The sequence below is a fragment of the Setaria viridis genome, chromosome 2, assembly GCF_005286985.2.
Source record: "Setaria viridis chromosome 2, Setaria_viridis_v4.0, whole genome shotgun sequence".
NCBI classification, from domain to species: domain Eukaryota; kingdom Viridiplantae; phylum Streptophyta; class Magnoliopsida; order Poales; family Poaceae; genus Setaria; species Setaria viridis.
The window spans coordinates 25,248,904-25,320,992 of NC_048264.2; the positions used below are offsets into that span (position 1 = coordinate 25,248,904).

The 72,089-nt window shown below is 44.2% G+C and overlaps 1 protein-coding gene and 2 pseudogenes across 1 annotated transcript; all 3 read right to left on the reverse strand.

The window, feature by feature from the left end:
- Window positions 1–37,671: 37,671 nt before the first annotated feature.
- LOC140221885 (uncharacterized) lies at window positions 37,672–43,156 on the reverse strand (annotated as a pseudogene).
- On the reverse strand, window positions 38,350–42,489 carry LOC140221759 (uncharacterized; annotated as a pseudogene).
- Window positions 43,157–56,895: 13,739 nt separating the features above from the next.
- Window positions 56,896–57,796, reverse strand: LOC117844192 (uncharacterized). Its single transcript, XM_034724951.1, has 2 exons — window positions 57,607–57,796; window positions 56,896–57,395 (listed from the first exon to the last, which is right to left on the reverse strand). The coding sequence occupies exons 1-2, from the start codon at window positions 57,794–57,796 to the stop codon at window positions 56,896–56,898; spliced, it is 690 nt and encodes a 229-aa protein (XP_034580842.1).
- Window positions 57,797–72,089: the final 14,293 nt, after the last annotated feature.

A 72,089-nucleotide genomic window follows, 5' to 3' on the forward strand; every position in this document is an offset into this window, starting at 1 on the left:
TCCCTTCCGGAATGCATATATCAGACCACAAACATTACGTAGAGGTATTTTTTTAGAATGCATCAGACCGTCGGAGCGGCAGCAGCGTGTCCGGCGGCATTTGGCCAGTGGAGGCTCGGCAGCGTCGCCTGGCGTCCGCTCCCGATCGCCTACAGGGACGACGGGAGGGCCTACCGAGAAAAGTGGATCGCGGAACTAACACACATAACTGAATAACGTACCTTGGAACGTGAAAAAGTAAACGTACGGGAAAATATGCACTGACCATCTTAGCAGACTGCTTACGGAGGCAACCAAAACTTTTGTGACGTACACAAGTTCACAGCATAGCCCTTGCAGCTTTCTGGTGTTTGACGTTACAAACGACTTGGTTAGAGGTCTCTTCAGGTATAGTCTCCATACATCATATTTGTATTCCATTCATTTCGAAATTAAATAGAAGATGTATTATTCTTGCAAACACTAAGGCGGTTTAATTTTAATGAAGGGTGCCCAACTAAATATGATACTTTAAATAAATTCTAATGATTAATTGGTCAATCGCTGATAAAATTGCAGAATGTAGAAACTGTAGTAATTCAAGTGATTTGGAAATTTAAATATACTCTGCTGATCACTTACACATGATTTGTATAAAATAGACTATAGTTTTTAGGGTTTGGTAGTCTGTACTACTACTTTCAAAAATAGTGTGACAACCTAATCTTTTGTGACACATGTTCACAGCATAGCCTTAATTTTGCTCCTTTCTGGTGTTTGAGGTTTATTCAGAGAGGTTGCAGTCGACCACTTGATTTAAGAATTTTGATTTGCGAGTTTGGTTGTTTGTTTTCTTTAATTTGCTGGGCCACGAACCACTACCGGAAACACTGTTTGCCGTGTGTTCACGGTATACGGTGAAGCCAAAAAACACTCGGCAAAGGTTTTGCTGAGTGTTACACTTGGTAAAGGCTTTACCGAGTGTTACACTCGGCCAACAGCACATGGCATCCACAGTGCCGGCAAAGGTTTCTTTGCCGAGAGTTTTTTATCGGGCACTCGGCAAAGACTATGCCTAGTGCTAGAACCGACGCTCGGTAAAATAAAAGCAACATTCGTGGTCGTGTTTTCTCAACAAGACGTTCAAAATTTTTTGCCACAGCCTCCATGTATGATATCATCACATTATGACAAGTCTCATGATTTTCAGACTTCATTTGCTTTTTTTAAATTTAAAAACCAATCGGCCACACGTTCATGGTTGTGTTTTCTAAATAAGATGTTCGAAATTTATTTTCCTTTCACAGGTAAGGCCTAACACTGGACTCAATAACATGAATATCATTTTTTACTCTTTTTATTCTATTATTTAAATCACTTACAGTTCAAATTTGACTTATACCAAAAAAATTCCGAGAAATGCAATAAATTAATTAAAATATAGCAAACAAATCCAGAAATATACCAAATTTTAATATGGAATACCACATCTTTTATGTTGACTGTAGAAAAAGTTTCAAGGTCAGAAGAGAAAAAAATAAAATTATTTGCCCAGTGCTATAGATTTACACTCGGCAAACATAATAATGGATGGACACGTGGCACGTTCTTTGCCGAGTGCCTCACTTTGCCGAGTGTTTTTTCCTCTTTTGCCGAGTGCCACACTTTGCCGAGTATTTTTCTCTTTTTTGCTGAGTGTATTTGTTTGCCAAGTGTTTCCATTAACGGACACTCGGCAAACGTACTAACGGATGTCCACGTGGCACGTTCTTTGCCGAGTGCCTCCCTTTGTCAAGTGTTTTTTTCCTCTTTTGCCGAGTGCCAAATTTTGCCGAGTGTTTTTTCCCTCTTTTGCCGAGCGTAAATATTTTGCTGAGTGTTTTTTTATTAGCAGTCGGCAAATAGCTTCTTTGCCGAGTGCCTAATAGAATACACTCGGCAAAGATCTAGGCACTCGGCAAACCCACAATTCCGGTAGTGAACTGACACTGCAATGGTGTCTGAGATCAGATGGTGGAAATACATCCAGTAAACCACTGCAATGGAGTTTGAGATCATGTGTACTCTCTGTTTGCTGCAGGTAACAAACAGGTGCCAGATTGGTTCATAGTTTCATACCATTGTCACTGATGCAGGGTATAGTAAGAAGAGAGCTGAGATCCACACTTTCATAAGGCCACAGGAAGAAATGGTTACTGGCAAATGAGTCAGAGAGTTTACTCCTACACAAGAATATGTCAGAGCTTGTTGCTGGTCTGTCAGATGCAATTCTGCACTAATATGATCGGAGTTGGTTCATGTTGGTGCTTGGACTCACTGCATCGGTCAACAATTTTTTATCTAGAATTCCATAAACTCATTTGAATTTTCCGGTTACAAACGACTTGGTTGGATGTTCAAATATTAAAAAACTGATAGAGGTCTCTTCAGGTATAGTCCATACTTCATATTTGTATTCCATTCATTTCCAAACAGAAGATGTATTTTTCTTGCAAACACTAAGGCAGTTTAATTTTAATGAAGCGTGCTCAATTAAATATGATACTTTTAATAAATTCTAATGATTAATTCAAGTGATTGCAAATTAAAATATACTCTATTGATCACTTAGACATGTATAATCTATAGTATTAAATTCAGGGGTCTGTAGTATGCACGACCACTTTAAGAAACAGTGTCGTTAAATCCTGAAATAAATTCAAGAAAATGTACATGTTCTGAGTTATATAAGTTCTCAAACACGCCTAGATAGGTTTCACCACTTGGATAAAATGGATAGCCACCGTCAGTCACATAAATAAAACTCTAGGCCACATAAGCCATTAGATATATGTACGTCTTAGTTAATTAATACACGCGCCAGGCGTTCTTGTGTGTTAAAAAATAGGACAGCCCCAAGGAAGGAGCCATAGATGTGCTTCATGTTTTGCTTGTAGTCAGAGCTAGTCTTGGAAGGTATTGGGGATGACAAATTCGCTGCCGCCAACGATTCCACCAAAGATGTTATGGTAATGGGTGGGAAGCAAGGACATGTTGATGCTTGGCATGTTTTTGAACCAAATCACGAGGGCTCTTGATCGTCAAATGCAGCTGCAGGATGGCGCAGACCTAGGCCGAGCTATCCTGTGGGCTCGTTCGAACCTTTGCATGCACGGGCGCCGGCAACTATGTGCAGATTGGTGTGACGGACTGCGAGAAAACATAAATTGAAAAATTAAATTTTATTGAAGGTTAAACATAATAGTTTTAAATCCTAATGACTTATTCATCAATTACTTATGCAAATTACAGAATATAAACTGCAATTCGTAATTAATTTGCAAATTAATAATGTAATATACTTGCCACGAGAGTTGATCATTTGGACATGGTGTATACAATAGACTATAGTTTTCAGGGGTTCGTAGCTAGGATATGCACATGGAACACCAAAGCGAAGTGCACATCGAGTTTACGTCGAACCCACGTTCCTTCAAATCATAGAGCGTTGACAAATAGCTACTTGGAGGGCACTCCACTCAAGCATCTGTAATGACTTGTCTCAAGCAATTATAAAAAAAATCTGTTCTCACCCAAATAAATTCAGCAGACCAAATTCTCCACCCAGCACAACACACCAGTAGAGTTAACTAACCCCAAATCCGAAATGGAGAAAGAGAGGGCGCGGCATAGCAAGGAGCAGATGCCGGCGACGAAGTTGCCGACCACCGTGAATGACGTCCCCAATCACCTTCTCAAGCTCATCTTCCGCCGCCTGGATTCACATGTGTCCTTCCTCCGTGCAGCGGCTGTGTGCACACGGTGGCGCCATATTGCCTCCTCCCACGGCATGAGGTACCGTGATTGCAACTACCATGATTTTTCTACCACCATGGGCCACTACCATGTCGTCGACCCGTCTTTCTCCCCGGAGCCAAGGTCATCGCAGGCGCGGCGGCGCCACCGTGTTGTGTTCATCCCCGCCTTGCCGTCCATCGACGTCCGCCACTTCACCCTCGACTTCCTGCCCAGTGGCCCTGGCAGCCGTCCCTGGCAGCTGGTCGACGGCTACGGCAGCCTTCTGCTCCTCACCAACCAGCGGCATAGCTCCTTCCCAAACATTGTAGTATGCGAGCCCATCTCGCGACGCTATTTCAAGATCAAGCCAATCAAAGACATGAAGTATTGCCACTGCCTCGGCGTCTTCCTCAACAGATACAATGTTTCGAGCATGTCCAGCTTCACTTTGACTTGCATGGTGTACCAGCGTTCCACCGGAATTGCAGATGGCGTAAGTTTTGTGACGGCCCACGTCTACACCCACGAGCCACCTTGGTGTAGACGATGGAGACATGGATGGAGCACGTCGCACCATGCGATGTCCGGCGGCATCCACATCCGGGGTGCCGAGTCTGTGCACTATGCAGGACGCTCTAAGGGATCTATCTTCTGGGGAATCGAAGATGATGGCTCTGTCTTCTCTGGAGGAGAGGGCACTGGAGTGCTCTCGCACTTCCATCTACCTGAGAATGTGCGGGGATCACACCACAGATCGACTTTCCGGTTCATCGATGATGGCGTCGACAACTTAGTGCGTGTTATCAGCCTGATCGGCAAGGATCTTAGGGTGTTCCTCAAGAAAGAGCACAACAATGGTGGCAGCGATTGGGTGCTTGTGAGGAGCCTGCACCTGCCGGAGGCAACCCTTGGGCTCCCGGGGTACAAGGAGTGCTTCTTCAGCCACACCGCGAAGATTGTCACAGCGGGCAAGGGGTATGTGGTGCTGACTCCAGCGGAGGAGACATGGTTGTTCTCTGTCGAGCTCGGAACCATGCAGGTGGAGCGTGACCACATCCGGAATAAGCTCGCCGGCGAGGTCTATCCACATGAACTGTGGTTACGGCCAAAGGTGTCAGCATGTGTACTCCGGTGTAAGAGAGGTCGTGATGGTCCATGCTATGACATGTGCAAGTGCAAATAGGTTATTATAAGTATACAATTTTTGGAAAGATCAATAATTCGCGAGAGCAGGTTATCCTATAAAATATCTGGGTGGAAGAAATGCTGGGCAATTTTAATTTTGCATTACTGGAAAACTGAGTATTTGTCCAACACGTTAGTACCGGACACCTTTTCGTCCAGTAGTAACGCACGGCGTTAGTACCGGTTGTCACGCACAGTACCACCGAAGCCCCTATAGTACCGGTTTGGAGCCTCAGCCGGTAGTAAATGACGGTACGTAGACTGCGTGGATGGCAGCAAGATTCCCCATGAAGCCATTTAGTACCAGCTGGTGGCTTCAGCTGGTACTAAATGGTGAGAATGTCATTTAGTACCGGCTAGTAGCTTCAACCGGTACTAAATGAAACCATTTAAGTACCGGTTGAAGTTAGCAGCCGATACTAATGTGTAAATGAGCTGCGAGCGAGCTCAACCATTTTTCTCGAGCTTCATTTTTCTTGACTCGACCAGCTTCTTCACTAGACCGGTCAGCAACTTCATTCTCCCTCCTCTAGTCATAGTATTCTAGGGTTTTTTTGAATGAGCGAGTTTTATGTTACAAATGGAGTACTTGTTGCTTTATTAGAGTGAGGAGAATGTAAAGTTTTCTAGAATGAGTTTTATGTTACAAATGAAGTACTTGTTGATCTTTTAGAATGAGGAGAATGGAGAGTTTTTTAGAGTGAGGTGAATGGGGAGTTTTTCAGAATGAGTTCTAAGTTACAAATGGAGTATTAGCCTGTTCATCTTTTAGAACGAGGAGAATGGAGAGTTTTTTAGAGTGAAGAGAGTGGAAAGTTTTTAGAATGCATTTTATGTTACAAATGGAGTACTTGTTGATCTTTTAGAACAAGGAGAATGGAAAAAATTTTAGAACGAGGACTAAATATAATAAACACATTTACTCTATCTTTCCCCTATTTAATATTGATCAAGTTCTTTATCTAATATGAAGCTCTATATCCATTTCTTACATAATACGATGCAGATGGATCGGCAATGGATGTAACACCTTCTCACCTCCAATACCACAAAACAAATGAACTTCGAATCCACAAACTCTAGCTAAACATCTTAAAAGAATCTTGAAATAGTTTTCCAAACACCTGTTGGAGCCAGATTTTCATAATAGAAATATGGTGGCCAATAGCTGGTTCAGGCAGAGACTTGTTCAGTAACCTTGACACATCGGTTTATGGTTTGTTTTGGATTGCCAAAATGGGCCATACTCAGTGAACGGGTCTTTTGCTTGGACAGGCTATTGGGCCATCATACTTCTATTATGAAAATGTGGCACTTGCTCCAAAAGATGTTTGGATAATTATTTCAAGATTCCTTTATGATATTCAGCTAGAGTAGGTCGACTCGTAGATCTCATGTTGTACAATTATTTTAGGATTGGTGTATCTTTTTGTTTCCCAAATTAACGGTAGTGATGTGGACAATCCTATGTTCTAAATATCTCATTTATGTAAAACTTAATATATGCGCTAGATTATATGTTGATAGTTCTTAGGAATGGACATTATTCATATTAATCATAGTTTGTATGTTGTGATGATTAACAGGCACGATGTGGACAATCGTAGGTTTCTAAGTATCTCATTTACGTAGATTTAATATGTAATGTACTCTAGTTAATATTTGTGATGAATTTTTATCTCTACTATTTCATATATATACATATATATACATGTGACAAGCTTGTCGTAATGATTGAAACATTTCATTATAATTAAAATAGTGTGCATGGGAAAGAAAACTGCTGGAGACGGACAGTTTCAGCTCCCGCCAATTTGGCAACTTTAGTACCAGTTGCAAGCATATCTGGTACTAAATGGAGGAATTTAGAAACCGAGGAAAGGCTGCAACCAATACTGAATGCACCTAATTTCAGGTCCCACCATTCAACAACTTTAGTACCGGTTGGGAGCCCTACTCAATATTAAATGGAGGAATTTAGTATCGACAAAGGCTAGCACAAGTTCTAAAGTATCCCACCTACAAATACTTCATCTTACCAAACACTTAGCTGTTTCCAAAAATTAGCAGTTCCTTCCTCTGTGCCGCGTCGGCCCCATCCCCGTCACCCTCGCCCACCGCCGCTGCCCCGTCCTCATCGCTGTGGCCATCGCCGTTGCCATCACCCACCCCCACCACGCCGGTCCCGTCCCCGTCCCCGTCTCCATCGCCGTCACTGTCGCCGCAGCCCCGTACCGTCCCTATCCCCGTCTCCATCACCGTTGTCGCCGCCCATCGTGCCGTCTCCGGCTCCGTGGCTGTCACCTGTCGCCCCATCCCCAGCTCCATCACTGACGCGCTGTCCCCGGCTCCGTTGCCCGTCACCACTGTCACAGTCGACGTTGCCCCGTCCTCGACCACCGCCACCCCATCCCCGTCTGCCGCACCTCTCCCTTCTTCCCCGTCTCCCCCGCGGGCTGCCGCCGTGCGTCTCCCTCTCCCGCCTCCCCCGCACGCCCTCCTTGATTAGGTTTTCTTTTTTTCAATACTTTTGATTTTGATGCATTAAAACGATTTTGCTACCCGTATTGGATTAAAATGGCTATGACTTTGCTTGAATTGGATACCAATTTGTATTGTATGCTAAGTAATTATTTTTTGTGATACAATTATGGCATAAGGCTATATCTCTAAGAGGACATGTAGATATTTACGGGTAGCATTGTGATAGAATTGTGGATGGCTATGAAATGATGGTCTAGATTTATTTCAATGTATATGATGTACGTATATGACAATGTATTATTGGTGGTAAAGTTCACTAGTTAATAAAAATGGTGGAAAATTATTTTATCACAATTTTATTTTGATAGTTTGGGCTAACTACGGCAAGTGGAAGTTTTTCTTGCTATGGTGGTGGCGGCTGTGGAGGTGCCCGCCGTGGCGGTGGCAGCCATGGACACTACATGTTCGAGGAGCCACCGTTGGCTCATCCTCCTGGAATTCACTTCCCTAATCGTATCATTGACATGCCAAAAGGCAAGCAGAGGAACAATTCCTAACATAGTAATATTCTTTCCTTCTTGTAATTGGTTTTTTTACTACACATGAATAATTCCTAAATTTACTTATTGACAATCTCCTTTAGTGCAATCGAGATAGTTGGTCCATGAAATTTTAAAAGAGTAAAAATCTCTTTTCAAGTACCTGTTCGAGAAACACAAGCCAACTGGATTTGGAGTACCAGGACAACCCATCCTTGATTATTTCAATTGCCGCGTGGGGTAAATTAGCACGAAGTAGGGTAACTTTTGAAAGGACCGTCGTGGAGGCCTGCCTACAACAGCTTAAGGATCATGGGTACTTTATACCGGACTTCTCATATTTTCGAATAAAGATGCTCGAGGAGGGACAAAGTAATGTGACTAGCTATTGAGAGGCTTTGTCAGCTGAATTAACATTTATAGAACATATCTAATCATCCTTTTATCTTTAATTATGTTACATCTTTTAAAGTTGATCATGTTATTCTTTTGTTTTAGGATGTCTTTGGTCAAACCTTGGCGGCAATAAGTTTTCATGTGATTCTAGCTCAAGTCTTGGATGTGTTGAATTATGGTTACACCAATGGTAACCCGGTACACACTAGAGATTGCAAGCTCTAGGCTCATCTCACTTTCTACATGCCATTTCAGTTGACGTCATCTCCATTATTCGAGATTTATGGTAGTGCATGTGACTGTCCTTGTGAAGCACTAGAGAGTGCACTAGTTCATGCCCTAGCTTATAATTCATGCTCTAGCTTATATTGATGAAGTTCTAGGCTTTTCGATTGGAGACTTAAACTAGGTGGCATATCTACATAAGCGAAGCGAATTATTAAATATGTAGCATGCATGGATGTACTTCTACATTACCATTTTCTTATGGATTTGAACTTGTTCTCTTTGAGACCTTAAGTATTGATGTACGAACTATTGAGTGTTAATGATTTGAATGGGTTGATACTTGTGATACTTGGATTTGAATGGGTTGATATATTAATATAATATTATTAGTAAAAGCTCAGTCGATACAAATACGAATTAAAACAAAAGGGTAAATAAAAAAAGAATAAACTTTAGTACAGGTTAATAAAACCAACTGGTACTAAACTACCGTCTGCAACAGCACAATGTGGCTCGCAGTTAGTACCGGTTGGTGTTACTGACCGGTACTAAATGGTGCATTTAGTAATGGTTGAGTTGACTGGTACTAAATGCTATATTGGTTTGGTGCCCTGACCAGTGCTAGAAGTCGATCCTCCGAACATAATTCTTGGTGTGTATATAATAAGATAGGTAGGCAAATGTTTAATTTTCCCACTTGCTTTTTTCTTCATCTTGTCATGACTCAAACGAATCTGCAGTTGTGCTGGTCCAAACTAGCTAATTTCTGTTCTGTTTTATTTTACTGAGAACCAAGCTCATGAATCAAGTTGCCATCCACCTTTTCTCTCGAGGATCAGTGTCCGTCTGGCTTGGGCAAACCTTTGCCAGTCTCGAATCCATTACCATTTGGGAGACCTTGGAACGATAGAAACTCAATAAATTAATGTTTTGGGACTATGTCCTATTTAGCTCTTGTTTTCTTCCTCCGGAAAACCTAGAGAAGTGCTTTATTTATACCTTACTAACACCCATATATCAGATACACGACACAGTTTGAATCACCAACATAGTTCGTCACTAATAAGAGACCTGACTTCGCGTAAATCACCAACAGAAATGATTGCTGATAACCCAATAACCCATCAAACCATGAGCAATACGTACAATCTTTGACCCAAAAATACATTCCCATGTTACCTGTTTGAGAACGTATCATTTCAGCACCGCAACCAGAAAATTCCAACAAATGATCAGCTTGTTAGGAAGAGTTTTGGAACACGCGCAAGTTGTTCAAGATCCGGAAGCAATGTGCCTATGTATGAACTTTTACAAATCCTGTTAAGTTGGTGCACATGGCTTCAAGGACCTTTGAAGTGAAGTCAACTTAGGCCAGGATCAGTGGAGGTTTCATCCAGAGTTTTATAACCATTAAATAACATGCCACATTAATTAGCAATATTGGTGACGTGCTAAGGTTATTATTTTTTTGAATGAAAGGGCACGAGAGTGTGCCTATTTCATTGATAAAGAAGGGTTACAGCCGGCTAACCGGACAGAAAGAAAAAAAACGAAGGAAGACTGAAAGGAAAAAAGCACACATAGTGTTATGTTTACAAGAGAAGGCCTGCTAGATCTCTCGCTCCCGCTGCTATCCAAAGGTTGGTTGAGGATTTGATTTTCGCCATTAGCGATGCCGTTGGAGAACCCTGGTGGTGGAAGATTCTAGAATTTCGCTCGTTTCATATTTCCCACATAATGAGTAGGGTGAGGCTTCTGGTCGCTTTACGTAGGATCCCTGTTGTGGATGTGATATTGGTCCACCATTCTATGGCCGTTGTGCTGTGTTTCCATTGACCAGGTTGCAAGCTTTCTTATGACAGCCATTAGGCCACGAACTTCCAAATTCGTTTTGTGTATCTGCATTCACCTAGGAGGTGATGCGCAGTCTCCATCGTGCATCGGCATAGGGTGCACGTTGGAGTGTGGTCCCATCCACGTTTTGCTAATATGTCTGAAGTCCAGACCCTATTTTGGAGAATTAGCTAGGCAAAAACTTTGCATTTTGGTGGTGCCCAAGCTTGCCACACGGTTGCGAGGTTAGTCATCTTCACACCACCTAGGAGTTGAGCCTTATATGCTGAAGCGGTGGTGTACTGACCGCTCTGGGTGAATTTCCAAGTAATTCTGTCTTCCTGGCTCGGATTTAATTCGTACTGTTGGATCAGGGGCCATAGTGTTATGAATTTGTTCAAAAGGGTGTTTGTAAGGCCTGTTGTGTGCTGAAGATCTCTGATCCAGTCGTTGTTGTGGAGTGGTTCTCGCACTGTCTTCTTTTTCCTTTTTGTTTTTGCGTAGAGGTGTGGGGCGATGTCCTTTGGTCGACGGCCAGCTACCCACGCGTCCTGCCAGAAATGTGTCTTGTCCCCATTGCCGAGTTGGATCGTCGTGCATGCGGCGAAAAGCAGTCTATCCCGGTCATCACATGGTGTTTCAGTTCCGACTCACGTCTTGTCCGGAGAAGCCCATTCATGCCATAGCCATCTAATACGGAGCGCCCTTGCGAATTTATCAAGGTCTAGGATTCCCACGCCGCCTTGCTCTTTCGGTAAGGTTGTCCTTGTCCAGTTGATCTTGCATTTTTCCCCGTAGTCGTTCGCTAAGGTTATTATGAGGAGAGAGGAAAGGGAGTTTCATCATATGTGAGAGGATTTTGAACCCAGCAAGCACAGTTAGTAAGTTCTCAGTCTTGGTAATTGTGTCATAAAACTGTGCACTCAGACTGGCCTTAGAGATTACCTAATCAATGCCCATTTAATAGTTGAAGTATTGATGGGATATGTTTAAAAAAAAGTATTGATGGGATAATTAATGTATACAGCGCGATTAGCACGAGAAGAACATACTTGGAGGGCACACTCCACTCAATCAAACTTTGCCATGCCTCCAAACCATTACCACTTGGGAGGCCTGGGCCGCAACGAAATCTTGAGGAATGTTTTTGTGTTCTAACCCGTTTTGCTCTAGGTTTCTTGCTATAATAAGATACCTGACTTATCATAAACTACCAACAGAAATGTTTGTGGAGAACTAATTAAGAGATGTCCTCAGTATGTTACAGCAAAGGACGCAATAAATAAACTTTTAGCACATGTATATAGTTTGTACACATACAATGGCGTTACACATGCATGCATATAAGCATGAATGCACCATGGAAGATCAAAAATTATACAAATGGCCAATTAATTGGTGAATTATAGCATTCCGATGAAAATATTTTCCCATCACATTCAGGATAACACTGCTAGAGAATACTCTATTAGTACCGTTTGGAAAACCCCCTTTAATCTCGATTTCCCAAGTGGTAATATGAAACAGAGACTAAAAGAAGACTTCAGTTTTAGTACCGAAAAGCCCCGTTTTCTCGTAGTGTAACATTGAACCACTAAATAAGCAGCACGGACATTGTTTCACCCAAAAAGTATTTCCCCTATCACCCATTTGAGAACGTAGCATCCAAGCACTGCAACCACAAAACGCCAACAAATGTCTGCATCTTGTTTACAAGATATTAGATGATAAACAAATTGTTCAAAATCCCATAGCACTGTGCCGATGTATAAACACTCTTCTAATAGTATTCTATCAATACCATATTTTTGCCAATCATTTAATTCTGTGCACATGGCTCGGAAGTGAAGTCAACTTAGAGATTACCTAATAAACGCCCCTTTCAATCTGACAACCTATGAAGCGTTGACAAGACAATTAATATATAGAGCGCGATTAGCACGAGGAGAACCTACTTGGAGGGCACTCCACTCAAGCATGTGCAATGATTTGTCCAGCACAATAATGTCATAATATAAGAACAGCATTAGCAAGATAAGCTAACACGTACACTATTAGGGGTCACACCTGCTAATCCCACCACATCATCAATGTCCAGTTCCATGGCAACCAGGCTGAAGCTTCACCGGAACCTGGACAGGACAGCGGCCACGAAGAAATCGCCTGCGCATGCGGACCACGATCCATGGCATGCCTGACCAGATACTCAATCTCATCCTTCTCAACCTCACCACGCCGCTCTGGCTTATCCACGCTGCCGCCGCATCACAACCGGCACAAACTTCCTCGTTGATATCCAAATCCGTTGCCGCACTCGTCCAATTGCAGGCCACTATGAAAGCGACACATTCCTAGCAAGACGTCGTCCAATCTGTTACTAGCTAGACAATATATTTAGAGTTTTGGGAAGCGGATGGAAGCTCCATTCTTTAGTAGTGCGACTAAGATTACCAAGGTGGGACTAATTCCACAAGAACATGATACATGGACCATAATAGGCTGAAACCGGAACACTAATGGATCTGGATTTACGGCTAGGGCGCCGTGGGTTTCTAACTGCCGGGTGGCTGCGCCCCGTGCCACCTTCACCTCTATGAGATGACACAAGGGAAGACTCATAATTTTACTCCTTTGTGATAGTTTTGAAATTGTTACAAACACCACTTTGTGACGGTTTTTAAATGATCCGTAATGAAATTTGACATTACGTATCACATTATTTATTGTAATTATATGAGTTTGCATATATATACTATTAACTGAAATATAATGAAGGATGTCCAATCAAATATAGTACTCCTAAAATTCTAATTATTTATTCATAAGTTACTGGTATCATTGAATTTTACACTGGTAGAGAACTCATGCGTCCCCTTTTATCCAAGTTTAAAGTTGGCCCGTGACTAAAGGTGATGTGCCATGGTAGGCTGAATTGGGGGGGGGGGGGGGAAGCTTTAGTCCCCGTTGTAAATAACAACCCGGACTAAAACCCCCCTAATCCCGGTTGTAACGGCTAGTTTTTTTTACCACCGACGGTCCCCCCTTTTGTCCTGGTTGGAAGCTCCAACCGGGACAAAAGCCTCACTCTTTTATCCCAGTTGGAGTTACCAACTGGGATAAAAGGTTTACTCCAGGTTGGTAACCTGGTTGGTGTTTCCAACCGGGAGTAAACTCTCAACCGGGACAAAAGGGGTTTTTTTTTGTCCCTGTTGGAATTTCACAAATCTCAAGGCCCATGACTGCCACATGTAGATAACCCAGTTGCTTCCAGTTGCACTGAGGGGTATTATACCAGAGGATGTCCGATTGCCGCTCATAAAGCTATGCGCGTTTGTCAATGCAATTTCGCAGAAGGCAATCGATCCAACCAAGCTAGTAAAGCTAAAGAATGATGTGGTGCAATGTCTTGTCAGTTTTGAGTTGGTATTTCTACCATCCTTTTTCAATATTATGACGCACCTCCTAGTTCACCTACTAAAACAGATTACTATTCTTGGTCCAGTATTCCTGCACAATATGTGGCCTTTCGAGAAGTTCGTTTCAGTCCTAAAAACTATGTTCTTAATCGTACCCGTCCAGAAGGAAGCATCGCCAAGGGATATGGAACAGTGGAAGTCATTGAGTTTTGTGTTGATTTTATTGACTCAATTAATTCGATTGGGGTTCCAACTTCACGCCACGAGGGGAGGCTGCGGGGAATGGGCACCCTTGGAAGGAAAACAAGTTTGAGCAATGATACTGATTTGTTCGACAAGGCATACTTTACTGTTCTACAACAATCATCCTTTGTGGCTCCGTATATTGAGCAACACAAGCAGATGCTAGTCTCCAAACACCCGATGAAATCCGATGCCTACATTATACATCATCACATAGATACTTTTCCTCTTGATTGCGTCAACACCTTATGGGTAACTCTGAGATTCACCCACAGCTTGCTTGGTTAGCCAGGGGACCTTCTAGCACAATCGTAGAATTCCAAGGTTATGACATAAATGGTTATACATTTTACACGAGAGCCCAAGACTAGAAAAGCACGAACCAGAATAGTGGTGTCCGCATAGATACCATAGACAGCAATAGGAGCAAGGACTCGTATTATAGTTTCATAAAGGAGATATGGGAACTTGAATACGGATCGCTAAACGTCCCTCTATTTCGTTGCCAATGGGTGAAGCTAACTAGCGTAACCAAGACTGGATAGAATGATGAACCATTCGTATTTTCTAATGATGTGCATCAGGTTTTCTATGTGAAGGACATATCTAGCAAACCAATGAAAAATTCAGAAGAGCCATGGGAGCCAAAGCGCCACATAGTGCTTCTAGGTAAAAGAAAAATCGTGGGAGTCGAGGACAAAACAGACCAATAAGATGATTATGATCAGTTTGATCGCATGTCTCCATTCGCTGTTGAAGTTGACCCAAGCATCATGCTAGTCAAAGAAGAGGCTCGGTACTTACGCCGCGATCATGACCAAGGAACTTTCGTGAAGAAGAAGTTTTTTAATGTTACATAGTAATGCACTAAATATGCTTCACCTTTATGTAAAGTTATATTGTAAAGTTCTATGATTTCATGTACTACTTGATACAATTTTTAATTTAATGTATCTATGATTTCGTGTATGTTTATATTAGGTGAGGTGAAGAATTATTCGAAATATGGTTTTTAATATATTTTTGCATGTTCAAAATATGTAAAGTTTTTATTTTTTCTTTAACAAAACCAGTTGAAAACATATATAATTTTGTGTGTTTAAATTAGTTGAGGGGAAGATTTATTCGATCAATATGAATAATGTTAACCACATACATCAATTCAATTTTTCACACGTTGAAATTATTTAATTGAACAATATCTTGATGATAGTGATGCGGTAAAATAATTATTTTACAAAATAAAAGAACTAGTATAGAATTAATGATAGTGATTATACTTGCTAATTTAACATATTTTTGCATGTTCGAAATATGTAATGTTCTTATTTTCTCCTTCCTAAAATCCAGTGAAAAGTATATTAAATCTATTTGCAAAAAACAGGCGGGAGACGAAAAATGGAAAAATGGCCTTTTGCCCTGGGTGCCAATTGCAACCAGGGCAAAAGGCCCGCCCTTTAGTTCCTGGTTGCAATTTGCAACCGGGACAAAAGGGTAATTTTCGCCAGCTGTGGAAAACGTACCCTTTTGTCCCGGATGTAAATTGCAACCGGGACTAAAGGGGGGCCTTTTGTCCCGGTTGTACCGTTTTCTCCCGGTTGTAAATTGCAATCGGGACTAGGGGGGCTTTTGCCCTGGTTGCACTTGGCACTCGGGACAAAAGCCCCCTTTAGTCCCGGTTGCAATTTGACCGGGTTAAAAGGGGGTGGGGGATAAAAGAAACAATCGTCTTTCCCCCTCCACACTTCAACACTTAGCAAAATTTTTACCACTCTCCAAGATCCCCCATGCCCGTTCACCTCCGTCACCGGCCGCCATGCTCCTCGTCGCCCGCTGCCCCAGCCGCCATCGCCCGCGCCCGGACCGCCGCCTCCTCCACCACCCCGGCCCGCTGCCGCCTCCTCCATCACGCCCCCTCGTTGCCGCCTCCCTCTGCGCCGCCTCCTCGTCACTGCCTCGCCATTGCCACCTCCGTCCGTGCCGCCTTCATCCGCGCTGCCCCGTCGTCGCAGCCTTCGTCGTCCGTACCACCTCTATCCTCGCCACCGCCAGCCTCCGCCACTCCGGCCTCCTCGTCATTTGCATTACTACTCCGCCACCCCGGCCCCGGCCACCCGCCGCCCCGCTGCGAGCCCCGGCCCTCAAACATACGGCAAGGCCCTTTCTGACGCAAGCTCTCGACTGGCTGACGCAAGGGCCCTTTTTTTAATTTTTTTTAGTTAGAAAATCAGTATGATTAGTAGAAAATCAGTAGGAAATTACTATTATAAGTAGAAAATCAGTAGGAAATTACTATTATTAGTTGAAAATCAGTAGGAAATTACTATGATTTGTAGAAAATCAGTATAATTTAGTAGGAATTCTTACAAATTAGTAGAAGTTTGGTAGAAATGCTTAGAAATTAGAAGAAATTTGGTTGAAATTCTTAGAAATTAGTTGAAATTTGTACAAACACTTCAAATTTGGTATAATTTAGTAGGAATTTGTAGAAACTTGTATAAACACTTCAAATTTGGTAGAAATTCTTAGAATTTAGTAGAAATTTGTAGAAACACTTCGTGTAAGTTTCATTCTAGACTTTCATGTAAGTTTCATTAAAGACATTTCATGTAAGTTTCATTCAAGACATTCATGTAAATTTCTTTTGTATGTTTCATGTGTACGTTTCTTGTGTACGTTTCATGTAAATTTCTTATGTACGTTTCAATCAGTTTTTTTCCATGGTTGTTCTATGATTTCATGTATATACCTTAACGTACATGTAACTATGATTTCATGTGTGTTTAAAGTAGTTGAGATGGCAAACAACGAGACCGCAAGCTATCTAATGGAGCAGATCATTTCATGTGTGACGGAAGGTTTCATGTGTGACGTGGTGCAATGCCTGGTCAACTTTGAGATGGTTTTTCCACCTTCCTTCTTTAATATCATGACCCACCTTCTAGTCCACTTTGTTGAAGAGATTTTTGATCTCGGTCCTATATTTCTACACAATATGTTCCCTTTCAAGAGGTTTATGGCAATTCTGAAGAAGTATGTTTGTAACCGTGCCCGTTTGGAAGGAAGCATCACAAAGGAATATAGAATAGAGGAGGTCATTGAGTTTTGTGTTGACTTTATTAACGACCCAAGTTCAATTGGAGTCCCTGTATCACACCATGAGGGGAGACTGAAGGGAAAAGGCACACTAGGGAGGAAAGCTCCGATGGGCATCGATGAGGATACATTTCATAAAGCACACTTAACGATCCTGCAACAATCATCCCTAGTCACTCCATATATGGAGGAGCACAGGGCTATTGTATGGTCCTCAAACCAAGGGAAGACTGAGGCTTGGATTACATGTCCTCACATTAACACTTTCACCTCTTGGTTGCGGCGACGACTGATGGGTGATGACACGATTGAAGAACAACTAGCATGGTTGGCTAGGGGTCCATCTATCTCAGTATCGACATTCCAAGGATACGAGATAAATCGGTACACATTTTACAACAGAGCCTAGGACCAAAAGAGCACAAACCAAAATAGTGGTGTCCGTATAGATGCAATAGACAACAAATGGAAAAAAAGAAAGATACTATGGTGTCATTGAGGAGATATGGGAACTCGACTATGGACCTTTTAACATCCCTCTATTTCGGTGCCAATGGTGAAACTTACTGGAGAAGGCGTAATGACATACAACTATGGGATGACAATAGTAGACCTCAACAAGATTGGATACAGAGATGAACCATTCGTCCAAGCAAATGACGTGACTCAAGTTTTCTACGTGAAGGACATGACAAGCAAACCAATAAGGAAGGGTGCTAATAAGTCAGATCACCAGCCAAAGCGCCACATAATTCTTCCAAGGGAAAAGAAAAATCGTTGGAGTTGAGGACAAGACTGACATTTCAGAAGATTATGATCAGTTCGATGATCTTCCTCCATTTTTAGTCGAGGTTGACCCAAGCATCCTGTTAGCTGGGACGCTCCATACTTACGCTGAGATCACAACCAAGGGACGTTCATCAAGAGAGGGTTATTAACGTTCAATAAGATAATGCCGCGTAATGTATTTAAACTATTATGTTGTGTTTTTGGTTGTCAACAAAGGAATTAATGTAATTACCATATTACCCTTAATTATGAATGGTTAGATCTTGTTTATACCTTATACCACTAGGTGGTGGTATTGTGCACCGCAAAAGAGCTCCTAGTTTATAAACAAAAGTAGAAACGAATAAATGTAAGAACCTTTGTTGCCCCAGCAAGGCTGGGTTTAGTTGTAGAGTTAAATTGTCTCGACAATTTGTCACTCTACATTTGACGTTGGTTAACCACATATCTCTGGATATGCTTTTATTTCTTCCCTTTTGTAAACATTGGAAATTCCTTCTTCATGACAGCTGGAATATGATGGGATACAGGAGAAGAGAATTATAATTAGTAAGTAGTATCTCCCAAAATTACTATGAACCTTTACACTTGGGGTGGGGGGGGGGATACAAAACAGAGATTGTATTCAGTCACATGGACTGGTATCTGTGTTTGCACGAAATCACATACCTCTGAGGCAACGATGAAGCATTTGAAGTGTTAAGCTGATCTGTTTTTTGTTTTTCCCTACGATGATCATCAATTTTCCCTTCCTTGTCTGTACATCGGCTGAAACCTCAAAATTATCCAAATAAAATATAGGTGATTACTTACATTACTGTGATCCTTTTACATATATCTAAAGGTGAACAATATTTTGTACCCCACGGGCAAGAATAAACATGTGGTTTTAAGCTGATCAGATTGTTGGCCTTCCTCTTCGAAATCAGTGAAAGAATAATCTTCTTGTGAACATTGGCTGGAATAAAAAACACAAAACCTAGATTACAAAATCTGCAACATCTAAATATCTTCCAACGAGGGCAATGAAAGATCACAAACTTTTGATGCAAAGAAGAAGAATGGTCATGCTCCTTTGTATGTCTACTCAGCTTATCACATGGTAGTGTCTTTGAAACATGTTTAGGGCATAGCACATTATGTTTATCTTACCATGTAAAAGAAAGCATTTCAGAACATCACATAAATTCTAAAAAATGCAAACCATTAGACCAAAGACAAAAGAGCTTACAACATCCCAACGGCAATCAATTATCTGAACTGCACATGGAACGTGAAAACTCTTTCTGCAATGTTTAATAATGTAAACCATATTACCTCCACATCCGTTCTAAATGAATGGCAGAAAATGCATTCATCTTCGAATAAGTTGATTGGAGTTCACAGTCTCTTCAATTCAGTAGTACCTCCAATTCGAATAAGTTTATTGAACAATACTATTTGCAAAAATCTCACCCTATGAAACAAGAACTGATTTTTGCACGATTAAAATATTAAATATTTCAATTTTTTGTAGCACCATTAAATATTAAACAATAAATTTACGTACAATTAAACAAGTACATGATTAAGTCATGGTAAACATGTTAATACCACGGCACTATTCTTCTAAATTTTTGCATGGTCAAAATATGTATTTTTTCAAATGTTAAAGTTAAAATAAGTATTATGACCATTAGAACCTATTAGTGAGTTAAAATTGATAACTTTACAATGTTTGATATGTGACCGCATCTAACATTTTTATCGTGTATATAGACATGAAGCTACCAAATTGTTTTTCCAATTTTTATGAATGTTATTTTATTTACTACGCAACAAATTAATACATTAGCAATTGTAAAAGAAAGAAAAATAAAAAGATGTTTGGGTGGGAAACTGAAATAGGAGTATGCAACCCCTTTAGTACCGGGTGGTGGGAACACCCAGTACTAAAGGGGGGCCTTTAGTACCGGGTGCTAATCTTGCCCGATACTAAGGGGGGAGGGTTAAGACTGGCGGCCCTTCTTCTCGCTCAACACTTAGGCACCTTTCGCACACCCACATCCTACTCTCACACGATCTGCTGCCGCTGCCTCCTCGCTTCATGCGCCGCCACTGTGCCCCCTCATCGCCGTCACCGGCCCGCCGCGTCGCCCCCTCCTCACGTGGTCACCACCCAACTCCACCGCCCTAGGTCCCCGCACCCCCTGTCGCCGCCCCCTCATCAGCACCTCCGATCGCCCTGTCGCATCATCCGTCCGTGCCGCCTCTCTGTCCGCACCGGCTCCTCCGTCCACGCGGCCGCCTCCTCTGTCCGGCGCCCTCCACGTCCCGCCTCCGTCCGCACCGCCCCAGCCGCGACAACTGCCTCCATCCGCACTGCCCACCACCATCCGTGCTGCCCCGGTTGCGCCGTCCCATGCCTCCATCGCGCCAGCCCGCCTTGATCCGTCTCGTCGCCTCGGCCTCCGTCACGCTACCCCGGCCGCCGCGACGCCCATGCCCACTCCGCGCTGGCCCTGCCCCGCCGGCAACCCCTGTCTCCTACCCTAGGGACGTCACCCCCTCCCTGCCAGACCATGATCGAGGTTGCATTGCTAAGGGAAAAAAGTTGTTTTTTCCTTCAATTTATTTGCTTACATTTCTAAAATCAATTCATGTGTATGTATAGACTTAGAAAAGGTAGTTGAAATCAATTCATGTGTATGTACATACTTAGAAAAAGTAGTTCAAATCAATTCATATGTATGTATGTACTTAGGAAAAATAGTTCAAATCAATTCATGTGTATATACTTAGAAAAATTAGATTAAGTATTTGAATTTATTTGCTTATATTTCAAAAGCAATTGTAGGAAAAATGTTGAATTAGCTAGAGAATATAGAAAAATTCTTGAATTAGCTAGAATTATAAAAAAAATTGTTGAAAAAGCTTATTAATTGTAAATTGTACGACATGCCATGTTACAAAATTCTATTCATTGTTAGAAATGTAAAGAAATAAGTGAAAATTACCAAGAAATTTTATGATGTTGTCATTTACTTTTACAAATTCATCAAGTAGTTCAAAATGTAATATATTCAATATTTTTGTAGTCAATTATAGTTATAAAATGTATAAATATTAGTCATTCATTTTCGTAGTCATTATTTGTAATTATATGTATAAGTTATAGTCATTCTTATTATAGTAGTCATTCTTTTTATTGTAACAAATTGTATAAGTGTATCATTCTTTCTCTAGTCATTTATTATTGTTACAAATTGTATAAGTGTTTAATTCCTTTTTTAGTCATTCTTTTTATTGTTGATGCCTACTATTTCTTAGAATAATTCTTTTTATATTCTATTAGTTACGAACTATATAAGTGTTTAACTCTTTTTGTAGTCATTATTTTTATCATTGATGCCTGCTATTTCTTAGAATAATTCCTTTTATATTATACTAGTTACAATGGCATGATCAGAGGACGAGCATTCCTGAATGGTAGAGGAATACATCATGCAGTTGATTGCTGAAGGTGGCACAAACGATCAACCAAATGAAGAGATCGATCACAGCCAGACTGATATCTACCCCAACATGTCTGGTGATGGCAACGAGGTGCAACCAATTGCTGGGGTAGGCAATGAGGTGCAACAAATTGCCGAGGGAGGCAATGATGGGCAACAAGGCGAGGTATAACAATTATTATACATAAACATTATCTGAAATCTCTACTTATCAAAAGAAACATCATCACACAACAAATTGTCATTTTTCAGCATCTGGATCGAGCAGCAGGCCTCAAAAGAAATGAGGCAAGAAGAAGTTAGAGGGCCATATCATCATCATAGAAATTGTTGAAGATGGTCAACTGATTGCTCCTGTCAATGCGAAGACAAAATTGGGGAATCAGATTGAATTTTTTGTCAGAGATAACATTCCAATAAGCTTTTAGAATTGGAAAAGCACTAACAACGTCGCTTCAACAAGCACGGTCTCGGTCCCCATAAGCACGATACCTGACTGAGAGAAAGCAATGTTATGGGAACAATTAAAAGACAACTTCACGTTCGAAGGTGTAGATGAAGACAAAGTGAAAGAATGGGGCTTCAAGAAGGCTGCAATTGCTTTTCAGACGTACTAGAAAAATCTGAACAAAGAGTACGTAAAGAAGGGGCTTACACCTGATTTCAATAAGCACCCAAAGTTAAGAGATCACTGGGATTCCTTTGTACAGTTCAAGCAGTCAGAAAAGAGCACTAAGACAACTCAGACCAATACTGACAATGCTCACAAGAAGAAATACTTTCATCATCTTGGGATAGGAGGTTACATGTCAGGGATAAGGAAATGGCAGAGGATGGAAGATGACATAATTGTTAGGGGAATAGTACCGCAGACTCTCGAAAAGCCAGAGCGAGCAAAAATTTGGTATTATGCTCATGGCGGCACACTCAATTCTGAAGATGGATCATTTGTGTTCAGCCATGAATTAAGAGAAGCGGCTACGAGATTTGTTGACTTAATAAAGGCAACAGCCGATGCATCTTTCATGCCAGATCGAGAGAGGGATGAGCTGACTATGGCACATGGAAATCCCGAACACCCTGGATGTTGCCGAGGCAAAGGAGTAATTCCATGAAAGTTTGCCTTTCGTGAGCACATTGATTCATACAGAAGTCACCAAAGAAGTAAGGCCGATCACGCACGACAGCTGCGAGAGTTCCAAGAACAAGTAGCAGCATCAGAGGCAAGAATTGAGGAAGTAATCGACCGACGTGTGGCGCGAGCTTTTAGCAAACAAGCCAGTGAACAAGCAGCTGCTGCAGCATTAGGGGCACATGTTGACGTAAGCCCCACTCAGCGTTGAAGATGTGTCGCTTCCATGGAAGCCCCAGTTGGAGGATCTTCTGACATACTTGAGGACAACCAACGCCGCCCCATGGACGACATCACTAGGAGAGCCCCTTGTGAGTTTGTTACTCCCATGAAAAACAAGCTGATCATGGTGGCTTATGGTGTGGCTGAGCAATAGATGCAAGGCCAAACACTTCATGGCGTGGAGATTCCAGCTCGCGGTTACGCCAAAGTTGGGGTGGACCGAGTGGTTAACGGTTGGGATGACTTGGATCTGGAGATCCCTGGAGGTGACAGGGAAAAGAATCTAGGTGAAGCCATCTATGGTTGGATTCTATGGCCCAAGCGCTACATAAGGATTACACAGCCGAATCCCCCAATGTTGGGATTATCTCCTCAAGTCTCAAGGGCAATATCACATACGCCATCTTCAAGGGCACCCTCTCCACTACCAGATAGAGATCCAAGCATGAGTCCACCTCCACCTCCTATGAGCATGGCTGTGTGGCGAAAGACACCTCAGTTCCGCCTACTGCGACTATGAAGAAGTAGAAAAAGCAGAAGGAGAAGCAACCACCGCCCAAGAACCCATGTGTTATGACAGATGAGGAACTCCGCATAGTAGTGGATGCTGAGGTAAAAGCTTTCTTCTCAAGTTGTGCAGAGCGAAGGAAAAAGCCAGAGGATCCACCAGTTGATAAGGGTAAAATTCGGGCTTTCATCAGAAGCGTGGAGGTAGAGCGAAGGACATAGCTAGAGAAACCACCTCTATCTGACTACAATAGACAAATAACAAAGGCTTCTAAGGAAAGGAAAAAAAGTAGGTCAACTATTCCACAACTCGGACCCCAATCCAACCAATCGGTTGCCCCGCTCCAGGTGCTTTTTGAGTTTGATAAGAATCTGCTACAATTCGCTAAAGATACAAATATCACCGCAGCTCAACTTCGAGGGGAGGATCACATCCCAAAGCACCCTGGATCTGCTAAATGGAAATATGAGTATGGGAAACCGCTTGAGTGACCACAGTTGCTGGACCGTCTTCCAACGAAAACCCCCCTTTCGCCGTGCTTGGTCCAAACCAAATAGTTAGGTATGAAACTATATCTAAACAAGTGGTTGTAAATAGTCCCCTAGGAAGAGTAGTCCTTCTTGTTACTGCATTGGAAGCATGGACAACATATGAACCCGTTCTCTGGCTTGTTCGCTTTGGCCACTTCGAGAAAAAATAATGCAAGCCATCAACAAATTCCTTCGTCCATCTGTCCACATTATAAATCCATTGCCAGTCCATCTGCATCGTATTACATGAGAAATAGATATAGGTCTTCGTATTAGATAAATAACTTGATCAATATTCATAATTTACACCAATCAACCTTCATAATGGATTGAAACAATTCACATGAAAATTACACTATTCAACATTCATAACAATCATTAAAGATACATATAAAGATTACACTCATAACGTCTTTTGGAGCAAGTGTAGGATTATTGTTTATAATATTTAGTTCTTGCATTAAACATGAGATAAATAAATTATTGGTTGAAGAAATACAATTATTGTTAAATTACAGTGACATGAAAATTGTAGCAATGACCAAATTCTATTTTCTTACACCTATAATTTATTTACCTTAATTTTATTGCAATGACTAAATATTAAAAACACATTTACTCTATTTTTTTCTCATACCTAATAATGATCAAGTTCTTTTAACTAATATGAATCATATATAACAAGCAAGCTATCCATCAAATTCTAGCTCAAAAACATGTATAAATAAAAATCCTCTCATTCTCCCTCTCCAAAGCATAAAATAAAGCATAATAATAATAAATGAAGGGAGGATGAAGTAGCTAACCTTCACAACACTTTGGATGAGTGAAATCCCCATGGAAATGAGGAAAATAATTTGGGCATCACCTTCCCTAGGGTTGCTTCGTTGCCACGGAGAGGAGTGGCTCGGGCTGGAGGAGCAAGAAGAGCTCTCTGTCTAGCGATTTTATAGTGGAGGAGATTTTGTCATGGTAGGAAATTCCAACCGGACAAAAGACTCACCCTTTTGTCCCAATTGGAATTACCAACCGGGACTAAACCTTTTGTCCCAATTGATAACTCCAACTTGGATAAAAGGGTGAGTCTTTTGTCCTGGTTGGAGTTTCCAACCGGGACAAAAGGGGGGCAGCGTCGGTGCGAATTTTTCGACCGTTACAACTGGGTCCCGATTGGTATTTACAACCGGGAATAAAGCTCCCCCCACGCTGGCACGCCACTTTTAGTCATGGGTCCAATATTAACCGGGACAAAAGGGAGTAGATGGAAGGTCAGTTATCTACTAGTGTGATGGACTCATACAGAAATCGATTGCCTAGCCCATCAGGTTTGTTCACAGATCGATTGACTCGATGAGCAGCAGCACCAGTGTTGCAGTAGCTTTATAGTTCCCCTGCTACAGCTCGTTGGTTTATAGGAACTTTGACTCATTAATTGCCTAGCTCTGTAGCTGGCTGTATTACCATTCCTGCAGTTCTTTCGGTGGAGAGCAGCAGTTAGTTTATGTCTTTGTTGCTGTTTTGATCGGCCACCAGTAGCATTGCATCAAGGAAGCTCAGCTTAGAATATTTGGAGGGTCACTATCATACAGCAGTAATAATATTGGATAATCATTTCTTTTATACATATGTGGCCGGGCATCAGTGATTTTATTGAGCTCATTGTTTCAATCATCCATGACTGATATGATAAACCATCAGCTTGTATGCTTCAGCTTTTTTTCCATTTGAGCTCTAGGATTAGTATGTTTGTGTGCTTCAGCCTTTATCTTTAGTAGTTATTAAATCTTGCTTTTACTGTTTTACCTTTCTACTTGTTACAGTAATTAGCTTGCCCTTTAATTTAGTAATCTTTGCTGTTCTGATTGTGACCATATTCTGATCATTGATATGGTCCTTAGACTATTCCGAATTTATTTGCTAAGCTTCGATCACAAATGGATGACATATCAAAGAAACTGCAGGAAACAGAACATGCAAGGGACCAAGAGGAGATGAAGATGAAGCATGCTGAGTTGGAGGCAAAACTGGAGTGTCTGCTGGGTCAAAGTTCAACAAGATAAGCTACATGATGGTATGAATTTTGCTGGAGCAAACTTTTTGCCGGTACCAAAGTTTTGCTGCTTCACTGGTTTTTGTTGTTTCTGGTGCTGAGTCAAAGAATGCTGATGCATTCTTCCAAAACATGTATGTGGAGTGGCTTATCCTTTTTGTTGTTGCTGGTACCTATCTGTTGTTATTTCTGGTGCTGTAGTTGGCTTATGTGCCATGGTACATATGTTTTCATGCTAGATGAAAGGATGCATGTGATCTGATAGTATATCTGGGCTGGAAAACTGTGTATTATGGGTTGGAAAACTATGTATTATGGGCTGGAATTTACTAAAATTCTGTGCATTATGGGCTGGAATTTGCTGAAATTCTGTGTATTATGGGCTGGAATGCGTATCATGATAAATGGTCCTATTTCACAAATGGGCCGTGAAGAGGTCAGCGTCCACGTCAGCAGCCATCTCAGCGTCCACGTCATTGGCCACGTCATTCGCCATGTCATCCGCCATATGTCATTAGCCATGTCAGCCGCCACGTAATCCGTCACGTCAGCCGACACGTCATTACCCACGTCATCATCATCCTGCATGTCATCAGCCACGTCGCCTGTTGCTAACATGGCTGTTTGATCCATGACAAATATTAACACACATGGTGACCATCTATGATGTTTATTTTCGTCACTAAAGTTGGTCTTGGTTGGGATAAACAGGCCTGAGGCTATTTTATGACGAATTAGAAACGTCACGGATTGTATCGATCTGTGACATTTACGGTTGAAACGTCACAAGGCGTACGCTTGATACATGGCGTTATGTGAAATCATCACAGACACTGCTTTATGATAGTTTCTCAGTGATCTGTGACAAAATTATTCCATCATAGATTAATAGGTTTCTCGTAGTGGCTAGCCCCGCCCTACACCGGTGCCACCCTAAAATGAATGTGCCGTTTGTAATGCGCACTAAGAGGCACATACAATGATGAGCTTAAATCTCATATGTACTCTTGTGTATCTTACAAAGAGATGGATAACAAGGGTGGCGTCGAATTTCCACAAGTCACCGTATCATGGAATCTTATGGTTAGCATGCATATGTAACATCCTTGATGTATCAAATCAAAATCAAAGCAATCAGCTAGGTTGAGCATCCTTGATGATGATGATGATGATGATAATAATAATAATAATAACAAGGGCATGCATGTAACATGCTTCCTGTATTTCTCTCTCTCTCTCACTCTCTCTCTATATATATATGGTATTTGAGCATAGCAGGTACAATCAATGACACAAACGTGTCACACGATATATAAGCAGGTCACAAACGTGACGCACAAACACAGCCAGATCGGAGTCGATCAGCATGATATAGGCAACAACTTATTCATACATGTAGTAATATATGAGTGCATATATGTAGCCGATAAGCAGCACCCATACAAATGTGCTTGCTTAGTATGACACACATTCGATTGGTAGGGAGAGGATATTTGTCTGAAGTACACACATAATTTGAGACCCGAGTGTGGGATGAGGGATATGACACTACGTAAGAAACTGTCAAAGAAGACACCATCGTAGGAGATGCTGGAACAAAACGCGTCTCCAATAAGTCATAGAAGACGCATGTTAATAATCCGTGACTCCTATAAGTCTGCCGAAAGCTCCCATAGCTCACCCGCATCTCCTATATACCTATATAGGAGACGCGTATTAACAACTCACGTCTCTAATGAGTGCGTCAGTCATTGGAGATGCGGGTTCGAATGCGCGTCTGCATGTTGTGACTCTCGGACCCAAAATTTCTGTTGAACTTAGCTTACCCGCACTTTGCGTCTGCCTGTAGGACCTCCCACCAGGCCAACACTCGCACACCTCTCTCTCCCCTCTCCTCCTCTGCTACACCGTCGCTCACCGCGTGGCCACTGCTAGGGATGAGACTCCCCGCGCACGCGCTCACCGGGGATGGGATCCGCCTTGGTCGTGGTGTGATGGATGGGAACCGCTGAGCGTGCCATGGCCAGGATAGGATCCTGCTCGTGGGCCACATGTTAGGATGCAAACCCTAGCTGCGGTTGTGGCCTTCCTCAGCCCCTCCGTAGACTCATCGGAGCTCCTAAAATTTAGAAATATTAAATTGAGTGAAACTTCAAAAATTTAATTTTTTTTGTTTGAATTGTGTGCTCATTTAAAAAAATGAAAGTCAGATTGTCTTCTCATCTTGAATCCCCTAATAAATTAACCCTAAATTAATTTCAAAATTTGTGTGCTAGTTTGATTTGGGTCTTTTGGGTTTTGTTGGATTTCAAATTTCAGTGCGTTTGAATTTTGAATCCAATTCAAAATTCAAACTAAATCTAAATATAAATATAAAAACAAAAACAAAAGGAAATAAAACCTATCTAACCTAACCACTAGGCCGACCCATAACCGAACTGGCCTGTGGCCTGCTAACCCACCTCTCTCCCAAACCAGCCCAGCTAGCTAGCCCAGCCGGCCCGCCAGACCGCCTTCACCTCGCCCCTTCTACCCTCTTGCCAACACGTGGGTCCCACACATCAGCTTTTTCCCCTACCTCCCGCCGGTCGCCTGCTCTGCCTCCGACGCCGCAACCTTGCTGGCCATCGCACCCATGTGCCTCCCCCACTCCACGACAGCGTGACAGCGCGAGGAGCATCCCGCGCACGCCTCCCCGCAGCCCTACCCGCCTACGTACACCCGTGACCCCCTCTAGAATCTCCCACACTTGGGGAAGTCCCCGACGTGCCCTGTAGATTGCCGGACTGTGGCCCCAAACCCTAGCCTAGGGCCATCAAATGGCCTCCATGCCACCCTCGAGCATGCCGGCCGAGGAAGGACGGCGTCACGCGCTCGCGCCATGTGCCCTGCAGCCCTAGCCCCAGCCGGGACTTTAAATACCCTTGGCCGGTAGCCTCCCTCGCCATCCACTGCCTCTAGGGCTTCACCCCTTGCTAGCCGCCACCACCCGCAGAGAGAAGAGAAGAGAAGAGGAGGAGGAAGGAGGAGGAGTACCGCGTTGGGAGAAGAGGAGCTGCACCGAAGGAAGACCATCACCGCCCCTTGGAGCCGCCCGTCGCCTGAGGGAAGCCGGAGCTACCTCATGGAGAAGGATCGTTGCAAGGCGCCGCCATACTGCAAGCCCTCCCCATGCCTGCTACCGTATCCTACTCTGCCCCATGGTGAGCCACCCCAACCGCCACCTCTCCTACCGTGCCCGGCCATCGCGCCGCTTCCAACCGCCACAGCCATGGAACACCACGGGCCTGCGAACACCGCCTTGAGCCTCGCCGCTGTGCTATGTTGCTTGACCGGCCTTCAAGCCGCACGTTAGCCCACGCCGTGCCACAACCTTTAGTACCGGTTGGAGCCCCCAACTGGTACTAAAAGGGGTCATAGGGGGCTCCTGGGGAACTAGCCATTAAACCCGGTACGCTCAGTACCGTGTCAAAAACCAATCGGAATTAAGCCTCGGGACAAATGCCGAGTTTTCCAGTAGTGATATCTTTTTTAAGAAAATTATGTTTGTGCCTTATGCATATTAAAGTCAACATGCAGGCACTTTTTATTTCGTTCTCTTATGAACAAGAAGTGGCATGCAGCTTAATCTCCACTCTTTGAAGAGGGCTCGCCCAAACAAAAAGATCAACATATATGCATGAGCTTTGCGTATTCAAATTGACCCACGCATCTAGCCATCATCTCTGCGTACCATTTTTGCAAAACACTATATAGATGCAGACACTCACATGTACGCATGCACACTCAACTCAATCTAACACTGGTTAAATCCTGAAATAAATTGATGAAAATAAGAGCATCCATGCCGAGTCGAGAACTCGAACTTGGATGGTTAGATTCCACTACAAGGAAGCTGCTTACTAGATGAACTACACTAAATTCACCTTGTCCGCATAAAATGCAACATACAAAACTTGCAATAATCTCCCAGCTCTATACCTCTCCATCCTATAGGTGCGCACACACCCATTTGTGTAGGTGCTGGCTGCTTGATTGCATCGAAAGTTTCTATACAATGTTCGGTGGAAAAAATGGGAGACCGACACAAGGCGACGAAGGGAAGAGAGGCGAAACGCGGATTAGAGCATCGTAATCCAAGTAGTCTCCATTTACCTAATCCAACTACCGTATTGGGAGTATTCGTAAAAAACTAGTACTCCAGGCCTCCAGCAGATCCCCTCTACCTTTTCCTTTTCCCAATAATTATTAGGACAAAACAATAATTCATCTCAACTCTACCAAAATAAAGGGGGAAGTTGTGACTCTCCTAGTTGGATTGGTATAAGATTATCGGGAACTGCAAAAGCAACTTTCCTAAAAATCAATGAATGATATATTGGGATATCCCAATCAATTAGTTATCGGGAAAGATTTATTGGAGAACTGCTAAAGATGCTTAGCGAAGATGGATCTTTTTTATTATTTTAAGAAGTAGATATTTTCTAATCTACTACTCCCTCCGTTCCAAATTATAAGTCATTCCAATTTTCTTGGAGAGTCAAATTATTTTATATTTGATTAAAATTGTAGAGAGGATCATAAAGGTTTATAGCACCGAATAGATATACTATGAAAATATATTTAATGAAGAAACTAATGGTACTTATTTGGTATCATGAATATTAGTACTTTATTGTATAAATTTGGTCAAACTTTGAGATGTTTTAACTCTCCAAGAAAGTTGGAATGACTTATAATTTGGAACAGAGGAAGTAAATTATAAGGTTTTGTTATTATAAAAAAATTATAAGGTTTTGTTTATGGTAACAGATCGCCAATGAAATATATGAGCAGCTCCACGCGGCCACGCCTGTGTTTTTTCTCTATCAGATATTGTCAGGGATTCATGTTGGGTACTCGATCAATTGACGGATCCAAAGGATTCTGGCGCTATCTTGCCGCCGGAGTCTCGCGGGCCATCCCAGTCTATTGTATGTATTCGATCCGGAGTCTTGTTTAATCTGTGACCACCAGATCTATATTGCCAGCGCGCCGCCGTTACCTTGCCGCCGGTGAGTCCTAGCCAGAGACGTCGAGGGTGTATCAAAGAGCAAATCGTGTGTTCAGGGGCCGGTCAGGGCAGAGACAAGAGCATGGACGCAAACGTCGCCATCCCCGACGACATCGTCGAGCTCATCCTCCTGCGCCTCGACTCGGTAATCTGCCTCACCCGCGCTGCATCCACGTGCAAGCAATGGCGCCGCGTCGTTCCGACGCCATCTTCCGCCGCCGCTACCGCTCTCTGCACATACCGCCCGCCGCCGCCGGCGCTTACCACAACGACCCGAGGATCCAACGCCTATTCTTCATCCCGTCGCCGTCGGCGACCGTCGACGGCCGCCACTTCTCCCTCGACTTCCTCCCTGGCATCTTCGCTCCATCTGGAGCGTTAAGGACAGCCGCGGGAGCCTCCTCCTCCTGGATCGCTTCCACCTCGAGAAAGGAACCGGTTGGCTCTCAGATCTGGTCGTATGCGAGCCTCTGACATGGCGGTACGAGATAATTCCTCCCCTGTCGACGTCTACCAACTACCAATACCAACTCGTCGAAGCCTTCCTCGTCGACAACGGCGACGGCACCGAGGAAGGTTGCGACGGCATGTCCAACTTTAGGGTTTTATGCGTGCTCCAGGGGTACAACAGGACCTACGCCGGCGTGTTCACCTCGGGCTCCACCTCATGGTGGGGAAGGATTTTCGGCGGTCAGTGGACGAGTACCGTGGGCCTCACCACGCGCTCCATCTACACTACGGGAAAGCTAAAAATTGCCAGTGTATTTTTTTTGCCGAGTGTTTTTTTTCGAGCACTCGGCAAACAAGCTCTTTACCGAGTGCCAAGCCAAAAACACTCGGCAAAGAAAAAACACTCGGCAAATTGGGGCTTTGCCGAGTGTCAAATAAAAAACTCTCGGCAAAGAGGGGGCTTTGCCGAGTGTTTTTTTCGACACTCGGCAAAAAAATATTTTTTTTCCTCTTTCCACCTTGAAATTTTTTCTACTCCCCACATACAACATGTGGTACTCAATGTTAAAGTTTAGTATATTTTTGAATTTGTTTGCTATATTTATTTAATTAATTGTATTTCAAGAAAATTTTTGGTATAATTCAAATTTGAACCGCAAGAGATTCAAATTATAGAATAAAATGAGTAGAAATATGATATTCATGTTATTCGGTCCAATTTGAGAACATCTTGTTCAGGAAACACGACCACGAACGTGTGTCAGTGATATTTTTAAATTATAAAAAAAACAATCAAAGTCTGAAAATCATGAGATTTGTCATGATGTGATGGTATCATAGGTGGAGGCTGTGGAAAAAAATTGAGAATGTTTTGCACATTTCGTCACGTACGATGTTTACAAACCGAAGCATTTCAGAAGAAGAATAGTAACGTTGAAAAGGATTGCATAAGATTTGGAGTCAAAATAACGGTCGAGTTTTGATTTGACTACTAAACTTTTTGTATAGTCAATAGACAATATATATTATTTCATGTAAATTTTTGACAATTTTTTGAAACTGTTGGATATTTTTTAATTTTTTTTTAAAATAGCTTTGCTGAGTGTCCTAGGTTAGACACTCGGCAAACAACCCTTCACCAAGTGTCACCCCTAGGACACTCGGCGACTTTTTTTTCCCAACCGCCAAGGACTTAAGTCCCCGGCCGCACCGCACCCGGCCCCTCGGTCTTCCTCTCTCCCCCCGTCACTACTCCCACCCGTCCCCCACCTCTTTCTCTCTCCCCCCGCCGCCGCCGCCCGCCGCTCGGCGCCCCCCGCCCCCCGCCCCGCCGCCTAGCGCTCGGCCCCTGGCCCCGCCGCCACCCGACGCCCGGCCCCCGACCCCGCCGCCGCCCCCTTCTTCCCCTACGGATCCGGCCTCTCCTTCCCCGGCTCCCTCCCCTCCGGCCGGATCCGCGCCCCCTTCTTCCCCTCCGGCGCGGATCCGGCGGCCCCCAGCTCTCTCCCCTCCGGATCTGGCGCGGATCCGGCAGCGGGCGAGGCGGCGTGGTGGCGGCCGGTGGCGGTGTGGTGACCGTGGCCGTGGCCGGCGGCCGGCGGCTGTTTCTGTTTTTTTTTATTTTTTCCGAAAATGTTTCCCGAGTGCTTTTTTACACTCGGCAAATCATGCCCGATGTTCGACACTCAGGAACTCCACCGTTTGCCCTGGGAAAGTTCGCCGAGTGCCGTTCGCCGAGTTGCCGAGAGTTTTTGGGCCTTTGCCGAGTGCCTCAGGCACTCGCCAAACTTCCTCTTTCCGGTAGTGCTACTTCTACAGCGGTGAAGGGAGAGTGACCTCCTTGGACTTGAGCACTGCCGGCCGAGTTATCATCGTTCGTGTTACCCCACAACATTGAGGACTGGGATGGCCATATGAGCTGGTGCAGCATGACGTCACTGCTGGCCGCGAAAGCGAGCCGCTCGTCGTCGTCGGCGAGCTAGGTTGCAACGTGAAGGTTTACGCGAGGCAACACGGCAGCGGCGGCGAGTGGGCGCTCCAGAAGAGCATAGAGCTTTCAGAGGCGACGCGTGGTCTTCTTCGGTTTGGGTGCTGGGATTTGATTCAGGCGGCGTCTCTCTCCCACTATAGACCAGGCTCGGTGCTGATCCAGCAGGAGTCAGGGTCACAGGTAACTTGCTTCTGTTTGGACGTCGAGACTGTCGAGATGCAGATGTTGCCTGACCAAAACGACGTGAAGACGGCGTATTCGATCGAGGTTCCACTACCGTGGAAGTGACTTAACCCGGATGTCTGATCGGTACTGTTTGTTCGGTACTAAATGTCATGCTATTTACTACCGAGCAAAATGCCCAGTACTAAACGGCTTTGCACCCAAAAAATAAGGAAAAATATTAACAAAGAGTCGGGAGGTCCCGCACACAAATTTCACGCGTAATATTCGCGTGTGCGGTCCGTGGGATTCAAACTCACGACATCAAGCCTCATACAAACCATCCTTTACCATCTCACCTACACAACACATGTGATTGGGTTAAATGTGCTTTCCTTTTGAAGTAACTCATGGAGAAGCATTTAGTACCGGTTAATAACACCGACCGGTACTAAATGTCACCATTTAGTACCGGTTGGTGTTATTGACCAGTATAAAGGCCTCTCCATGGGGTACTGGTGTTATTGCCTGGTACTAAATGATCGAGACCTTTGAGCACCGGACAATAACACCGACCAGTACTTAAATGTCATCATTTAGTACTGGTCGGTGTTATTGCCTGGTACTAAAAGACCTCGGAGGATCGAAAATTTCTACCCGGTACTAATTTCGTGTGTTAGTACTAGACGAAAAGCTGTCTGGTACTAACGTCAATGACGAATGCTCGTAGTAGTGTTCCATTGTCACCGATCTTGGGTGCTTGCTTGCAGTGACATACAATACCGACCGTGTGCTACGTGAAGCTACTACTAGCCTACTACACTGCTGCACGTTGGTTCAGGACAAATCTTTACTGTTGAGGAAGCTCAACCTCTCTGAAACCGCTGCACGTTGGTTCAGGACAAATATTTACTGTTGAGGAAGCTCGACCTCTCTGAAATTTAGGATCTACGTATGTGCTGTAGTATTGTGCCATTGCATACACTCCTTATTTTCTTCGTTGAAAGATGGTTCGCTGCGTCTGTGTAGGACGATCAAGTTAAAATAAAATTCGTCCAGAGCTTTTGCATTGTACTAGGTAATATATGATTTTGTTTTGTTCCTGTGTTATTAGCTCAAATGCTCCAACCTCATCAGCTTCATAGCCCATCTTCAGTATCAGATGATGAATAGTGGCACTATAGCATCTGCCAACATATAAACTTTAAATAGTTTCACTTGTCATGATTACAAAAACTCATCCAAATATGTCATTTTAGTTCAGTCCTTAATCAAACTTCTTTAATATGACCAAATTTATATTAAAATTTATTTACATCTACAATATCAAATAAAGTATTTCTACTTGAACTAGTCGTTATTCAATTATTTCCATGAATCTTTTATTACTTTGTCAAACCTGATCAACTTCACTATATCTTTTTTAGTATTGGTCAGTATTCAATATCTCATGTTGTTTGTGTGAAAGAAATCTGCCATGAATACGCAGCCTATGATGGGTTTAGCAATAATTATTTTATTTATTGTACTTTATTTGGCTCTCTGCACTAATAATCTCAGTGTTCTACAAAATTCTAGTAGCTATTTTGTTGTTTAATTTATAATAGTCAGGTGCTCTCCGACCTGAAGGTTAAATGGTTAAGTTTCATAAGTATAGGCATAAGCTATTATGGTGATCTGCCGTCTTCCATGCCTGCATGACTGGATCACAACCCTTATACTGTTCCAAATATATAGTTTTCTACCTCCAGCATGGGATTGTTTAACTACCCAAGACAAATTAGCAACAGAGACCTTGAAGACACTTACACATATATGAACTATAAGAGAAAAGTCCATTTTTAATTTGGTCATCCTGCTATCGTGAGAATTATATTTTGGTAAGTCATTTCAGGCAAAAATTGAACAGTAGTGACAGTTGAATGGCCAAAAAATAGACTTTTTCTCAAAATATAATTATATATATGTAGCACATACGTTCTTTCATATAGTAATATCATAATTCAGATATCTAAGTTTACGACAGGCAGCAGCTTCAGTGTATCTAATTTGTCTGACAGGGAACAGTGCATTGTTGCTGTCCATTACTAAGGAGCCATTTGGATCCAAAGGATTATATAATAATCGAGGATTAAAAAAATCAGAATTTGAACCAAACTAACTAGATTCTGCTGTAGGATTCCAGAATCCCCACCCATAATCCATAATCTCCTCGATCTTCCCTAACTTTTTTGGATTCTTGGATGGCAAATTACAATTTTGCCACCTCCAACTCTTGGAATGGTGAATGAGCCAAGGGTATTGTAGTCATTTTACCTTTATGACCCCACCCCCAATCCATATTATAATCCGAGAATCCAAACAAACTAGCTTTTTATTGTTTTGAATCTGAATTGTTATAATCACCATCTCCTTTCTAGATTCTCATAATCTATATGTGATTCAAACGGGGCCTTAAATGTGTTGGTTTGGTGGATAGTAGGAGCAAAAGGGCTCCCGTTTAGCAAAAAAACAGAATGCTCTTTTCTGTTTCTTCTAGCACATACACATTACGTGGCTGGGTACAAGTCCTTTTAAAGACTATGGAACTGACATATTCCTAGGTGCTAGACTATTCTAGAGATCTTTTGATTTTCTACCACTCAGAGTTACAACACATACATAACTTGACTTTTACCGGAGTACTATCACTACGGGAAACAGGGGAGATGCCGAGTGCCAGGGGCACTCGGCGAAGGCCTAAAAACACTCGGCAAGGCTTTGCCGAGTGTTACACTCGGCATCCGGTACTCGGCAAAAATTTTAACGGCGAACAGAACTTTGCCGAGTGCTAAATGTCGGGCACTCGGCAAAGATCTTTGCCGAGCGCGAGTGAACACTCGGTAAAAAAACACCTTCGGCGAAGATGGAGGAACGGCGTGGCACGGTAACGGGCGGTTTGCCGAGTGCTTCACAGAAAGGCACTCAGCAAAGGCCACGTCTTTGCCGAGTGCCAGGGGAGAAGCACTCGGCAAAGTCCAGGTGTTTGCCGAGTGCTCGGGGAGACGCACTCGGCAAATTACATGTGTTTGCCGAGTGCCAGGGGAGAAGCACTCGGCAAACTGGCGCGCCCAGGCCAGGTTGCAATGCCGCTTTGCCGAGTGTCGTAGTGTCTAACACTCGGCAAAGCTGGAAGTTTGCCGAGTGCAGGGGCGAGCACTCGGCAAACTGGAGCTTCCAGGGCAGATTTTATTGCCGTTTTGCCAAGTGTTAAAGCCAAAACACTCGGCAAAGCGGGCCTTTGCCGAGTGCAACACTTGGCAAAGTGGCAATTCCAACCCTGTTTTTTTGATTTCTTACGTATAAATGACCCCTCTCAAACAGATTTCTTACGTATAAATGACCCCTCTCAAACAAAAATCACAGGCATGTATATTACATCATAGGCATATAATTAAGCATCACAGGCATATATTTTAGGTCACATGCACACAAATCACCGAGTACATGTTCTAGTTTCAACAAACCACAGTTCCACAAGTATATGTTCGAGATTAAACGAGAAGTACACAAACAATGCATAAGTCAGTGAGGTGGCATCCCTGCAAACGACTGCATCAAACCTGGGTCTTGAGCTTGGGAATTCGAAGCCACCGATTGATTCTGCACATAAAAGAAGACGTGTGAGAACAAGATTGATATCATTTGAGCTAAATAAGTCATTTATGAGGTAACTAAGTCAAGTTTGAGCTAACTAAGTCAAGTATTGAAACTAAAGTTCAAGTGACTCACAGGAGTATGTGTGGGTGGCTGAGGTGGAGGGAATATCACCGGTGGCTGTGGCAGTGGTGTACCCATACTCGTAGCAGTAGCAAAATTTTGCATGTATTGAAGCATTTGTTCCATCCTCAACTGATGTTCTTCGTCCATCCTCTTCCGCTCCGCCTCCATCCTCTGTCGCTCGGCCTCCATCCTCTGCCGAACCATCCGCTCAACCCTCGCCTCCATATCCTGTTGTTGCCTCTCCACTTGGGCCTACAATTTTTCATCGCAATATTACAATGCAAAGGTAAAGTACGTAACAACCAACGAACGATGAATGAAATAGAAAGAACCTGAAGAGCCTCCATCTCAAACTATGTAGTGGTCGGCCGTGGGCGTATCGCTGGGCTCGAATCCGTGTTCCTTGCTCGGATCTGGGAGAGAGTGGGAGTAGAGGCCGTGTCAATTACGCTATCGCCAATCCAATAGCGACCATGCTTCTTCCCTCCTCTCACCCTCATCACCACTTCTCCATCTAGATCCTGGGTGCTCGGATCGTAATCTGGCCCGTGAATCTCCCTTGCTATCGCCGTGTAGGAGGTGATGCGGCTGTGGATGCTAGGATCGGAGTACGCCTTGGGTGGGTCATCTAGTTTCATGTCGATGTTGCCCGTTGCCTTACCCTTTTTGGATAGAATCCATCCCTTGAACTGGGAGCAAGGCTGGCCATCATGTGAGGACGACTGCGGAAAAAATACAAAATTATTAGAAATTTACCTGAATTGAGCGTTAGACAAAAAAAATTCACGTACCCATTTTTCCCTATACTCATCAAGGCTCAAGCTGCCCTGATGGTGTGATGCACCTCGCATCATCAAACGCCGCTGACGGCAACCAAGGTGGTTCTCCAACCACCCGGGCTCGACCCACACGTCGACTATCCTTTCCCAGCACTGCATGTGCGCCCGGCACCACCACGCAGGCACCTACATAATCAAGTGTGACTTGTGAAAAAAGAAATTAAGTGTGATTATTATCAGATAAAGTAAGTATCAGCGTTCTTTATTTACCGCCATGAATTGGTCCTTCGTGAGGTTCATTGTCCTGGCCTCCTCTTTTTTGACCTTCATATTTCTGTGTTGAGTGTAGAATTCGATGATGGCTTGGATGCGCGACTCGTAGTGCATATCCTTCACCAGCTTCTTGGCGACCTCATCACAGACGGCGTTCGCCCGGGTCTCGAAACCCTCCTGGCATTTGTAGAAGTCCTGCATATATATAGAGGTATATATAGTTGTTATTTCAAGATTGTACAGTACAGGTGATGTATTGAGCAATACTTACCCACAGCTCGCCCTTCACCCGCGACGCCTTGTTTGGGAATGACCGTCCTTCACGATCAGCAAAGTCATCGGTAGCGACGTAGTGGTCCCAAGTGTAGGCCGGCTCCACCCGTCCACCACGCTCGACCAAGCCCGGGAAGTGTATCCTGCAGAACAGGCCAAGGATGCCGTTGACCTTGCGGTTGTGATCACCCCCACTAAGCTTAATCCAACTCCTGCACAAGTGATGAATTATTAGTTTCCATTGTAATTTTCAACACATAAAACAAAAAATTATTGAGAACATCTAAAGTCACATACCGCTTCCCACTGGGTTGAATCAGCGGGCGTCTGTGGAAAGATATCGGTCGAGCCGGGGGGGACGACGGACGTCGTAACCAGATCTGGGTCTGTGAACCCCCTGCCTCCCCCATCTCCCCCTCCTGCTTTTGCTCATCCTGCTCCTGCTCCTGCTCCTGCTCCTGCTCCTGCTCATGCTTCTGCTCCGCCTCCTCCTCGTCACCAGGGCCGTGCGCGGAAGGTATCTCCTCCTCAGACGCTGACTCTATTTCAGGTGACGGGTGCCTCGGCCCTTTACCCTTCCCTCGACCCCTGCCTCGAGTCTGGACCTCTTCCTCGACCCCATCCCCACCCTTGCCTCGACCCCTACGTCCACCCTTCCCTCGACCTCTACCTGAAGAAAACCCTGAAGAGGACCCTGAAGCTTACCTGCAACTTTTTGATACAAAGCTGCGACCTTCCTCATACTGCCCACCATTGCTCAATCGCCTGCAATTAAAAGGAGTAAATCAATCAGTATAATATAAACAAAACATATTTAAAAACATATGCAAAATAAACTACACATTCTTGAAATAATAACATGGTATGACAAATAAAAAATCGTACATGTATTAGAAGTAATCATCATGATCAGGATTAAATGGATCATAAGTCTCATCATCACTATCACGTGTTTCGATATAATCATGCTCGTGCTCCGAAGTAGGAATGTCATCATCACTATCATAGCCTAACTGTAATCGCTGAAGCAAATCAAAGTCCTTCGCATTCGACACCTCGTCTCCAGCATCCTCATCAGCAACCCTTTCATTGTCTACTTCCATTCCAATCCCTTCGGTTAACTCTATCACAAAACTCCCTTCGAGACCGTCTTCTTGGAAGAACTCTCCGTCATATGTGTTGAGGTCTATGTTGTAATCTTCATTATTTGGTACAGCTAATTTACCATGTGGTGATACCTTGTACACAACATCCCAACCCTTTAGACGGTTATCAGTTTGACACGGGTATGACAGGTAATAAACTTGCATGGCCTGTTGAGCCACAATATACACATCGTCTCCTGGTAAGACGGATGATTGTCGGATTTCGACAAGCCCAAGATTAGGGGTCTATCTCACAACCGATGGATCGAACCAATGACATTTGAATATGACTGGCTTAAGAGGTTTGCAACCATGAAACTTGAGTTCGTATATTTCTTCAATTACTCCGTAGTACTCAACACCATCCAAGCCCGGCGTGAAAACTCCAGTATTTGTAGTTCTCCGATTGGGCCGACTCTGCTCGTGTCTTATTGTGTGAAAGCGATATCCATTCACGTCATAACCGGTAAATGACCTGACCCTATAGTCACAACCATCAGCAACCTGTCTCAACTCGACACTCATAAACGCATCGGTTTGGCCCTGCAAGTTCAAGTAGGGTCATTCGTTATATTGTTCATGTGTACGAGAAAATTGTAATATCATACTAAGTACGAGGTAAAATGGATTGTACCTTCTGTTTGAACCAAGAAATAAAATCGGGTCTTCCATTTCCCGCACCCTCCCTGAGAAGGGTATCAGTTTCTTGCGGGATAGGTTGCCTTGATTTACGCCAAAATTGATGATGAAATTCCCTAAACCAACAAGAAAATCATGAACAGTTGCACCCAGAGTAGTGAGTACTTGAGAATAATGTTGTTGAAAACTTACAGCATATACGGCTCCAGTTTTGATAGATTTCTCAACACGTACAACATGATAATGCGCCACTCTTCATGTTTCAAGGTCTTGGGGGTCGCACCACTTGCACTTCCGAGTTGCCCTCGAAAAATGCTAAGGCTCGATTCATTTTCGCCAGCATTGTAACGCTCGGGTGGATTGTGCACGCTAGGAAGGTTGTTAGCATAATATTTTGTTGTGAAGTTTGAGACCTCCTCCAAAATATATGCCTCTGCAATGGATGCTTCAATTTTGCATTTATTTTTTCATTTAGTTCGCAGAACCTTTTGACATCTCTCAATTGAATAACACCAACAGCCCTGCACAGGCCCCCCCATTCTTGCTTCATATGGGAGGTGAAGAATCATATGCTGCATCGGATTGAAAAATCCGGGTGGAAAGATTTTCTCCAACTTACAGAGCAACACAAGCGTCATTCTTTCCATTTCTGCAATCACGGTACGAGATAACTCTTTGGCACAAAGCTGGCGGAAGAAATTGCTCAACTCCGCTAGCACCTGCCAGACATGCTTAGGTACATATCCTCGGACCATCACTGGAAGTAGGCGCTCAAGCCATATGTGGTAATCATGACTCTTTAGGTCGTTGATTCGCATAGTAGTTAAGTTCACTCCCCTCTTCAAATTCGCTGCATACCCATCAGGGAACATTAACATTTAGAACCATTCTAGTACCTCCTTCCTCTGGGCTCTTGTCAGGATGAAATCAGCCTTAGGCTTCCTCCACGACTTGCCGGATCTGGGAGGCGTCATGTCTAACTTTGGTCTGTTGCATATCCTCACTTGATCTACTCTAGCCTTAACATTATCCTTTATCTTGTCAGGAATGTCCATAATTGTCCCAAAAATTGCCTCGGCGATATTCTTTTCAGTGTGCATTACATCTATGTTATGCGGAAGAAGAAGGTCATGAAAATAGGGGAGATTCCACAAGCACGACTTTTGAGTCCAAGCATGTTGCTCGCCATATCCCACAAAACCACCTTCATTGTTATTAAGCTCGAGAGCGTCTAACTGAGCACGAATCGCGGCTCCTGTCATCATCTCCGGTGCGAGGTCTTCAACTACGACACCTCTCGTAAAGTTTTTAATGTCTTGTCTGAAAGGATGGTCAGGAGGAAGGAATTGTCGATGTTTGTCGAACGAAGAATATTTGCCACCCTTCGTCAACCAAATGAACTTTAGAGAAGCCTTGCAAACTGGGCATGGGAACCTCCCGTGAACACACCATCCGCAAAAAATCCCATATGCCAGCAAGTCATGCAGCGAGTAATGGTACCAAACATGAATCTTAAAGTTCGTCTTTGTAGCTCGATCGTAAGTCCATACCCCTTCCTCCCAAGCACGGACCAAATCATCAATCAGAGGCTCCATGTACACACTCATATTATTCCCCGGGTGCTCTGGAAGTATCAACGATAAAAATATATTCTGTCATTGAAAAAGGACGCCAGGGGGGAGATTCAGGGGGATAACGAATATGGGCCAACAGGTATACGGGGCAGCCGCCATTCCATATGGATTGAACCCATCTGTTGCCAGCGCAACACTTACATTACGAGCATCTAGAGATTTCCCACAATAAATCACATCAAATCTTGTCCAGGCTTCACCATCGGATGGGTGTACCAACCTCTCAGGATTGTATCGACGTCCGTTTTTTTTCCATATCATCTGTTTCGCGGATTCCTCTGTCATGTAAAGCCGTTGGATCCTCGGTATGAAAGGAAGGTACTGTAGGATCTTCACGGGGATTGCGAGCTGGCTCTTCTGACCATCACCAGAGTCTACCTCCAGAAACCTAGACGACTCGCACTTCACATAGTACTTAGCCTCCGCATACTCTTTCCGAAATAAGATGCATCCCTTTGGACAAGCATGTATCTGCTCGTATGGCATCTTAAGCGCACGAAGGAGTTTTTGTGCCTCATACATGCTCTTTGGCAAGATGTGATAATCCGGGAGTAGGCTGCCAAAAACAGTCAGCATAACATCGAAGGCGTCTCGACTCAAGCTAAACTGGGACTTCACGGCCATTAGGCGTGCAATGGCATCAAGTTGACAAACCTTGGTATGACCATGCAGGGGTTGCTGTGCCGCAGACAACATGTTGTAATACGCCTTTGCGGTAGCCTCTGGCTCCTCCTCCCTACGTGTCTCATCGAACTGTGCTTCATGATAGTCATTTAACATGTCTCCCACCCCGGCATCATCATTATATTCCTCGATGCGTTGTCTCAACACTTCATCTCTCCCACGATCGGCTTCACCATGGTAGATCCACCTGGTGTAGTTTGGCGTAAATCTGTTCTTCACAAGATGTTTGCCCATTTCTAGCTTGGTTCTTCAACGCATGTTTGCACATCTACTGCACGGACACCAAGTGACACTAGCCCCTTTGACCCTGACAAACGCCCGTTCCAAGAATGCATCGGTCTTTTCAATCCATTCATCGGTCAATGAATCCTGACTAGAGCGGCCCGTGTACATCCACTCACGGTCATCCATCCTCTAACATAACAGCGAGTAATAGGTGAAGATAGGTCCTACGTGTTCCTACACTGTCTAATAGGTGAATATAGGTCCTAATCCCACCCGAGGATGTGTCGGTGCAGTTAGTTTCCATGCCCTACTCCGATCCGTGATAGAATTTCGGCAGTACCTCCCCGCTGTTCTCTAAATACACGTCCAGGATCGAAGATTGTGTATCCGGAGAACAACAGGAAGGTGCTGCCAAAACTCTGTCATGGATCGAAGTAGAGCATGAAAACTAACCGCACCGACACATCCTCAAGCTGTCCAAAAAACGTGGACAATTCGAAACAGATACGGTTATAGATATGCAAATATTTGCATATTTGCAACCATATCTCTTTTGAACAGGAGACGCCTAACTAGGTTACGTGATATACGAACATCAAATGGAAAGAGAAGTGTAAGATGCCTCACCTTGCTATCCTGCAAAGTGACGAGTCGAGGACGGTCCTTGTGAGCCTCTCCTGCAAGAAAAGAAACATTGTACTGTTAAGTCGAAATTTCGGCAGCACCTCCCCTGCACGGGGAGGTTTTTCCAAAACCTGAAACAAAAAAATGGCACGATGGCCGACAACCACATTCTCACCAAAGTGACGGCACGATGGCCGACAACCACATTTATTGCAAGTGTTTGGTACAATAGCATTATATCGACATGGATTTTAACTTACAAAGTCCTTTTCTAATTCATCTCTAAAAGAAAATCATTTTCTAATTCATCTCTAAAATTAAAGTCCTTACAATACCACCTCTCTATCTTCTCTAAAAGAAAGTCATTTTCTAATTCATCTCTAAAAGCAAAGTCCTTACAATACCACCTCTCTATCTTTTCTAAAAGAAAGTCATTTTCTAATTCATCTCTAAAAGTAAAGTCATTTTCTAATTTCTAATACCTAATTCCTAATTCCTAATTTCAAAATAGAATTTCTAAATCCTAATTCTTAATTTCTAATAATTTCTAATTTCAAAAGAATGCATTACCAGGCGCAGGCTGGGGGAGGGCCGCCGGGGGGAGGGCCGCGAGCCACGGGCAGGGGAGGGGAGGCCGGGTCGGGAAGGGAGCCGGCCGGGGGAGGGCCGCCGGGGGCGGCCGGGGTGGAGGGGCGGCTGGCCGGTGGAGGGCCGCCGGGGGAGGGCCGCCAGCCGCGGGCAGGGGAGGGGCGGCCGGGCCGGTGGAGGGCCGCCAACCGCGGGCAGGGGAGGGGCGGCCGGGCCGGTGGAGGGCCGCCGGGGGAGGGCCGCTGGCCGCGGGCAGGGGAGGGGCGGAGGGGCGGCTGGGGCGGACTGGGCGGCGGCGGCGGCGCGTACGGGGCAGGCGGCGGCATCGAAACTATTTGGAAATGTGCCTCACGGAGTAGTTAGGAGACTGTGCCGCCGGTGCTATACACATCAGGGTTTGCCGAGTGCCCAGATCCAGAGCACTCGGCAAACATTTTTTTTATATTTTTTTACCCACCTGGGGAACGGTATATGCGCTATGCGCTTTTGGTGGGGCCATACTCCAAGTTTGCCGAGTGTATTTGAATAAACACTCGGCAAAGTCCTTTTATATTTCATGTATGTATACCACATCTAACGTGCTTTACTAAATTTGTTCGATGTACTTCAAAAAACATGGTCAAATTCACTTAACAATACATATTTGATTTTTCTATGAATATTGTTCCATTATTTTAGGCAGTTATAGCTAAAATTTAATTTATCTCAATTTAAAATCTATAATTGGAGTTAATACATTAAAATTATCAAACGGATACGAAAAATTCACAAAATTTGAGAGGAACCAATCTATATTGTCCATTGCCTATACAAAAAGTTCTGAAGTCCAACTCTAATTCGACCGTCACTTTGACTCCAAATCTTAACAGTTCATTCTGAACTTCTAGACTATTCTCTCGAGATGCTCCGATTTGTTAGCGTCGTACATGACAGAAGGTGCGAAACCTTCTCAAATTTTTTCCAAAGTCTCCATGGATGACATCATGAGATCTTGACAAATCTCGTGATTTTCAGAGTTCGTTTGTTTTTTCTAGAATTTATAAATCATTGGACCACACGTTTGTGGTCGTATTTTATGACTAAGATGCTCGAAATTTCTTTTCATTTTCTGGGTAAGGCCCCAGAGTGGACTCACTAACATGAATTGGATTTTTCCACTGAACTTATTCTATTATTTAAAACACTTGCAGTTCAAATTTGCCCGTAACTGAAAAAAATCCTATATGTGCTATAAATTTATTAAATATAGCAAACTGATCCAAAAATATATGAAATTTGAACATGTAGTATCACATGTTGTGTGTGGAGAGTGGAAAAGGTTTGGAGAGCAGGGGAGGAAAAAAATTAGTATTTCGCCGAGTGTCTACATAAAACACTCGGCAAAGCTATGGTTCGCCGAGTGCCGCTGGGACCGACACTCGGCAAAGCTACGGTTCACCGAGTGCCGCTAACGGGCACTCGGCAAAGTGCAAACGCCGGCCATGCAGCGTAACAGCGGCCGCGTGTGCTTGTCACGTGATATAGCTTTGCCGAGTGCGGTGTTTTGCCGAGTGTAATCGTCGCGATTTGCCGAGTGTTTTTTGTGTGGCACTCGGCAAACGTGTCCTTTGCCGAGTGTTTTTTTAATGCCGAGTGTTTACGTGGATACACTCGGCAAATATGTATTTTGCCGAGTGCCCGATAGTTTGCACTCGGCAAATGTAAAAACACTCGACATTATCTCGGTTTCCGGTAGTGTAGGCTACAGTACTAGTGCCCTGGCTGGTGAACATCTAGATCTGCAATTACATTGAAAATCCTACAGGGATTGATCCACAAGAATACAAAACCGATGTTTTGTGTGAAGTTTAGCCATACCAATGGATTAAAAGTTTGGCGTTTGTAATGCATGCACAAAGCAGTACATCAGGTCGCTTGACCAGTACAAATAACGGTCGTTGTCAACCAAGACACTTTGTTTAAAAACTTGGACGTATAATCTCTAACAGACAATATTTGCGCCATTCTCATGCAACCCTTTCCAAACTAAAAGGAAGCAAAAGGAGGGCAAAAACACATCTATTAATTAGGGATCCGAACAGAGCCAGGCATGGGCATGGACGCCATCCCCGACGATCTCCTGGAGCTCATCCTCTTGTTCATCTCCTCGTCCGTCGTCCTTGTCCGTGCGGCATCAACGTGCAAGCAATGGCGCCGCATCATCGCTAAGTCCAACTTCCTCCGGCGATTCCGCTGCCTCCACAGACCACCCGTCGCCGGCTACTATTACGACAGCAAACGCTTTTCCCCCTCGTCGCCTTCCGTCGTCGACGGCCGCCACTTCTCCCTCGACTTCCTCCCCGACAGTTCTCTCTACCCTGGTGCTTGGAGTTGGAGAATCGTGGACAGCCGTGGAAGCCTCCTCCTCCTGGATCACTACAACCACAGGGATGGATCCAGGGATATGGTGATCTGCGAACCCGTCACAAAACGTTTCCAGGAGATCCCTCTGTCGACTGTATCCGCACGACGCGACAACACAGTATTTCTCCTCGACGGCAGCGATGTCCGGCCAGATGGCATCAGCATGTCAAGCTTTAGGGTGCTTTGTTTGGCTGATTACGGCAACCGCATACACGCCGGGGTTTTCACATCGGGGGACTCCTGGAAAGAGACAAGCACGTGGAGCAGGAGCATGAACATCATCGGCGTTGCCATGGGCTCAATTTACTGGTACACCGGGGGTAGGAAGGTGGTGACCCTAGACCAGAGCTCGGCCGAGTTCTCCTCCTTCAAGTTACCTGAAATTGAGGATTGGGATCGCCACTATCATAGGCTAGCAGTCACTGCTGGCCACGATGGAATGGTACGCATTGTCGTCGGAGTTACTGGAGGCGACATGAAGGTCTTTGCAAGGCAACCAGGAGGAAGCTGCGAGTGGGTCCTGAAGAAGAGGATACCTCTGCTCATGGCGATACGCAGTCTGCCGTGGCGTGAGCCCTGGTATTTCAATCAGTTGCCTATTTCTTATCATAGGACAGGAGCAGTGGTGATTATCACAACAGGAGTGTCTCTGTCGCCGCGACTGACGACACCGTTGATGTTCCGTTTGGACATCGAGACGATGGCGCTGGAGCGTATGCCTGACCGTAATATGGGTATAGCATATCCATGTGAGCTACCCTGGCCTCCGATCTTCCGTGGCTGCACTGATGATGGTGACAGTGCTACGTAATGGCTTCTCGGAACAATCATGTATCAGAAATGTTTGCATTCAGCGGTACATTATTCTAAAAATCTTTTTGGCCCTATGTCTAGTTACATCCATGAAATATTTGGTCGCAATTTATAAACATAAGCTACTGTCTTTCTATGCACTACTATTGATGATGATATCTTCCATCAAGTAGCCGAGCAATATTCATCAATCCTCAACAACTCGAGTTTCTTTGCCATTATTCAGTCTCATAGTGGCTTTAAAGCACCTATTTGACGGCACTGTTCTATTTATATGCCATGGCCTTTCCAGAACTGAATTCCTCACCAACTGATTGTTTTCTGTTTGTATTCCTTAAGCTGCATCTCTATTTTGTCTTCTTTGTGATCTTGTTCGCTCCTTGTCATAGGTCAAACACTATCATGATCCAATGGATAATTAGCAAAAATCAAATGAGTTGTAATTGATCTGTTAGATTTTACGAGCCATTAGTAACCCATCTCTGGTATGGATGCAATGGTCGTTACATGTGGCCATCTACGTTCATTACCAACATGAAAGTTCCCTATATGCACAAATATAAGAGCTTCTGATGAGTTTGTCCTAATTTAAGTCATGCTATGCTATGTTTGACAAAGTTTATAGAAAGGAGTATTAGCATAAATCTTATATTTCATAATAGATCTAAATGACTGATTTCATATCATAAACTCTAATGGATCTCTTTTCGAGAATCACCGTGCTTATGTATCAGTGCTCGAACCAGTAGTTGATTTGCACAATTTTCACAAATTAGTATCAACAGCAATACTTCAAAATAGATATTTATCTTATTCAAGGCCAAACTTGGTTTGACCTGGCCTCCACAATCCACATGAAGCGACCAACCAGAAGCTGAACTAGCCCAGGTGCCGCTGGCAAACTTGTCGAGAGAACATCACCATAGCATCCTATTTGTAGTCTTCCATCTTCAACCAAAAACCACAAATACCGCAATGTTGAGCATGGAAGATGCTCAGAATGCAAATCCTAACCCTACAAAAAATGATTATATACATTTGGGATGAGTAGCAAGGGGTTAAGTTTTGGACCATAGTCCTTAAGCCTATATCACCTCATATTTCAATGATTAACATGGTTGGCTTTTCGAAACTTTTTTATGAAAAACAATTGGTTTTGATCATACAAGCTGTTAGTCTTGGAGGGAGAATGTTTTAATCCTGCCAATCCTCAAGTTTCAAGCCTCGCATTTGGCCTACTCAGCCCATCAACATATATATAACCATGCTTCCAAAATAAATTTTACTTATAGTTTTTTATTTTTTCATATATGCATTTATTGAAATATATATTAATAAACATATTGTTTTTGATGAGCCATCTTTGTGTAAATGTTGTATAATAATAGGCAATTTCTACGGTACTCCAAAAGGCTTTCTAATACCTCCTAGGAGGTAATAGATGAATATATATATTTATTGTATTTGTTTCTATATTTTTATTTAAAAATAGAATAAATAAGGAAAATTTTCACCTATTAGATCTAACTAATCTAACGTGATTATAATCATCATCTAACGTGCAGGTGCATGAGAATTAAGGTGCCTTGATGTTTCTGTAGGCTAAGAGCAACTCCAAGAGGCTGCTAATCTTACCCCCAAAATCTTTTTTAGGGAAAAAAGAGAAAAAATGAACTCTAACAGTCCACCCAAAACTTCTAAAAAAATTAGCGACGCCAAAAAATATACCCTCCTCCCGCATATTTTCGCGACCCGAGATCTTCCCCCAATCCGTTCCCGCGCCCCCTTGTCGCGCTTTTTTATTTTTTTGCCGCGCTCCTCTCTCGGCATCTGTTCGAGCCTTCCAGGCGGCGACGGCCAGGCTCCTCTCCCGGCGCGCCCCTCCTCTCCCGGCGGCACGCCCCTCCACTCCCGACGGTGGCGAGGCGCGAGGGGCGGCGGCACCCTATCGAGCCGGCTGAGGAGGCGGTGGCCCTTCCCACTCCGGCGCACCTCTCCTCTCCCAGCGGCGCGTCCGTCCTTTCCCGGCGGTGGCCATCCCCACTCCGGCGGTGGCCCTCCTCTCTCGGCAGCGGTGGCGGCCCTTCCCACTCCGGTGCGCCCCTCCTCTCCCGGCGGCGCGAGGGGTGAAGGGTGGCGGCGCCTTGTTGAGTCGGGCTGAGCAGGAAGCCCGCGGCGGCGGCGAGGGGTGAGGGGCGGCGGCGCCCTGTCGAGTCGGGCTGAGCAGGAAGCTCGCGGTGGCCAGAAGATCTTCAACATCTCGCCAAGAACCCGAGGACTGGATTGGTATGAGCTCTACTCATCGTTAATTTGCTCTCTTGCTAAAATCCTTGGCTGTATCCATTACCTTACCATTGCGGAAAGGGCCGCCGTTTGTAGTTACTGCATTTGCACATAATCTGGCCATTGTTTGCTTATATCTTGCAAAATCGTATGACCCATTCATGAGCTGATAAAAAAGTAACTCAAATGCTTGCCTTGAATTTCTTCAATTTGAGACTTTTGTTCACTTGCAGTTACTGGCTGAAAATCGATATCTCCCGCTTAATATGAATAAATACATTTCATTAGCAATGGAGATTCATTCCCTTCACTGTTTATTTGCTCCTCATTTATTTTTATTGTGTGCATGATGTCTAACATAAGGAGTGTGTTTTAGTAAAAACCAAGTGGCCAGCACTGTATTATTCATGTATGTTAGTCCTGCAGAATGAAAATAACTGGGCACCGCTAAATATATGGTGCTGCTATGTGTCTTTGCAATGTGATTCAGAAACTAATTAGCTTGTTGACTACTCTCTTTGCGGACCTGATATTGTAATGGTCGTTGTGAAATGTTTGCATTGATTTGTGATTGCCATGTTAATGGGCTCGAAGTTTGTTCAGTCCCTTTCATTTTGTAGCTGATATTAGTGCGACCCATAGGACTACCATGCTGATGAACATCTATCTTAGTCTGTCAAGAATATTTGTGGTCATAGTTTGTAGTACACTGAACTCTTCCAACATCTTATAAATGATTTCTAAATGATGTATACAACTGCTACCAATTTCAGCTTGTTAATACTTAATAGGTCAGTGTGCCGATTGGCTGGTTTGTTCAGTGTGCTAATTGGCTAATGCGGTCAGTGTGCTGATTTGTAGATGGCGATGTCATATCCCTGAACTTATCTACTATTTTGAATCATTGGCAATGTCAGGCAGCATAATTTTCGATGCTTGTCAAGTTGTGCTTTGTCCCTAATACAATGGCAGGTACCTCTCCCTTATATGGCAGCATAATTAGAGTCACGGCAGGGCCTTAATGTCATATCCCTAACCTTTGATAGTTTTGCTTCTCCACGCTGATCGCTTGCTTCTGTTTTCCAGGTTGGCATTGAACACTCATTTCTTTTTTCATGATCGTCCGTGTCATTTTATCCATCGTTGTTGCGAATTAGCTATGCACATCGCATGCGATCATTATCAACTACATTGCAGCATTTTTTAAAGATTTTCAGTTCAAAAGTACCAATTGCAAATCAAGCTGCTAATTTGGATAGCTTTGGGGGCAGCGGGATGGGCCGGCACCCGGCAGGCCGGCAGCGCTGCGACGATGCGCTGGCCCGGTTGCTAGCCCAAGTAGAGTGCCTAAGCAACGATGGATGATTCGAGCCCAAGTAGAGTGCTGCAACGGAACGGAAACGCCGCGTAACGAATTGTGCCGCAACGGAACCGCCTCCCACTTGAAAAGAAAAGGGACGGGAACGGAGAGACACACCGTCCACCTGCTCGCCGCACCCACCACGACACCACCGCCACCGCCACCGCCTCCTCGAGTTCCCACGATTGGGAGGGAATACCTCCGCCATGCCGGGCCTCATTCTGGACCTGGACCTGGAGGCCACCGCCAGGCCTCTCACCCGCTCCGCTTCCTCCACCGCCCCCGCGGCCTCGAAGCAGCCGCCGCCCCGCGCACCTCGCTGGGCCGGGTGGCAGCCGACGATCGACGAGGACCCCGGCGAGTTGGCGGCGGAGAACCGCGCTTCCCCCTCGCCGTGCGCCGCGCGCGCTGGCTCGGCCGACGTCCATCGCTTCGACGCTCCATCGCGTCACGAGTGGGGCACCGCTGCCGCCACCTACGACACCTCTCTCCGACGGGAGGCAGCTGCCTCATCAGGAGGTCGCTGAGGACGCCACGAAGCAGGCGGCCCCCTCTCCCTGCCCCGCGCCTTCGTCACGCCTACCGTTCGGGTTTGCCTGTCCGCGGCAGTATGCGACGATGCCGACTTACTATGCGCCCGTCGCGCCCGCGCTGCTCTACGCATCTCGTGCATCATTGCTGTTCCCGAGGCCGTATGTACCAGCGTCTACGGCGGTGTTGCCTACGATGCCCGGAATGCAGCCGCAGCAGCAGACACGCGCGGCGGCGGAGGCGGTGCTTGCGCTGGGATTTAGGTTGGTTTATTGGGTGTTCGGATACATAGATTAATTTTAAGTTTGGGTCACCAATTAGAAGGACTAAACGTGAACTAATTATAAAACTAATTAATTGCATAAGCCATGGCTAATTCGCGAGATGAATCTATTAAGCCTAATTAATCCATTTACTGTAGCACCACATGGTCAATTCATGGACTAATTAAGCTTAATAGATTCATCTCGCGAATTAGCCTTCATTTATGCAATTGGTTTTGTAATTAACCTCTATTTAATATTCCTAATTAGTATCTAAACATTCGATGTGATAGGGACTAAACTTTAGTCTCTGGAACCAAACACCCTATTAGCCGTGTTCTTGACTTCTTTAAGGTGAATGGATGCTGCATTGTTGCCTGCGTTTCGGGGTCTGGGCTGGAATTTAGGTTGGTTGAGCCGTGTTCTTGACTTGTTTAAGGTGAATGGAGGCCCCGTTGTGCTGTTGAGATATAAATTGCCTATTATTCTTTTTTTTCTTGGATCACATTGTGTTGGTATCTTAGCTGCAATTGCCATTAAGAAGAGGGGAGAATCAACTTCTCATCTCCAAGCAGTGTTCTCTACATATGGAGTAGGTGTTTTGCTCTGCAATTTTGCTTTTCTAATTGGGGAATTGGGACAAGTGGCTACTCTTTCCTGAGTTTCTGTTTCAGGGTGGAATTTAAGTTAGTAAGGTTGTGTTCTTGCCTTTGTTAAGTTGAATATGAAGGACACATTTGTGTCGTTGAGACCTGAATCCCCGATATTTTTGCTCACATTGCATTGGTCATGTTATTTGGAGGCACTTCGATTCTTATTTTTTATGTCATAGGGCAGAATTTCATGAAAATACCATTCAATGCGATTGTTATTAAATTAGTGGAAATCATCAAATGTCCGGTAGTGAGCTTTAGGTGCCAATTGTTTAGGTTCTTCCCCTAGCATTCTAGCAACATACGGTATATGGTTGTGACTGGATTTGAGGATCAACCTTGATGGAGTTTTTTCTGGTTAGGATTGCTGTATAATTTGAAGTTTTTGTGCTGATTGTTCTTTACCTGCCCATGTGCGATTTTAGGGATCGACATGCTCAAAATCCAAGGAAGCTTGTGGCAGGATGGCACATATCCAATCCTACTGAGCATGATATCACTGAATCCCTTGCTGCATTTTCCACTACGAAGTCTGACGAGTTGGATGTCATACGAGATGTGCTCATGATCGTCCTAAAGGCCCCTAGGTCAATCCTTGACTGCAATCATCAGAGCCTAGGTGGAGGTGACCCTGGTGGTGATGGGACCAACACCAGCACATTGATTCACACCCAAAGAGGAAGCACAGGATCCACTGCATTTGAGGTGACCACACATGATATTAGGGGGTGTTTGTTTCTTTAGCACCTCCTAGAATTCCTATCACATCGAATGTTTAGATACTAATTACGAGTATTAAATATAGGCTAATTACACAACCAATTGTACAGATGGAGACTAATTTGCGAGACGAATCTATTAAGCCTAATTAGTCCATGATTTGATAATGTGATGCTACAGTAAACATGTGCTAATGATGGATTAATTAGGCTTAATAGATTCATCTTGTGAATTAGTCTCCATTTATATAATTAGTTTTATAATTAGCTCATGTTTAGTTCTTCTAGTTAGCCTCCGAATATTCGATGTGACATGAATTTTAGTCACGACTAAAGATCCAAACACCCCATTAGTATCGAGCTTGCAAGATTTGGCTTCATCAGATCATGTCAGTTGAAAACAATATGGGAAAAGGATCCCCTCATTCTCTGTGATGCTGCCATTGTATGTGCTGCTAAGGCCATTAGAGTCAAAGTGGATATGATGAAGATGATCTGCCGTGACATATGACTCTAATTCAAAAATTAGAGTCAAAGTGGATATATGGGAGGTACCTCTCCCTCAGTCCATCTTTCTTCCTCCCTTGATTCGGTAGCTAAAGTTGTTCAGATCATAGTAGTAGTGCAGCACCAGTTTGGGAGCAATCAAGCAAGTGCCTAGGTATATAAAAGCAAATATCTTGTTCTCTGTAATCAGCTCCTGGAGTAGTTGGAATAGTTTACAGCTTCAATTGAGGATTACTTTGGCTAGTAATATTGAGCTGAACTTGAATCTGCATTCGGTTTGGTTGAGCTGAATCTGAACCTGAATCTGCATACTGCTAATTTATTGGATGTTTGCATACTGCCGTGACGATGGTATGGCGCACATCCAATAAAAGTCACGCCTGAGGTATGGCGCACATCCAATAAAAGTCACGCCTGAGGTATGGCGTACATCCAATAAATTAGCAGTATGGTTTTGGAGAAGGGAAACACCAAATTACTGCTCAATAAATATATGGCAATGCATATTTAAATTCCTTTTGTTGCCTGTGCAGATGCAGGCTCCACGGCAGGGCCAAGTAAGGCACGGTGGAGGGATGCTTCAACGCCGTGTGGTGCTCGTCAGCGGCGACCACATCCCTCAATGGAACAGCAGCACCAGAAAATTTAGAGAGGTCCAGCAGCGACGACCTCGACCTGCCTGGTAGTGGTGACATGTGTGGTGATCTGCAAGGTCCTCCGATTGCAGCTCTTACCAGTGATGATTTGGACTCCCTATCGGCGGTGCCGTACCCATCCAGCGGCAGCCCCTCTGGTGCTTTCGAACAAACGACCAACGGCAACCCATTTGTGAATGGTATGAATCATAAGCTCTTGAACTCAATTCCCTGTGAGATAAGATGGATTCCTTGTGCTGTGTAGTCAATTCCAAATGGTATGAATCATAAGCTCTTGAACGACATATGTTTGTTCTGCCTCCATATTTATCTTAGTTAAAATATGCCACTAGAGCAACTTTAATTTATTCCTTAGGCCATTTTGTTCTGTACAAGCTTTGTATTGTCGACTTCATAATTGAGCTGCAGGCATGTGAATGAATAGATCTATCATATGCATATGGTTGAAGAAACCGTATTACTTTGAAAAGAAACTTGGTTCTATGCTGTGAAGCAAAACTAAAGGGTATGTGGTTAAGTGGAAGTAGGAACAAGGAACAGTTTCATTGCTCGTCATAAGATGAGTTATAAATACTAAAATCCGTTTTTTTATATTAACTGAAGAGTTTTACTCGAAGTACTTTGCAGATAATGTTAATATTTAGAACATTGCTTCTGTTGTTAGCAGCAGGTAAATATTGTAAGACCAAACCCAAATCAACCTTTTCTTAGTTTGTTGTAGATTGCAGTTTTTCCCTTCTTTCAGCTGTGATCCTGAACCACTGGCTGGAAATTCTTACTGTTGCCCATATTGCCTTCACTTCAGGGACTTAGCTAACTTCAGGGACTTAGCTAGCTGACTAGTTGGCTCCTAGCATGTAGTCACCATCTTGTTGGCATGATAAAATATGCCACTTGAGCAAGTTTTCATATGTGCAGCCTCCATATTTACCTAATAAAATTATAGTTTTTTTCCTATAGAAGAATTTTGCCACTTGATGTTTATTTTCTACCTACTGGGTAGGAAACAGATATTTTTCCAACATGATGATGGATGAAACCAATCTAGGGGATTCTCATTCTTATAGCAACACATGTGCTGACCAACAATCCCAAGCAATTGAAGTTGGTCCAGCATCCCCCTCCGCGAGGCCGAACCATAAGAGATCAAAGAATTTCAGTGACCACGAAGATGAGGTTTTGGTTTCAGCGTGGTTGAATGTAAGCTTGGATCCGGTCGTAGGCAAAGATCAAAAAGGTGGCAAGTATTGGTCTCGTATCTGTGAGTACTTCCATGAACACAAGACGTGCACCTCAAAGCGTACCATAAATTCTCTCATGCACCGATGGGAGACCATACTAAAATATGTGAACAAGTTTTGTGGATGTCTAGCACGAATTGAGTCAAGGCATCAGAGTGGTAGTACAATGAAAGACAAGGTACTTACTCACTATGCAATACCACGATTTGTTTTGACTATTTTATTTTTATATATCTTATATGAATATTCCTTGTATGGTGGTGCATGTAGGTTGTAGAGGCATGTGCTTTGTACAAGTCTGAAGACGAACATCAGAAAGCATTCCAGTTCATGCATTGCTGGAATAAGCTGAGAACACAACCAAAATGGCTTTCTAAAATTGATGAATTGGCTGTTGGTAAAACATCTAACAAGAAGCAGAAGACAAGCTCAACTGCTGACCCGAATGCAAGTTCACCAAGTGAAATAGGACAAGGTGAGGTTCAAGGTCTAGAGGATAATGCATTGACAAGGCCGATTAGTAAGAAGAAGGCAAAAGCAGCACTGCTACAAGAGAAGAAAAAAAGTATGATAGCAATCTTAGAAAATATGTGGGCACAAAAGAAAGAAGTTGATGTGGATAAAGAGCTAAAAAAAGAGGAGAGGTTCAACAAAGCTTTTGCTCTTAAACAAGATCGAGTTGCTCTTGAACAGAATCGACTTGCAAATGAAAAACTACATCTTGAGTTGAGGAGCCAGGAGGTCCAGTTGCAGAAAAGGAGGGATGACGAGAGGATTATAACCATGGACCTAACTACCATGGCAGATGATCAAAAGAAATACTACATGTCCTTGCGAGCTGAGATCATGAGCCGACTATCATGATCAAAAGAATCAGTTGTCTTTATTCCTCAGTTACTGTTTGTACTAAACTCTATCACTTGGTTATTCATGTTACACAAAGTAGAAAAATGTTGTGTTCATATTTGTCTGGCGAGTAGCATCCATACTCAGATGGACAGTAAACCCAAATATTGCACTTCAAAGCTCCTGGCTTGGCCCTCTTAGCCTGATCTATACAAGCTTGACAGCAATCTGCAGCACTTTCTTTGTGGTGTGTTAAGCCCCATCTAACATCAGTGCCACCATAATCAGTACGCAGTTCAGTATTATGGAACATATACCATGCTGATGAACATCTACCTTAGTCTGCCATGATTTGTAAATGATGAATACTGCAATTACAAATAAATTTATAAAGTAGCAAAAAAATTGAAAATTACAATTACTATAAACTATAGGTAATCATTCGTAGAGGTCTGGATGATGTTGCCACAGGTGCTCGATGAGGTCATCTTGAAGCTGATTGTGAATATCTTTGTCCCTTGTATTCTTGTAATTTTTAATAAACTCCTCAACTTCAGGTGTTTCATCGTGAGAAATCTTCACCTTTTCTCCCACCCCATCATAATTTAAATCATCTTCCTCATCACGCTCATCCTCAACTATCATGTTGTGCATAATGACACAAGCCCTCATGATTTGTCCGAGGGTGTCTTCATCCCAAAATCGAGTTGGCCCCCTAACGATAGCGAAACGAGATTGTAGAACCCCAAATGCTCGTTCCACGTCCTTCCTACAATCTTCTTGGGTAGTTGCAAAATATTTCTTCTTGTGACCTTGTGGATCAAGTATGCTCTTCACAATTGTGGCCCACGAGGGATATATGCCATCAGCAAGATAATAACTCATTGTATATTCGTTGTTATTAATGGTATAATTCACCTTTGGAGCTTGACCTTCAGCTACCCGTGCAAATAAAGAAGACCGGTGCAAAACGTTGATGTCGTTGTAGGAACCAGGCATCCCAAAAAAGGATGCCAAATTCAAAGATCTTTATTTGCAACAGCTTCAAGTATAATGTAGGCTCATGCACATGCCCGGTATACATACCTTGCCATGCCGAAGGATAATTTTTCCACCTCCAATGCATACAATCAATCGACCCAAGCATACCAGGAAAACCTCTACTCTCTCCAATGGCAAGTAATCTAGTAGTATCATCTTCATTAGGTGATCTCAAGTACTCATCTCCAAAAACCTCAACAACAGCAGTGACAAACCTTCTCAGACTCTCAATAGCAGTACTCTCACCAATACGAACATAATCATCTATAGCATCAGGTGCTACTCCATAAGTTAACATCCGAAATGCTGCAGTACTCTTGGAGTTGCTCTAACATGTCAACACGTTAGCATATGTGGCAAAAGCAAAAAGTACACGTGACATGTTAGCCTGGCCGCGCACTAGGGAAACAGTGTCACTTTTTCATGAAAGAGAAAATAACGTGAATTATTGAACTTTCTAAATAAATTAACGTGGCATGCAGGTGAATTTTTGCCATGCATGTGACCTTTATATATTCACTAGTAAAGTGCACGTGCGACGTGTAAACAAATATATATGTATATTTCTAAATAATTTTACTTAATAATTTTATATTTATGATAAAACTGTACGTACAACATATTAAAAAAGTCTAGTACACGATGCAAAATGGAACACCATTGTTGCAAAATTGGACAAGCAAAATGGAAAATAGGAGAAGCAAAACGATACAAAAATGGAACACCGTTAAGCAGCAAACATTGAACCCTCGTTGTTTATATGCATGCATGTATCGGAGGTATGAGTGGCTGCCCCTGGTTCCAGCTCCACAAGTATTACATCATCAACCAACTTATCATGCATGACGGCAATCAACGAAGCACTGATGCACCACGCAATTTAGATCCAACAGCAAAGCCGGCAGACATATAAAGCAGCAATTAATATGACATCAAAATTTAGGAGCTCCAGGTCCTAATCAGCGTAAAGAGCTCCAACGCATGAACAGGACGACCACGCCGATGCCATCTGCCTTCACTCCCATGCGAGCAGTGCAAACAGCACATGGAAACTGAGAGGTACAAACATTATGTTGTCTTACGCGCAAACAAAATACTGATACTGATGACCAATCGAGCACCATAGAACGTAAACTAATAAGTAATCTAACTATATTGTAGTGACGACTACATCTATATAGGGTATCCTGAAAAACCTACGTGATTAAAGATGTTCAAAATATTTATATTTTCAGGAAATAAATCCAAGCAAGATGTAATTCATAGCATGATTTTCACATGTAATAAGATCCTAGTAACATAAGGGACAATGGTACAACTGGTGTATCTGAACAATGGAGGCCTTTGGGCTTTGGAGCAGATGGTGAAGTTTACCTAGACAGGGGAATGGCACCCATCAGCGCGGTCTCAAATTAAAATATTCGGCTCCCTCGAGGAAATGGCTGCAGCTTCTCCCTCTTGAGCTCCTGTCCATTGGTAAACGTACTTTACGTCGAATTTGTGTGAACACCAAAGTTGAAGCTCTTTGCCGATTCTGCTCAGTTCTCATTATATTAAAGATTTACAGCTTCAAGGTGCACAAGTATTTATAAGCTCAGATAATTAAAAATATGCAGCAAATTGATTTAGTAAAAGTACACCTTTGTTTATAGGCTGAATACACCTCTTTGTCGATAGGAAGTTTACCCACCAGAGTAATCAATTTTGCAGGCCCCAATGTGTAATAAATAATAAATAGACGTAGAGAAATTTATTTATTTGGATATTCTAGTGTAGGACTCACTCCGTTCTCTTTTGATAGGCATATTTAAAAAATTTGAAAAATTCTCTTTAATAGTCTTATTCTAGTCCAACTATCCATCCAGGTGTCTCGGGCTTGATGTGTGAATCTTCATTCTTCCACGTGAGATTGGCTACATAAGCATCAAGGAGTCAAAGCTTTAATGGATCGCTTGTTTATGAGAAATAATTAATGATATGATTAAAGGATGATAAGTAGTATTGTTTTCCTTGATCATTGTGCCGAGAGGAAACAGTAATATCAAAAGAGAATGGAGGGAGTAATAAAGATACAATCGTTTATACTTATCATAGAGATCAAATTGTTGGACTGGGATCATGCAAGCCAGCAGTGTAAAGGAAAATTGCACTAAGTGAAAACATGTGCTCGCTATAGGAAATTGCACCATGTGAAAACATGTGCTTGCTATACAACATGGAATCCTATAGATGCATCATTTGACTGAAGCACAAACCGGCAATTGCTTTCCACTGAAATTCCACTCATGACAGACCAAAAATGACAGTAATCAACCGGCAAAAGTTATGTAACCTGACTAAACTTTCATAAAGAGGAAAATGCCATTGCTCAAGAAAACCAAGCAAAAATAGTGACACCAGTAGATTTAATTAACTTAGTCCTGCAGGTTAAGGAAAGATATGCAATGGTTTCCACTTTTTACCACTTAAAGTGCGTTTTCATTAAGCACTAAGCATTCTGGCATCACATCAACAATTATTAGCCAACAGTAATTATGCAAATAGACTCAATGAAAAAAAATCTACACCGACTCACCGAGTCACACAATGAGTTTAAAATCTGGCAGGCTTTTTACGGGAGTGTATTGTGATCCTTTACATATACCCTTTTTTTTCAACATAACCCTTTTGCCACATATACATTTTTCCATATCGATGAACCTCCTGAACTTAACTCTTCAAATGTCATCATCATCCCATTAAGAGCATTTGAGTCATCTGCTGAGCAAACAAGAATTTTAAATCTGTTCCAATGTCCTGATCGTTTTCCAAAATAAATGAAAACTGTATAAGTACAAACAAAAGGGTATCAAGTTTACCACAACATCTCAATCCGCATGCAGGTCTGAGCATCACATTTTTCCACACCGGCACATCGGCACATCGCACACCTCCATAGCAAGACCTTCTAAAAAATTGATGACCTAGCCAACCCTGCATCTAGCGATGGGAATGCACCTGGGACCATGCTCAGTCTCACTCTGACTGCCAAGCAAGCTCCTTTCCTTGGCAGTCCAGAATACCTAAGTTATTACATTTCCATGGCAGCCTTCATTAGCCAAGGAAAAGGACATCATCCGCCAAGGAAAACATTATATGTTCACTCTGCATCACAGTTTCACATGAGCATTTTATCAAATAAGCGTTGATAAAATTAAAAATGTGTCTAGGTGAGGGAAATAATCGTGGTGCCATGAATCCGTAGACCATAAAGAAGGCAAAGAGTGTGCCAGAACAAAATAACCAAGTGGATGGTTTTCGCTAAAGATGGAAAGCAGCCAAATCGAAGAGAGAAATAAAAGAGGATTTTGCAAACCTTGCGTTCGTGGCCTCCCACCTGACGAAAGGAAGCTGGGCAAGCCTGCTTGTGGTAGAACGTCCGCCACTCACTACGGCTCCACGTCGGTGTTCCGGTGGTCGAAGAATTTGCACTCCAGCGGAAGCAGCGGGTCGGGTACGTTGGCATGGCTGCGATATGATGGGGTAGGGCATGTGCGCGAGGCCAGCGGCGTCGTGGACGCGACTGTGCCGCAAGCCAGGAACGCGGGTGGTGGAGCCAGCCGTGACGAGCGCGGAGGCGGAATCAGGCGCGTTCTCGAAGACCTGCGCACCACCGCATGCGGGATCGGCCTTATGCTCTGCTCGGGGGAAAAGAGGGAGGAAGCAGATCAACCTATTTACCTGGAAGATTAGGGAGGACACGGCCGGCGCCGGCGGCAGCGCCGTATGCTCTGCTAGGGAGAAAAAGGCGAGCGGACTCGAGGAGACGGCGGCAGTGACACGAACTGGTTAAGGCGCGCGTAAGATGGCGAACGGCAGCCTTACCGCGTGGCCCGAGGCTAAACCGCCGAGGACTCCCCCAAGCAAACCAGCGGACGGCAGGCTCGGCGAGAGGGAGCTTCAGGCGGGCGGCGGGCTTGGCGGCTTCGGTGTCTAGGGCATCAAGAATGCCCCTGTCGACACCGACTGCAGGTGGATGGGACCGCCGCGGTGTCTGCTTCGTTGGAGGGGAAAGGGTCACGGGGTGGGCTGCACAGGATGGGGATTGGGAAGGGAAGGAAAGCCGAGAAACAGAGAAAAAGAGGAGGCGTGATTGACGGGCGGGGTTAGACGCGGGTACACAAGTGGGTAAGAAAAATTCTTGCCCAAAAAAAATAGCCTTCAAAAGGCAGAACTATTTCATAAACAGTTGTTTTCACCCCTTTTTCAAACTTTAGTACCTATCCCGACCTATCAAGTGGGGCCTCTGTGAAAAGTACGAGTGGTAACTCTAGGTAGGAATTATTTTCAATTGTTGGATTTTTATAATTTAGATAAATAGATAGATATAGTATAGATTTGAAGAAAAAGATACAGTAACTAGTGCTACGTATTTCTTTCTTGGAAGGTATACGTGACAATTTGATGAATTGCTCCATGGCGGATGTAGCATGCATGGTTCATAATTTAACCTGAGCTTTAACTTGGTGCACCATAAATATGTTTTGGGTAGCAAATCTAATTCTTATAATGACAAACGTTACAAGTTATCAGCCCGTTCGGATGGCTTCAGCTGGGATTTTTCCAGCTGGGCTTTTCAGCCCAGCCGTTCGGTGCGCTTCCGCTGGTGGTCTGTCGTGGAAGTCGTTCGAGCGGCTTAATGACGCACCGACGCTGCCCCGTGCTTATCCAGTGCCTCCCGCAGCTCGCCCCCTCCGTCGCGTGCTCTCGCCCCTGCTCTGCCGCCGTCGCCCCCGCCGCTCCGCAGCGCCTGCGCTATCGCCGCTCTCCGCCGCCGGCATTGAGTCGCGTCGCCCGCTCCCTCCCGTTCGCCCACACGATGCCGCCGTCAGTCCCGCAGCTCGGCCCCTCGGTCGCTTCCACTCCCTCCGGATCCGCCGCCGCCGCAGCTTCCGCTCAGGCCCTCCCTCGCTCGCGCGCGCTCTCAGCCGCTGACGAGCCGTCGCGCCGCCCTCTCCCTCGCGCTCGGCCATGCAACGCCGCCGTCGGTCCCGCTGCTCACCCCCTTTGTCGCTCGCTCCGGATCCGCCGCCGCAGGTCCGACCAGGCGCACCCGCTCCCGTGCTTGGGCCCGGTCTCCGGCGCCGGCCGGCCGTCGCCTCGCCTGCTTCGTCGCGCGGATATCGCCCCCTCCGTCGGTCGCGGTCGCTCCTGAGCCACCGCCGCCGCTTCCTCCGCTCAAACGCTCCCTCAGTCGCGCCCGTCCTCCGCCGCCGGTGGGCCGTCGCGTGCAAGGACCTTCTCCCAGTCCATCGCCCCCTCGCTCCCCTTCGCTCACAGGTATGGCTGCTCCCCCATCGGATTAAGCTTCGTGAGGCTTGTTGGAGGACGTATTATGCTCATGGATTCTGGCCGTGATTCTAATACTAGTAGTATATGTTTTCATCACTCGTTCCTCTGCTTACTCTAAGTTTCATTATTTACAGAGTATTTGGCATGGGCGAAAATGGTACTGGTGGGCGAAAATGCAGCATATTTTGTTCAACATAGTTAATGTGAATTGCAGAACCTTCTCTAGAATTGTGATTGTATTGTAGAATTGAGTTGAAATTTGTAAGTTGTAAGTTAAGGTTTGAGATTCCTGAAAATTGAAATCTTCACAAGTGAAATTCCTTTGATTCATGTTGGAAGCTCAGAGCTAAGTCAAAAAATACAGAAGTTCTTTTGGGATGCATTGTTGACTGAGGAAATGGTACTGTTGTCATTTAAGTTATTGCTTCGGCTCTGTTTTCGCTCTATTTGTTTGTGGTTTGTAGATGAATGTGCTTATGTTTTGACTATGTTAGATAATAAACTACCTACTGCAACATTCTAGCATGGCATGCTTACTTCTATATTTTTATTGCATATCACTCTTACTGTAATTGTCAAATGGAACTAGTGTATCAATTTAAATTCAGGATAACTCATTGGAATGATGAAATTTGCACATCAAAACCTTGCCAGCTTTCTTTTGTGCCCGTGATTGTACTTTCAACCTTCTGGATTATGTTGACCGTATGTTTTCGGTTTTCTCACCTTCCAGGCGACTGATACAAGGCTACTAGGAGGCCAACCGCGAGGAAGTATCAACGGTGCCCACACTGGCATCGTCATCGACTTCGTCCTGCTCGCCCCCCCCCCCCCCCCCCCCCCGTGTGCCCGTACAATTTCCGCCACAAACGCGCCAAGACACCTGCTTTAGGCAAGTAACATATCCAGTAATTTTACATTGTTTAGTTGTATGCAGCTCCTGGTTATCCGTAGCTCGGTGCCATATAATTGCAGCTCCTGTGTACTCAGATGAATAACCGTGCTAGCTGGGATGAGGGCACGACGAAAACTTTGCTGGACTTGTGCATTGCTTAGAAGAACCAGTTCAATTGGAGCAACAAATGCCTCACTAAGTTGGGATGGAGGAACGTCTACTCAGGCTTCAGGGCACAAACTGGGTTGCATTTGGGCAGCAAGCAGCTGCAAAACAAGCTCAACAACTTGAGGAGGGCATTCCTCAGCTGGCTGGCCTTGCAAAACAAATCTGGTTTAGGGCGCGACACACAAACTGGTGGTGTGTCTGCTGATGCCACCTATTGGGAGGAGGACGAAGAGGTACGTCCTATGCCAGGCCCTTAAGGTACTCGGCATCTTATTTGTACTGTTACGTTTGTGACCTTGACCATTTACTATTGCTTCAACATTGCAGGACACCACTGGTGGTGACGGCCAGGCGAGGTCCCAGCCGAGTTCTGTTAAGCCTCCACCTTTCCTCGACGAATTATTTGAGTTGTTTGGCCATGAACCCCAAGATAGGGGCACCTTGCTGACGGCAGGAGGTATTCGTGAGGCGACACCTTGTGTGGGGACTGAGGGCAATGCAGCGGACTTGGACCAGGACCCCCTGCTAGTAGTGCTCGTGCCATGTCCAAACAGCCGGTCCAGGAATTCTCTATGGACAGTCCTACGAAAAAAATAAGTGACAACTTGGAGCAGTACATCAGGGAGCTATCTGACAGTGTGGCAAAAAGGAGCCAGCAACGTGTTGACCGTACCCATGAACAAATGGTTCGTTGTATGCAGCTCCTGAAAGAAGATGGTATTCAGGAGGGGTCTCCGCTTCACTGCCAGGCTCTGTATTTATGTACTAAGAGCGCGGAGTATCGGTCGGCGTTGATGGAGATGACAACGAAAGAGGGCCGAATGAATTGGATACAATTCAACTGGGACATGTTGAACAAGAAGTGATTGTGGCTTGAATTTGTTTTATTGTAGTGATGTGTACTGATGGGTTTCGAAAATAATGTTTCCATTTGTGTCGGAACAGTAATGTTAGCTTCTGTAACATGTCTTGTTCGTTGAACCTTTCGTTTTAGTGCTAGTTAAATTCCTTTGAAGTTTGTTGCCATCCATGCTCAGCAATTTATTTCAAGTTAAATTGGATCAGTTCTTTCTGTTAAGTTTTCAAGTTTTTGTTAAGTTTTCAAGTTAAGTTTCTTTCAAGTCAAATGCCTCACTAAGTTTAATTAGAACTTTTTTACCTTGTCTCATTTTACAGTGCTTTGAAGTTATTCGGAATTTTGACGTCTGTTGTGTTTAACTTTTGGTCAGGTACTTTAGTAGGGCATTGGTGGCCCTCCGCTCATCAGTAGCAGGAGCATTGGTTTACTTCTGCGTCAGCTCAAGGAAGGGGGAGAGTGAACTTTACAGGCACTGCACAGATTCGAAACAAATGAATATGTACCTATGTGTAAGGTGGGTTTGTTGATGCCCCTCCGATTGTGCATGCACAGGTTCACTCAAGTATGAGTAGTGCAGAGGAACAAAACAGTGACACCGGCAGCGACAACAGCTCTGTGTTCGATTTGAAGTGTTTAGCAGGAGCTGCAGTCGCATATGCGGTGGTTCGTAGCATTCAGCGTCCTGGACGGAACCCACCAGTTGATCTGCCACGCATGACGGGACGGCAATGGGTTGAGCTGAACCTGCGGGACAGGTGGTGGTGCTTCGATAATTTTCGTATGTATCCTGACACGTTCCTTCAGTTGCATGACATGTTGGTTAGCAATCATGGATTGAAAATGTCGCAAGGGGTAGAATATGTTGAGGCTTTAGCTATGTTCGTGTGGGCGTGTGCGACACAGCAGGCTTGCCGTCAAATTAGAGAAAGATTTGACCGGAGTTTGGACACAGTTGGTAGGAAGATGGCGCATGTGGCAAATGTAATGTTTTCATTTGCTCAGACAGTCATCGCTCCAAAGGATCCTGCTTACTCTAAGGTGAATCATAAGCTGAACCAATATGCACCATTCTTTGATGGGTGCATAGGTGCTCTAGACGGTACGCACATTCCAGTACTGGTCGGGCATGAGTCCCGTGTGGATTTCATTAACAGAAAAGGGTGGACGAGCTTCAATGTGTTAGCTATAGTCGATATGGACATGCGCTTCACGTATGTAGGAGCGGGGATGGCAGGATCCTGTCACGACATGGCGGTGTTGCATGATTGTATGGCGGCAAGGAACTACCCCCATCCACCTCCAGGTATGGTACTTCACTAATTACGCAAATGAAGCTGCAATTGCAAAATGTGGTGCACTAATGTTGAATATTTTTGATTATCTGTAGGCCGATATTATTTGGTCGACTCGGGCTACGCAGTTCGCGAAGGGTATCTGGGGCCGTATCGAAATACCAGGTATCACTTGGAGGAGTTTAGCAGAAGGGCGGTGGACACATTGGAGGAGAAATTCAACTTTCACCATTCCAGTCTTCGCAATGTGGTTGAACGCGCTTTTGGCGTGCTGAAATCCAGGTGGCACATTCTGCAGGAAGTTCCACTGTACTCTCGAGATCGGCAAACGAAACTTGTTATTGCTTGCTTTGCACTCCATAATTATTTGCTAGACCTTGCCGATGCAAGTACTGCAGGTTCGACCATGGCGCGAGCTCCGGACTATGGGGTGTCTGAATGGGTGGCAGCAAATGCTACTCCTGATATGGTCAGTGTACGAGATTGGATTGCGGCGGGAATCTCTTTGATGTAAATGATGGGTGTATGCTGTGTACGTTAATGTTGTAATTTGTATGTAACAAATTGTAGTAGTTGTTGTGTACGTTCGTACCCTCCAGTGTGTTGGTTATGTTTGTGCGACAAAATTTAAATGTTGTAGATCCTTTTACCGTTAGAAATTTAATTTTCGAACGTAGCAGCGCATCCGTAGGGAAAACAGACCGAAAATTGCTAAGGAGCAGGTGCCACCGCTCCCTCGCTCCCATCCGTAGGGAAACAATTTATTTTCTTTATTCTTAACAACCTTACATTTTTTAATTCTCAATAATTTCCGCATGATTTGTAGTCCCACGCCTGATAATAGTTTCATTTTATAAAAAAGAATAGCCAAATGAGACTTGCTAAGTTATTTGGTGGATAAATTCTTTTGGAAACAATATAGATGCTTGTTTGCAGGTAATAGTGAGTAACTAAAGTTTGCAGCTGGAGTGGCCCAAACGGCCGTTGGAAGCAGCTGAAGCCGCAAGCAGCAGCTAGCAGCTGCGCTACAGCCGCTGGCAGCAGAAGCCAGCAGCGGCAGCAGCTTCTAGCACTAGTAGAGAATTAGCTTTAGATGCGCCCCCTTTTGTCCCGGTTTAAAGTTGGCCCGGGACAAAAGGTTCACCAACCGGGACTAAAGCTCGGTCACTGGTGGGGGGCTCACCAACCGGGACCTTTTATCCCGGTTGCAAAGGCTAGTGTGAAAAAAAGATCCTGAGAGGCATTTTATCCCGGTTTGAAACACCAACCGGGATAAAAGACCCCCCTTTTATCCCGGTTGGTGTTTCAAACCGGGATAAAAGGGTCCCCAACGAGGTCACTGGAACAGGACTAAATCCCTCGAACCCTTTTATCCCGATTTGTAATACCAACCAGGATAAAAGGGGGTCTTTTATCCCGGTTGGTGTTTCCAACCGGGATAAAAGGGTCCCCCACGAGTTAATACAAAAGGATAGCATCCCCTACATAGTCAAATTTGGTGTGTAGGTGGGATGGCAAGGAAGCTACGCGCGAGGCTGGAGGTTGTGGGTTCGAATCCCACGCAGCGCGCACGCGCATATTTCGCGTGAAAAATCGCGTGACTTGTGACGTGCGCGTGTGGGGGGCCTCCTGGGAGCTCGGGATTTTTTTTTTCAGCGTCGACCGTGGTGACCCGTTTTATCCCGGTTGGTATTACCAACCGGGATGTTGGTATTACCAACCGGGATAAAAGGGGGTCTTTTGTCCCGGTTGAGTGACCCGGGATAAAAAGATCCTCCTTTTGTCCCGGTTGGTTTATCCCGGATAGATTTTCGGGAGATTTGCACCCTACCAACCGGGACTAAAGGCCAATTCTCTACTAGTGTAGCTCTGCCGAACGGCCTAAAATACCTAGGACGGGCACGTTTTCTTAGTTAGTTTCACGTACACGGCCGTTTAGTCCGTTTACACGCTACACAGTGCCTAATCACCTATTTAGTCCATTTAATGGTCGTTTAACCTGTTTAATTAGCCATTTAGTCCGAATAAAGAGCTAAACGGTTACTCGTTTTAGCATTTAGCTTTTAGGGTAACATTGATCTCCCGTGAATCCAAGGAAGGTTAACGGAAACAGCAGTTTTTTAATATTTTGTAACCTTTAATTATTTTGTAAAAAAAATCAAGAGCTTAGATTTGTTAAATCTCTTACCTCCTAAGAGGTATAAGGTGTATTTTAGCAGGGTCCTACACTACTACTAGAATCGTGAATTACCTTGGCAGCCTAAAACCGTCAATGAATATAAAATTACCGCCAAGGTAATTGTTCTTGACGGCCGACCGCCAAGCAAATGCCGTCAAGTATAAAGAGCCAAGGAAAAAATGATGACAGCTGATTGCCAAGAATTATTTCCTTAGCCGTAAGATGATGTTAAAATTTTTAGTGCGCCAAGAAAAAGGTACGCGTACCAAGTAAACTTGTTTTGTTGGCTGTCGTGGCTGCCAAGCAAACTTATTTTCTTGGCTGCCTTTGACTGCCAAGCAAGCTCCTTTCCTTGGCAGTCCAGAACACCTAAGTTATTACATTTCCATGGCAGCCTTCATTAGCCAAGGAAAAGGACATCATCCGCCAAGGAAAACATTATATGTTCGCCAAGATAATTCTAATTTTCTTGGCAGCTTACACTGCCAAGTTAATTAGCAAAAAAATGTTGCACAGAACCAATAGAATATAAACAAGATCAATGTTTCGACAGCCACAATTCAATTCCATTTAGCAACAACAATGTGCAGATCATATATCTAACATCCATGCTATTCCCTTATAGTATAATGATTCTTTTGTTCTATAAAACCATTGCTAACATGCTATCTTTATAGTCGACTAAATATCCAAATGCGAATTTGAACTATCCGTTTGTATCTGCAGAATGTTTGAATCTGTGTTCGAAGTGAAATTACAACGTGGAAAACAATACTGCTTGAATTCGGTACGTTCTATACATAGTTAATCCCATTCCATCCATATTCCCGATAATAATACACTGCTTCAAAGGCTATGCAAATGGGGAGTTGTTGGCCAAGGACGTGGGATGGGGGGACTCCGAGGGGCATCCTAGTGCGCGCCAGGAGACCTGCTGGCCATCGATCCCCGACAGCCTACTCCCATCCCGCAACTTCTATTTTTGGAAAAGTTTAAAATCCTGTAACTTTCAATTTTTGGAATATCATAATTTATACACATAACTTCGTTGCATAACTTCATAATATAACTTTTTATGAGATAACTTTTTAGCACAATTTCAATAGCGTGCAGAACTTATGTATACAACATTTTGTAAGAATAACTTCAAATTTTATTTTTTAAGAAAGCTGTAACCTATACACACAATTTGTACGCATAACTTCTTTCCTAACAACAATTTAGGTGATAAATATTTTAATACAACTTTCATGATATACATAACTTATACGCATAACATTTATCATAACTTTTGAGAGAATATTCTTAAAAAAATTTATGCACGTAACTTTGAGAGAATGTTGTTAAAAAATTTATGAACATAACTTATACATATATACAATATTTAGTTGGTATGGAAAAAATTGAAAAGAAAAAAAACACGGGGCAGCACATGGGGTGGGTCCATGTGGAATCCACCGGCCCGAGCGCAGCAACTGAGCAGCGGACACCGTGGGCGGTGGGTGGGCCCCAGCCGGTAGCACGTCCTGCGCTACAAAGCGTGACAGCACGCGCAGGCTAAGGGGTGTTTAGATACGAGGTGCTAAACTTTAACAGTGTCACATCGGATGTTCGGATGCTAATTAGGAGAACTAAACATGAGCTAATTATAAAATTAATTGCAGAACCCTGTGCTAATTCGCGAGACGAATCTATTAAGTCTAATTAATCCACCATTAGCAAATGGTTACTGTAGCACCACATTGTCAAATCATGAACTAATTAGACTTAATAGATTCGTCTTGCGAATTACACTCCAACTGTGCAATTAGTTTTGTAATTATTCTATATTTAATACTTCTATTTAGCATCCAAACATCCGATGTGACAGGTGTTAAACTTTAACATGTTGGAGCCAAACAGACCCTAAATTGACATTGCAGGGACTTCGATGGGCCAGGTAAGAGGTAAGGAATTGAAAGAAAGAGCTACCAACAAAGTCGATTTGATCTCTTATTCCATCCAGTTGAATCTTTTCATAGGGCGTGTTTGGGACTACTCCACTTCAAAAAAAATAACAGCTCCACTCCACCAACTCCACCTTTTTTTTAGCTTCGCTCCACCAACTCTAGGAAAATAGGGAGTTACGAACATGTTTGGCCAACGGTGCAAACTCCAGCTCCAGAAATTGTAGCAATGGGTGCGAATAGTCTCTATTACCCTTGGTTGGGGTTGGGATTTTTTTCGCAAGCTACAGTACCTGACTGCTACAGTGACTAATTGCTGGAGATTTTGCACTGATGTTAACATACTTTTTATGCCAGCTTAAATGACATCAGAGTGGAATATATCATTCCACCAAATGTTAAATTGGAACTGGTTTACTCTTGGTTGAAACTGACCACATGTAAATTAGAATAAACACACGAACGTAGATTGCGAGATACAAAGTCAAACGTTCAAGCGTTTCTCAGAACCACGATGCACATATTTGAACTAGCTAGACCAGTACTGAACAAACAGGCTAATCTCAGTCATCCTACACCTAACCTGACCTGGCTTGTGCTCGGGCTGCTTCCTGACATCAAAGGAAGATGATTTCGGAACAGAGCTGCAAAACCTGGAGTGGAGCAGTCCCAAACTCGCCCATATATGGTTATACAAATCCTTACAAAAATGAAGTGTTGATCATTCGCATGTCGTCCTCCGATGGGGAAGGAGATCCGACGGCAAACCAAGATCACCTGGAACTGGAAGCGGAGGCGGAACCGGCTTATGGCGCGGGCGACGAGCGTCCACGACCTCACCAATGATCTCCTTGAGCTGGTCTTCCTCAGCCTCGACTCTCTCGTGTGCCTTGCCTGCACTGCCGCCACATGCAAGCACTAGTACCACGTCATGGCCGGCGATGACGGTGCCTTCCTCATCCGGTTCCGATCCCTCCACCCTCCTCGAGCTATCAAGACCTACTACAGCATCAACCTTGACACGCCGAATGCATATGGCAGATCCCACCTTTGACCGGAGGTGGATCCCGTGTTCGTTCCCTCACCGGCGTCCACATCTGATGGCTCAAGTGAGCTCCAACTCTCTCTCAACTTTGTGTGGCCCTCCAACAACGGCCCGCGGGAGCTCGTCGATGGCCGCGGTAGCCTTCTCCTCCTCCTCCTCCTCCTCATTGAGAAGGAATGCCCTCATCTCTGCAGCTGCATGTGCTATTACCACCACGGTGACTATATGACCCCTAGTCTTGTCGTCTGTGAGCCACTAACGCGGTAGTACCAGGCAATCCCGCCGTCGGATGACGGCATCATCTGTATCCTCAACGCCTTCCTGCTCAACAGTGGCGCTGCCGTCAGCATGACAAACTTTTGTGTGCACCTCGTGCTCTACGAATATCATGAGAACGGCTCCATGATCGAGCACGGCTACCTGTCCGCTAACGTGTTCACCAGTGGAAGCAATGGCGGCGGACGATGGCACCAAGGTAAGCCGGACCACGACGGCGTCTAACTCCCGTGTATAGAGTAGGTTCACCTCGCCGGCCACATGGGAGGTCGCGTCTTCTAGGGATGCGACGACAAGCAAGTGGTGGTCCTCAATGATCACATGCTCGAGTTCTCCGCCATGGCGCTCTTGATGAACTGGCACTACTGGAGGCTTAGTACTGTTTAGTTTTTGACCCGGTACTAACATGAGCATTAGTACCAGGTCTAACGGCTAGTTCCCCAAGAGCCCCTCGTGGCCCCCTTTAGTATCGGTTATGGGATCCAACCGGTACTGTCAACGCCAAGGGAACGGGGTCCCTCGAAAAGGCACTTACAAGTGGGGCCTGCTTGCAGAAAGAGGTTTCCACCACATAGAGCTCAATTAAGGTGATGGGCTCGG

Bases quoted from the DNA above. Each gene is read 5' to 3' on its own strand.
- LOC117844192 (XM_034724951.1), bottom strand. From the start codon at position 57,796: ATGTTAACTTATGGAGTAGCACCTGATGCTATAGATGATTATGTTCGT. The intron at 57,396-57,606 runs GTATGCTTGGGT...TTGCACGGGTAG, and splicing joins AGAGAGTAGAGGTTTTCCTG to CTGAAGGTCAAGCTCCAAAG.